This window comes from Pinus tabuliformis, chromosome J (genome assembly GCF_031772625.1).
Source record: "Pinus tabuliformis cultivar Carrire ecotype Pingquan chromosome J, CPIR1, whole genome shotgun sequence".
Classification (NCBI taxonomy): Eukaryota; Viridiplantae; Streptophyta; class Pinopsida; order Pinales; family Pinaceae; genus Pinus; species Pinus tabuliformis.
The window spans coordinates 1,554,947,864-1,555,019,952 of record NC_142295.1 but is presented as its reverse complement, the minus strand read 5'-3'; the positions used below and the strand labels follow the sequence as shown (position 1 = coordinate 1,555,019,952).

The 72,089-nt window shown below is 36.3% G+C and overlaps 4 pseudogenes; all 4 read left to right on the top strand.

The window, feature by feature from the left end:
* The first annotated feature begins 8,946 nt into the window (after positions 1–8,946).
* Positions 8,947–12,901, top strand: LOC149233426 (putative pentatricopeptide repeat-containing protein At5g52630 pseudogene; annotated as a pseudogene).
* Positions 12,902–15,237: 2,336 nt separating this feature from the next.
* Positions 15,238–18,376, top strand: LOC149233425 (putative pentatricopeptide repeat-containing protein At5g52630 pseudogene; annotated as a pseudogene).
* Positions 18,377–20,381: 2,005 nt separating this feature from the next.
* Positions 20,382–23,487, top strand: LOC149233424 (putative pentatricopeptide repeat-containing protein At5g52630 pseudogene; annotated as a pseudogene).
* Positions 23,488–26,164: 2,677 nt separating this feature from the next.
* Positions 26,165–70,458, top strand: LOC149233423 (putative pentatricopeptide repeat-containing protein At5g52630; annotated as a pseudogene).
* Positions 70,459–72,089: the final 1,631 nt, after the last annotated feature.

Here is a 72,089-nt window from a genome sequence, read left to right as displayed (position 1 = left end):
AAGAATATGGAAAGTACCAGGTTTACAAGCAAGTTTGATTTTCATTTCTTGTTTATAGGATTGCAAGTAGAGTAGCAGTTATAGTTATATTTGAAAAATAGAAAAAGAAAAGTGGGATTCGTAAATTGAAAATTCATGGAGATAAATTTTAAGGAGCATATAGTACTGAAAGGAATATAGTATCGAAAAACCATATAGTCACAGTTAAGATGTTCATTTCGATATTTAAAAAATGGAGGCAACCATCATCTCTTTTAGAAGTAAGGAACTCAAGTTGACAATAGAAGAAGAACAGTAGAAGAGTTGAAAGTCAATGTACAACAGAAATTTCTCCATCATGATATTCGATAAGTTGACCTCATAAGCCATAGAATAAGTCAAGCGATAAAACCAATATAAAACATTTTAGAAGCAAACTAGATTTTTGTAGATGAAATATTTAGAAGGATGCAGAAAATAAGAGTAAGAAATATAATAATATGCATTGAAGATAGTTAATTCGGTAGAAGCATGGAAGTAAGTTGCAAAATAAGTATCTATCATTTAAAAGAAGAACCTTGCTTACTTCAAATGAAAAAGGTTATTCTTATCATGTAAAGGAAGTCTCATGATCATAGAAGTTCTTGCAATCAAAAATCAAATGAAGTTCAAAAGGGGACTCTTGGATTAGAGATATTACCTTCAAATGGAGTTGGGGGAAAAACATGATATATGTTGGTTAGATATATTAGATGGTTGAGCAGAAAGTCAAAAGATGCTTATTACCAAGATTCTTTTAGAAATTTGGTTAACAGTTTATAGATATATGGCAACATCACTGAAGAGTTTTGATCCAACAATTGATTGGTTCAAATTTTGAACACATCATTTAGATTGGAAGAATTAATATTGATACTACTGATGGTCATTTTTACTTGGAATTTCTTGGAAGAACATGAAGTAGAATTATGTTGCAATGCTAAAGGAAGAAGATGTGAATGCCTGTACAATCAGTTGTGATGAAGTTTTTCTCCACAAAATGTTTAATGGACTACTTGATGACATGTTGGATTCGATTATGATATTGATCAAAGTTGCATTAATATTTTCAAAGAATCAGGAAGGTCGAAATGCTTTTGATCTGTGACATGATGTAGGACGAAGTTATGAAGCAACAACATATCTCCATTAACAAATAGGTAGTCGATGTGTTCATGAAGTTCCTTCCTAAGGGAAAAGATGAGTATTATGAGACAAGTTTGGACTTGTGGATCCTCTCTAGTGAGAGGGAGTAAGGATGGACACTGTGTGCTCCATGTGTCATATACTATGGCCAATACTAACAGTCATAAGCCTAGTGCATGAACACTGGTAGAGAGAAAAGTGGATCGGAAAAACATCAGGGATGTACATTCTTGAGTCATGTATTGTGGTTGACTAGGATTAACATCCTAAGTTAGATACATTGACTTGGTAAAGAATGGTCTGGAGGACGTAGTTTTCCTTGGATTAGGAAATCGTCCTATAAGGTCATACCTTGGGAACATCGGGTGAGGTATGTGCCTTGAGATGTGGTGGTGTCCAAATTTATGCCTCCTAGCATTCTTCTCTAATCTAGTGGAGAGATAGAGTGTACTTTTCAAGGCCTTGGTATTTTGACAATGTTGGTTATGATGATGTAAATCATCATTGATTATTATCAATATGGATCCTTCCTTATATGAATATGTCAACTAGAGAATATCATGTTGAGTAATTATGAATACATCTGTAGTGAAGAGAGAGTGTTGAAATTGTAACTAGTGTTAGTATTCGTAATGTAATGCAACTTTATCATTAACATATTTATTATATTCATTATTATTATATTTTATTTTTGTTCAAAGCATGTTCTTCATGTTCAAAGAGTCAAAATAATTTGTATTTGAGTCATGTCCCATTTGGACATTTGAAAGAAAAGAAATTGTATTTTATTTTTTTGAGTCAAAATTCAAGACCAAGTTGGCCCTCATTGGACAAGTCGTCCTATGTGGAATCTATTCAACCCTCTTGGATAGCTATATATAAGAGTCAACTTGACCTCTTGCATTCATTCACTCATTCATCACATCAATCATTGATTTCTGCACTTAACCAAAAAGAAAAAGAGTCGAAGTCAAAGGAGAGAAAAAATTCAAGTTTTCTACCTTGTTTCTACTCACACGTGCAAAAATTATGTAGTATTTATTAGCTAATTACAAGGCCAAAAAATTTCCTCTATAGCAGGGTCAAAAATTATGTGATTTTGACCATATTTAAGGAATTCTGACTAGCGCTGACTTTCATTGACATTGATTTGTTAGAGGAGACTTGGAGGAGGGTTGACTTGGAATCTTCGTGGAAGTTTAGTCTTCTTCTTTGGTTCTTGGATATCTCATTTTGATCTGATTCTATAAGAGAAGGATTGTTGGGTTTGCCCCCTTGTGGGGTTTTTCCTTGGATTGGAGCCTAAATCTTGGTGTATCTTGTTTTCCTGTGATCTTATGTTTTTCACATTTGTGTAATTGCTTGATGAAGAAGATAACATAAGTAATAATAAGTCAACTAACATTCAGAAGTATTTATCAAGTTAAGAGAAGTCAAGCGTCATCTTCATTACTCTTGTTTTCTCAACATGATGGAGTCCAGGCATGGTTCTAATGGGTTAAGTGGGCCGCAACTGACATGGTAGGGGGATTTGGTAGAGATAGGTGGGAGAACATGACATGTCACACTGAAGTGAGTACACATGACAGGCCGATTTGGCCCTTTTGGGTGGCCAAGTGGCCCTTTTCTAAGTGACACATGGCAATGATGTGGCATGTGACGTGCCATGACAAGTGACAGGTTGTGATGGGAAAGTGAGGTGGACATGACATGGACCACTAACTATAATCCATCAGTGCATTGTGGAAATAGCAATAAATAGGCTTTATTAACCTTTGTGGTTCCATGTTACGCAGTTGCATATGACCAAACATTTCAGACCCCCCCCCCCCCCCCCCCAACCCCATTAAAGTCCAAATATGTAAAGGGGGTTCCAAAGTGATGTCTTCACCATCAAATCCGATCAGCTCATAAGATCACTTGAAGTGGGTTAAAAGATGTTGGTTATTTAAAACACATTTATGACAAATTGTGGATCCCCTCCTTCCCCCCCCCCGCCCTTCCCCGTTAAATCTTGGACATGTGAGGGAAGGGCCAAAGTGACATCTATACCATTGATTTCAATCAGGTTGTTGGGAACATTATAGAAAGTGTTGGATATTTAACAACTGACTAAATCACACAGGTTCAGGCCTTAGTGCATTTGAACCTAGCCCTCAATCTTGGCCTGCAGTCATAGGAGAAAAGAGCCAAAACAAAAGAAGCTCAAGATGATAAGTCGTTATGTGTCTACAAAGAAAGAGCAAAATAGAGAATATATTATATTAACATAAACTATAGAGATAAAGAGGGGATCGGTGTTCCCAGTAGATTGGTGCCTACTAATCTGGGATATAGGTGTCTCCAATGGGTCAGAGCCTACAAAAGAAGAAAGGGGATAATATCTCCTACAAGTGGCTGCTTTCAAATTATTTAATTGTAGGTGGGTGCTTACAATAACCATTTAAAGAAAAGAAGAACCATTTGTGGTTTTCTCCCTTTATTGGTTTCCACATTAAAGCTTTAGTGTCCCCTTTGATTGTTTAATTGTGTGGTAATTTTCTGCTTATTTCCTAAATGTATAATAAATAAGAATTGAATTGAAAAAATATTTTGGGAAAAAAAAAAACACTGACTTACCCCCCCCCCCCTCCTCTCAGTATTCAACAATTGGTATCAAAGCAAGTTCTCTCAGTAACAGTGTAACCATTGGATAGAACATATTACACAAAACAGAAAGTGAAGATGGTGTCTTCTCAAGCAGACCTACACTATGCAATGGGACAAACTTTACTTTCTAGAAAATCATAATAAAGACTTCTCTAATGTAACTAGGCATGGAAAATTGGAAAATCATAGTGAGTGGAATTTAAAACCAAACAACTCCCCCAATAGATGAGGTTGGTAAGAAAAGGTATGAAAGCAATGCTAAAGCTATGAAAGCAATTTTGGGTGAACTTGCATCATCAAAAAATTTCAAAGTAATGTGATATGAGGCACCCAATGAAATGTGGGATAAAATTGTAAATAGTTATGAGGGGGACACCAAAGTCAAGAATGAAAAACTGTAGACCTACAAGATACAGTCTGAAAATTTGAAAATGAATGAGAATGAAAGCACATGTAGTTTCTTTCTCAAAACGGATGAGATTGTAAACACAATGAAAGGACTAGGTGATAAAATTGATGATGCTATAGTAGTCCAAAACGTGTTAAGATCGCTTACTCCTAGATTTGATGCGAAATTTTCGGCAATAGAATAAATGCAAGAATTAGATCAAATAACCATGGAGAAGCTTCATGGACTATTTACATCTTATGAGGTGAGAACAAAGAAGGATCAACCAGAACTGGGAGAAGCCACTTTTACAACATCAAGCTAGTCAAAACAATATCAGGAGCAAGTAGCAGATATTCTGACCAAACCATTGGATCAGAAAAGTTTTGAATTTTTGATGAAGTGTCTGGGTATGACTGATAACCCAGCAGTGGAAATTAAAGGGGAGTGTTGAAATATTAATTTCCCCTGCTGCGTACTGTTTCCAGAAAAACCAGTACGCTTCCCAGCACCAATTAAAACAGCATACACATGGACAACAATTTTGCCAAAGCAATTTTCCCTGGAGCAGATAGAGTCGTGCGATATGGATGGGCAGTTGTCTGATTGAATGTACAGGCTTGAATGTACAGGCCTGCAGCAAATTAATTTGACGTGAAGTAAAAGCCTTTTTGTTTGACCACTAGTTTTAGTGAAGTAATTAATGTATTTATTCTGGTTGGCAGAATTGGTAAAAATTGTAAACAGCAGGTTTTATTGCGGACATGGGGAATGTACCGCAACATCCAGAAATCTCAGGAATTAGATTTATTTGTCTGCTACTCCATACCTTGTTTTAATTTCCAGTCTTGTCATAATAATTATATGTAGTTCTTCTGGTGTGTTGTTTTAATGTAATGAGCAGCAGCATAGAAGCATAGCGGCAGTAGTGTTAATCTCTTAGCAATATAGCGCAGCAGCGCTTGAGTGTGATTGTGTGCTTGAGAGAAGAGCAGAAGGCGTTGCAGAGCAGCAGCAACAACGAAGGCACATCAGTGCAGAAGAGTAGACACAACAGAAGACGCAGCAGTGGAGAAAAGTAATGAAACACACAACAGTGCACAGCAGAGTAGACGCAGCAGCATGAAGAACAATGTAAAGAGATGGCATAGCAGTGCAGAGGAGAAGACACAGCAGTGTAGAAGAGATTGAGGAGAAGACGCAACAGCGTAGCAGAGAGCAGAAAGGGAAAAATGCACAACAATGCAGATATTGAAAGTAATTTGTTTTGTGATTGTTTGCTGTGAGAAAGGGTAGAAACGCAGCAATACAGTTTTTGTTGTTTGCATCTGAAATGCAAGTGAGGCACAGCAGCAGTGCAATTGTAATCAATGAAGGGGAGCACACAGTGCGTATTTTTGTTGTTAAATGTGAAAGGAATGCGCAGCGCGAGAGCAATGTAAGAAGTTATTTTATGCACAACAGTGCAGTGATAGAGAGAGTGTTGAAACAACAGTGCTGAAATAGCAGTGCTGAGACAGAGTTGTTGAGGCAGAGTTGCTGAGACAGAGTTGCTGAGACAGAGTTGCTGAGACAGAGTTGCTAAGACAGCAATGCTGAGACAGCAGTGTTGAGACAAAGTTTTTGTAATGGAATATGCAACAGCATAAATGTATTGAAAGTTTTACACACAGCAGTGTAATGTTTTTCAGGAGAAGACAAAGTCTGTAATGTACAACAGTGTAGAGAATATTGCAGCCTAAGTGCCATTGTGAAGAGCAATGCGAATGAAGATATTTTCACACACAACAGTGTAAAATATCATGCAGACACAGTAGTGTCAATTTGGACAGATTGAAGTGCCTCTGAAGCAGGCATGTTGAAATCCCTCTGTTAAGAGGTAGATGTTATTTATGTGGAACAGAAGCGTTCCTTAGTGAATCCCTCTATCAAGAGGAAGATGCTCTTAAGCATAGATTGGTGAATCCCTCTGTTAAAGAGGAAGATGCTCTTGGTGAATCCCTCTGTTACAAGGAATATGTTTTGTAACCGCAGTTGTGAAATCCCTCTGTGTGAGGAAGATGTTTTTTTTTTTGTATCAGTTGATTTACTGTTTATAAATAGAAGTTCCTTTTTGTGTGTCGCTATTACACCGTAAGTCAAAAATAGGCTTGACGTCAAATCACCATTGTTATTACACCAAGATCAGCAACTGACGAAATTACGTTACTGTTACACTGCGAACAGCAACTGACGAAACTGCGTTGCTAAAACACCAGTTTCAGCGTTGCTGCAACACCGTTTCCAGTAAACGATTTTTAGTTTTCTATTTTTCTGTGCAAAAACAGAGTGCAAGAACAGAGCAAATTTTTGTCTGTCTGTTATGGAATTTTCATAAATTCCCAACATGGTATCAGAGCATTGTTCTGCTCTGTTGAATTTTGTTTGAAATTAGCAGAAATTTCCAACAAAATCTCGAGATGAACCAACCCATAAACCTTTGCTAGAAAAAATCAAATACATTGGGCTAAAGCGAAAGGATACAAACATTGTCATCTTGAAAGCTATAAGATTTGGCCTCAATGCGTTGGTTCGACTCAAGCTAAATGTCAAAAGCCACCTTGGTTCGACTCAAGCTAAATGTCAAAAGCCTATGTGTGGTTATTGATTCTTAATCAGTTTGGAGAGACATAATAGGTGGCTTTACAAGTCCGCTTCATACCTACCTTTGGAACTGTGTATCCAAAATACTCAAGATCCTTATATCTATGACTTACTACAAGCCTATATACAGGCTTTGACATGCTTACAAAATAACATTATACAATTGAAAACATTAACAATTGTTCGTTTTGGCAACAACATGCCCCCACTCCAATATCCAAAGGTTTTGGGAGTCAAGATATGATCACTATAAAAAAGTTGATCAATTTGAGCAAGAACTGCAACTAGCCAAAGCTAAACCAATTGCATTTTCAAGAGCAACAGAGTCTTTCCAGCTCAACCCATCTCTCCATGACCCAATCATGGAAGAAATAACACCGTTTGTAAAGGCATTTTACACGTCAGTCAATTCATAAGAGCTAACTACAAAACACAAAGGTCAACATCAACAATGTCCAATCTGTAACCAGCTAATAACAAAACTTGGGAAACAACCCAAGAAAGTAGTCATGTTCCTTACATAACTTTTAGATAGTATGATGATGATGGACAAAAATCATATTAATTGAAATGTTTTGTCTATCACAGCTCCAATCATTCAAAAATTAGGCAAAAGATAAAAAACAACCTAATTATGGTATATTAGACAAACCTCGGAAAAATGCCATGTTTGCAAATAAGGCCCAACTTTAAATGAACTTGGAGTTTCAGTATCATGGAACAGGAACTACCAAAATACCCATTCCAAAAAAGGGGTTTCAAACTTGCAGAAGAAATAAAAGAGTTTTACGGCCTGGGGTTTCAGTATTCATGGAACAGGAACTACCAAAATACCCATTCCAAACAAGGGGTTTCAAACTTGCAGAAGAAATAAAAGTATTTTACAGCCAGAGACTTTGTTAAACAAGTATCTAAAAAAGGCCTTCTCTTAACTCCAGAGAAATTAAAACAGTTTTGTGTTCAGGTAAAACCCAAACCAAGCTTTATGACATGAAGAGAAAGTTCCAGCAAAACCATCTAGCATACCAACAAGACCTACTGCCATCTCTAGGGCAATCCAAGCTTTGCTTGAAATTGAAAATCCTATGTTTTTTCCAAACTTCATGTTCCAAGAAGAAACAACAAATGCCATAAACTTATTAGCATCATGGGTAGTTCAAAAACACATAGATAATGACAATGTCTCTAGTAGACAAAGCACACCTCATAGCTAACAATTTGGGTAGAGTTTGGCTATCACATGGTGGCACTGTGCTACAACAACAGCCAAAGAAGCTATTCTTGGAGGGGACCAGACCCATATCATAACTCCTTTCAACTCTCAAAGTAAAGCTTGTTGGATTAACTATAAATGAAAATCCAAATCAAGTGAATTGGGAGATTTAAGTAACCTAAATGCACTATACATGCCAGATTTCTCAAAGGAATCATTCAACTCGAGTGCTTTAAACAAACAAAAAGTGATTTTGTACAAAAATAAATCTCATTCTATAACACATTTACACATGACGTAAAAACATTACTTCCAACACCCTCCATCAATGCTTACATCTCATTAATTTTCATCAACACTCATGTCGACGAGTCTCACAAACATCTCCAAGCTATCACTTAATCATAATCACCTCAATCCATTAGCCATTATTGATGAACTTTGCAAAATCAACAACACTGACATCTCGACTCAAAGCTTCCACAATAAACACAAAAGAGCTATAAAGTTAATGAACTATCCTAAAACCAACCACCATATATCATATATTTCACTTTTAACTCAATCTATTGACCATTATTAATAAACTCTGCAAATTCAACAATACTAACATCTCAACTCAAAACTTCCCCAATATCCACAAGAAGAGCTATAAAGTAATGAACCATCCTAAAAACCAACCACCAAAACTATGAGCTATAACGTAATAAGCTATTAAACCATCAGAGCTATAAAGTAATGAACCATCCTAAAAACCAACCACGATATATCAAATATTTCAAATGAACCATCCTAAAACCAACCACAATATATCAAATATTTCAAATATTTCCGTTTGCTTGAGGATTGATTCAATGGATGCCAAGGACAGAATGTACAAGAAGTTTTGAGAGGAATCTACAAGCTTACCAAAAAAGTCAAGGAAAATATGAGCTGGTCGTAATTAATAGAAATGGGCTTTAGTTAAGCCTCTTAAATGAGCTTATCGTATTTTCACATTCTTATTTAACGTGTAGGTGGTATGTGCCTGCATAACATTGATTTGCATCATTGTGAGACTGTTCCCGGCAAATTACTAACCTAACTTTATTTTGCTATTAGAATAATCAAGCAATCTATCAGACATGAGAAATTTCATATCAGATACATCTGCTAACATCGTGACAACCTATGATACTGTTATATTTCATCCCTACCAACAACGTGAGATAACTTTTAACTGCCTTTTTGTATCTCTCTCCTGGACAACAACTCTAGTAAGAGTAAAGTGGAATTCAAGCAAATTTTACCATTATAGTACAGTAAATATTGTCAATCCATCACACTTACCATTATAGGTAATGGAGATTAAATATTGTCTGTCCGTCACGCTGAAGATGGGCTGTCGAAATGGCTTTGGCACAGATAGATGGATAGATGATGCCTGACCTTCTTTACTCTCTGGCCGAAGATCTTTGTCCTCCTCGCATTCAAAGTCCATGATGATCTTCAAACCAGCGCGTTTTCTCACGAGCCTTGCACCTGCAACAATTTGCAAAATATTTTGAGTTTATAATCATTCATTCAGCACACCATATCATATCAAAATAGCACGGAGAAGCCAAATTGTCTGGTAGAGGGTGTTCACAGAGGAAAAGTCCAGTGATAACTTGAAAAACGCCCCAAATATAACTTGATTGAATATTCTTTTTCCCATCAAATAATATCTAATTGAATGCTTGTCAATGTGGGTCGTCGCGTCAAACCCAAAGGAACCATCGCGATTAGTACTTCCGCCCTTGCCAATGCTCTACCAGAAGAATGGCCACGAGAAAATCCAACACAGAAAGAGACAGAAGCCATTAATAACTCCGTTCGGTATAATAAAAATAACAGTCAAATCCCGGTGCCAAGGAAAGACATTCTACGTGAAGCTATTACAGTGGACTACAATGTCTATGGCATTCTTCTGAAATGGTGCGTGAGCTCGAGGGCACTTGTAGAGGGAAGACAGGTACATGCCCACACCATTATATCTGGTTTTTCATCAATTCTTTTCATAGGAAATAATGTCGTCAACATGTATGCCAAGTGTGAAAGAATTGAGGATGCACGCAAAGTGTTTGACAGAATGCCTCAAAGGGGGGCAATCACATGGACCACCATAGTCACTGGGTATGCTCAGAATGGACCCGCAGAGGAAGCCTTAAAACTCTTTGGGCGGATGCACAGAGCACGAATGAGATTGAATGAATTCACATTTGCCAGCGTGGTCAAGGCAGGCGCCGAAATTGCGGCTCTGGGAGAGGGTAGACAGGTTCATGCTTCTATTCTCAAGACAGGATTTGATTCGGATATCTTTGTCGGCAGTGCGCTTGTTGATATGTATTCCAAATGCCGTGTGGTCGAGGAAGCGCGGCAAGTGTTTGACCGTATGCCTGAAAGGAATGTCGTTTCATGGAGTGGGATGATTGCAGGGTATGCTCTGAATGGGAAAGATGAAGAGGCTCTCAAGGTGTTTTGGCAAGCGTTGATGATGGGGTTGAGGCCGAATGATTTTACTTTCTCGACTGTTCTTTCGGTTTGCGCGAATATAACGGCGCTTGATCAGGGCAGACAGGTTCACTGCCTCAGCTTAAAATCTGGATTTGATTCATATACTTTTGTGGGTAGTTCTCTTGTTGGCATGTATGCGAAATGTGGGTGTATAAAAGAGGCAGGTCGACTGTTTGACAAATTGCCTCGAAGAAATTTGGCTGCATGGAATGCGATGATTATAGGATGTGCACAACATGGGCTAACAAAGGAGGCCCTTGAGCTCTTTTCAGAAATTGAAATGACAGGAATGAAACCGAATGATGTCACATTCCTTTGTGTCCTCTTTGCGTGCAGCCATGCAGGGCTAGTTGATGAAGGCCAGCAATACTTCAATTCTATGAGTCGAGACTATGGCATTACACCAAGAGGGGAGCACTATGCCTGCATGGTTGATATTCTTGGTCGCTCTGGACGGTTGAAAGAAGCTGATGAGTTCATCAAACAAATGCCATGTGAACCAATTGCGTCCTTGTGGGGTGCTTTGCTTGGAGCCTGCAGAATGCATGGCAATATGGAGTTGGGTAAACTTGCTGCAGAGAAACTTTTTGAGTTGGATCCGCACAACTCGGGTACTCATGTGTTGTTGTCTAACATATATGCTGCAGCTGGAAGGTGGGAAGATGCTGCAAAAGTAAGGAAGATGATGAGAGAACGTGGGGTGAAAAAAGAGACAGGACTTAGCTGGATTGGAGTTAAAAACAAGGTGCATACCTTTGTTTCAGATGACAACTTACACCCTCAAGCAAAAGAAATCTACGCAAAATTAAAGACATTGAATGAGCAGATGGAGGCAGCAGGATATGTGCCTGACACAAAATTTGTGCTTCATGATGTGCAAGAGGAACAGAAGGGAGCCCTTCTTTCCTTTCATAGTGAGAAGCTGGCAGTTGCCTTTGGGCTTATCAGTACACCAATGGAGACAACTATAAGGATCATGAAGAATCTTCGAATGTGTGGTGATTGCCACAATGCCATCAAATTCATATCCAAGGTTGTTAAGAGAGAAATTGTGGTAAGGGATACAAATCGTTTCCATCATTTCAAGGATGGAGTTTGTTCCTGTAGGGATTATTGGTGACAGTATGTTGAATGAGTAGCAAAGTAATCAGTGATATTTTGTGGGCAGGCTGGGTTCACATAGGTATCATTCTGCTTCAAGGAATGTTGAGGATGTGATTATGGCAGATAATTATGACAAGAGAAAACACCTTCAAAGTTTTGAGGCGTAAATCTTATGTGAACTGGGATTTTCCAATGGAATACTTTCCCAGATAATATCCTCATTCGGATTTTTTTTTTGTAAAACCAGATAAGTCCAAATTGTCAGCAACTCCATGCCTATTTATGTCTTGGGCTCTTCTTCTTGTGCATGTGATTGCAATTGCTCTTACCAAAAGATGAGGAGATGAGAAGTACATAGCTTGGAATTTATCTTTTTCACATAGCATTCTAGACCTCCACACATACTAGGAACTTATTTATGTTCTGTAGGGATTATTGGTGACAGTATGTTGAATGAGTAGCAAAGTAATCAGTGATCTTTTGTGGGCAGGCTGGGTTCACATATGTATCATTCTGCTTCAAGGAATGTTGAGGTTGTGATTATGGCAGATAATTTTGACAAGAGAAAATGCCTTCAAAGTTTTGAGGTGTAAACCTTATGTAAACTGAGATTTCCCAATGGAATACTTTCCCAGATAATATCCTCATTCAGAAATGTTTTTGTAAAACCAGAAAGGTCCAAAGTGTCAGAAACTCCATGCCTATTTATGTCTTTGGCTCTTCTTCTTGTGCCTCTTACCAAAAGATGAGGAGATCACAAGTACATAGCTTTGAATTTATCTTTTTCACATAGCAGCGAGGAACTTAATCATGTTCTGGTCAGGATAAGAATTCCATTAAATACCTACGCTTGATTCAGACAGGATAGTCTTCTATGTCAACATGTTCAAATCATTGCTCAGTTCCTTCATGTTCAAATCATTGCTCAGTTCCTTCTATATGCTTAAGTGCTTTGGAGATTGATCAACACATCAAAGTGAAAGACGTGCAGTTCTTGGCACATGCAGCACATATCTCTCCTAACTTTACTAGTAACTAGGATACCATTTTCTTAAATTGTAGCTGCATCATAAAAACATGGACACCACTGTTTTGTACTGAACCATGTTATGAAGAGTTACAAGCGGCACTTATTTGTAATTATATTTAAATCTATGATGATCCATTTTATTGCTATTTATTAGATTAGGGGAGCATTCATTCTATTCAAATTGATTGTAGGACTTGGAAACGTTTCTTTTATTTTGAAGAAGACTAACTACATTGTATAGCTTTATAATGCCCAAGAATTAATGTGGTGCAAAACCAATTCAGAGACCATGGATTTGTTATCTTCTCATCTGGAAATGCATTTTTAGCAAAAACTCTGCCAAGTTTTTTTCATAGATAGATCCAAAGTTGAGTGAACTTGTGAATTTGAATATTTTGGACTGTACGGGCTCTCTTTACAGATTGTGGCTGCCTTTGGTAGGTTATAATTGTGAGAGGATGTTTTTGGAATTTAGTCCCCTGTAAATTATCAAATGTCAATGTTTGGATGCCAATCTCAAGTATTATACCAGTGAGGCTTAGCTACATTATCATAAACTCCTGACTGAGCTGTTCATTCTAGTTATGTCTGTCAATGGAGTTTTCGGTATACACGTCAGTTGGATAATATTTTGAGTGGAGATCCTGGGATTTTAATAAGAGAAATTATCAGGGATACTTTCATGAATCGATTCTTCAAGTTCAATTTCATTTTTGCTATGAATCAGGAGGTAAATTACCGAGTCTAAAGTTAGCTCTGTTTCTAGGAAATAAACTGGTAATTCTAAGGTGAATTCTGTTTCTACTATGTTAGAAGATCTTACAGCCTTCGTGGTCAACTATTTTGAAGCCTCGAAGGTTTATGATTCTCCTTAGTCTCAAGGCCCCTTTTCCCTGAAAGTGATAGTTCTATTAATTAGAAAAATCATAAACATATATAGTGTCATAATGCAAAGTTTGACCTTCTCACTGTGAAAGCAAAGAAGGGCTTTGGTTATACCATTATGATATAGTGTCAGTTATGCCATCTTCTCGTATAGTGTCAGGAACATGCCATCTTTGAATTTTGAACTCTGGGCTCCCATTTTTTTTTAGTGTCACAATGAAAAGCGATAACCCTAAATGGGCAGGCAGAAAATTTGATTAAGACAACTATTCATTTAAAAAATTCATGAGATCTGATATTTTCCACTCTGGGCTTCTTTGTACCCTATCTTGCCACTGATCACTAATGCTTTGACAACATTCTTTCCCACCCCCTTGCTGTTTGGGATTTCCTGCCCAACCAAGGGAGCTAGGCCAACCTCTAACATTCTTCTTCACTCCAGTTCTCATAGTAGCTGATTGTCTATTTGAAACTCTTGATGACTTCTTTGGTGCTCTAAGGGGTTCACAGTCGTTATCCGCTCAAAGATGCAGAGGGGACTCTTTGCTAGTGGTGTAGGAGTTTGACTACTAATGTGCAAGAGCTCAATCTGGCAGTTTAGGGGGTTGACTGTTAATGTGCAAGAGCTCAATCTACAGAGGGGACTCTTTGCTAGTGGTGTAGGAGTTTGACTGCTAATGTGCAAGAGCTCAATCTGGAAGCTTAGGGGGTTGACTGTTAATGTGCAAGAGCTCAATCTGGCAGTGTAGCTCTGAAATCTAGCCTTTATAATCGAGATAGAATTCAAAGATCTCGACTTCAAACAACTGGTTGTGGAAATGAAAAAATAGGTAAACCCATCTATCCAAATTCCTCTTCGTGACACCACCTCCATGCAATTGAAAATCTTATTTTAAAAATATGTAAGAAGAGATTAAAAACCAACAAGACAAGGAACAAAAATTTAGCAACAACCCTTGAATTCTTGGGTATAGGGTTGAAGGGAAGTGTTAGTTTTTGGTAGCATCGAAAGTGCTCTAGCCTTAAAAATTGGTGGAGAGGCTAAGGCACATGAGTTTTAAAGAACCCATAAACCGTTTGGTGAAATACCAACCGGACTGTATTTATTAAAATAATTAATATTTTTAATGGAGTTCTTTACACCCTCTCTTCAAATTTCCCCTTCACATGGATCTAATATTCTCAATTTTTTAAAATTTAGACTATTATTACCATTATAGTACAGTAAATATTGTCAATCCATCACACTTACCATTATAGGAGATTAAATATTGTCTGTCCGTCACGCTGAAGATGGGCTGTCGAAATGGCTTTGGCACAGATAGATGGATAGATGATGCCTGACCTTCTTTACTCTCTGGCCGAAGATCTTTGTCCTCCTCGCATTCAAAGTCCATGATGATCTTCAAACCAGCGCGTTTTCTCACGAGCCTTGCATCTGCAACAATTTGCAAAATATTTTGAGTTTATAATCATTCATCACACCATATCATATCAAAATAGCATGGAGAAGCCAAATTGTCTGGTAGAGGGTGTTCACAGAGGAAAAGTCCAGTGATAACTTGATAAAAGCCGCAAATATAACTTGATTGAATATTCTTTTCCCATCAAATAATATCTAATCGAATGCTCGTCAATGTGGGTCGTCGAGTCAAACCCAAAGCATCCATCGCGATTAGTACTTCCGCCCTTGCCAATGCTCTACCAGAAGAATGGCCAAGAGAAAACCCAACACAGGAAGAAACAAAAGCCATTAATAACTCCGTTCGGTATAATAAAAATAACAGTCAAATCCCGGTGCCAAGGAAAGACATTCTACGTGAAGCTATTACAGCGGACTACAATGTCTATGGCATTCTTCTGAAATGGTGCGTGAGCTCGAGGGCACTTGTAGAGGGAAGACAGGTACATGCCCACACCATTATATCTGGTTTTTCATCAATTCTTTTCATAGGAAATAATGTCGTCAACATGTATGCCAAGTGTGAAAGAATTGAGGATGCACGCAAAGTGTTTGACAGAATGCCTCAAAGGGGGGCAATCACATGGACCACCATAGTCACTGGGTATGCTCAGAATGGACCCGCAGAGGAAGCCTTAAAACTCTTTGGGCGGATGCACAGAGCACGAATGAGATTGAATGAATTCACATTTGCCAGCGTGGTCAAGGCAGGCGCCGAAATTGCGGCTCTGGGAGAGGGTAGACAGGTTCATGCTTCTATTCTCAAGACAGGATTTGATTCGGATATCTTTGTCGGCAGTGCGCTTGTTGATATGTATTCCAAATGCCGTGTGGTCGAGGAAGCGCGGCAAGTGTTTGACCGTATGCCTGAAAGGAATGTCGTTTCATGGAGTGGGATGATTGCAGGGTATGCTCTGAATGGGAAAGATGAAGAGGCTCTCAAGGTGTTTTGGCAAGCGTTGATGATGGGGTTGAGGCCGAATGATTTTACTTTCTCGACTGTTCTTTCGGTTTGCGCGAATATAACGGCGCTTGATCAGGGCAGGCAGGTTCACTGCCTCAGCTTAAAATCTGGATTTGATTCATATACTTTTGTGGGTAGTTCTCTTGTTGGCATGTATGCGAAATGTGGGTGTATAAAAGAGGCAGGTCGACTGTTTGACAAATTGCCTCAAAGAAATTTGGCTGCATGGAATGCGATGATTATAGGATGTGCACAACATGGGCTAACAAAGGAGGCCCTTGAGCTCTTTTCAGAAATTGAAATGACAGGAATGAAACCGAATGATGTCACATTCCTTTGTGTCCTCTTTGCGTGCAGCCATGCAGGGCTAGTTGATGAAGGCCAGCAATACTTCAATTCTATGAGTCGAGACTATGGCATTACACCAAGAGGGGAGCACTATGCCTGCATGGTTGATATTCTTGGTCGCTCTGGACGGTTGAAAGAAGCTGATGAGTTCATCAAACAAATGCCATGTGAACCAATTGCGTCCTTGTGGGGTGCTTTGCTTGGAGCCTGCAGAATGCATGGCAATATGGAGTTGGGTAAACTTGCTGCAGAGAAACTTTTTGAGTTGGATCCGCACAACTCGGGTACTCATGTGTTGTTGTCTAACATATATGCTGCAGCTGGAAGGTGGGAAGATGCTGCAAAAGTAAGGAAGATGATGAGAGAACGTGGGGTGAAAAAAGAGACAGGACTTAGCTGGATTGGAGTTAAAAACAAGGTGCATACCTTTGTTTCAGATGACAACTTACACCCTCAAGCAAAATAAATCTACGCAAAATTAAAGACATTGAATGAGCAGATGGAGGCAGCAGGATATGTGCCTGACACAAAATTTGTGCTTCATGATGTGCAAGAGGAACAGAAGGGAGCCCTTCTTTCCTTTCATAGTGAGAAGCTGGCAGTTGCCTTTGGGCTTATCAGTACACCAATGGAGACAACTATAAGGATCATGAAGAATCTTCGAATGTGTGGTGATTGCCACAATGCCATCAAATTCATATCCAAGGTTGTTAAGAGAGAAATTGTGGTAAGGGATACAAATCGTTTCCATCATTTCAAGGATGGAGTTTGTTCCTGTAGGGATTATTGGTGACAGTATGTTGAATGAGTAGCAAAGTAATCAGTGATATTTTGTGGGCAGGCTGGGTTCACATAGGTATCATTCTGCTTCAAGGAATGTTGAGGATGTGATTATGGCAGATAATTATGACAAGAGAAAACACCTTCAAAGTTTTGAGGCGTAAATCTTATGTGAACTGGGATTTTCCAATGGAATACTTTCCCAGATAATATCCTCATTCGGATTTTTTTTTTGTAAAACCAGATAAGTCCAAATTGTCAGCAACTCCATGCCTATTTATGTCTTGGGCTCTTCTTCTTGTGCATGTGATTGCAATTGCTCTTACCAAAAGATGAGGAGATGAGAAGTACATAGCTTGGAATTTATCTTTTTCACATAGCATTCTAGACCTCCACACATACTAGGAACTTATTTATGTCCTGTAGGGATTATTGGTGACAGTATGTTGAATGAGTAGCAAAGTAATCAGTGATCTTTTGTGGGCAGGCTGGGTTCACATATGTATCATTCTGCTTCAAGGAATGTTGAGGTTGTGATTATGGCAGATAATTTTGACAAGAGAAAATGCCTTCAAAGTTTTGAGGTGTAAACCTTATGTAAACTGAGATTTCCCAATGGAATACTTTCCCAGATAATATCCTCATTCAGAAATGTTTTTGTAAAACCAGAAAGGTCCAAAGTGTCAGAAACTCCATGCCTATTTATGTCTTTGGCTCTTCTTCTTGTGCCTCTTACCAAAAGATGAGGAGATCACAAGTACATAGCTTTGAATTTATCTTTTTCACATAGCAGCGAGGAACTTAATCATGTTCTGGTCAGGATAAGAATTCCATTAAATACCTACGCTTGATTCAGACAGGATAGTCTTCTATGTCAACATGTTCAAATCATTGCTCAGTTCCTTCATGTTCAAATCATTGCTCAGTTCCTTCTATATGCTTAAGTGCTTTGGAGATTGATCAACACATCAAAGTGAAAGACGTGCAGTTCTTGGCACATGCAGCACATATCTCTCCTAACTTTACTAGTAACTAGGATACCATTTTCTTAAATTGTAGCTGCATCATAAAAACATGGACACCACTGTTTTGTACTGAACCATGTTATGAAGAGTTACAAGCGGCACTTATTTGTAATTATATTTAAATCTATGATGATCCATTTTATTGCTATTTATTAGATTAGGGGAGCATTCATTCTATTCAAATTGATTGTAGGACTTGGAAACGTTTCTTTTATTTTGAAGAAGACTAACTACATTGTATAGCTTTATAATGCCCAAGAATTAATGTGGTGCAAAACCAATTCAGAGACCATGGATTTGTTATCTTCTCATCTGGAAATGCATTTTTAGCAAAAACTCTGCCAAGTTTTTTTCATAGATAGATCCAAAGTTGAGTGAACTTGTGAATTTGAATATTTTGGACTGTACGGGCTCTCTTTACAGATTGTGGCTGCCTTTGGTAGGTTATTATTGTGAGAGGATGTTTTTGGAATTTAGTCCCCTGTAAATTATCAAATGTCAATGTTTGGATGCCAATCTCAAGTATTATACCAGTGAGGCTTAGCTACATTATCATAGACTCCTGACTGAGCTGTTCATTCTAGTTATGTCTGTCAATGGAGTTTTCGGTATACACGTCAGTTGGATAATATTTTGAGTGGAGATCCTGGGATTTTAATAATAGAAATTATCAGGGATACTTTCATGAATCGATTCTTCAAGTTCAATTTCATTTTTGCTATGAATCAGGAGGTAAATTACCGAGTCTAAAGTTAGCTCTGTTTCTAGGAAATAAACTGGTAATTCTAAGGTGAATTCTGTTTCTACTATGTTAGAAGATCTTACAGCCTTCGTGGTCAACTATTTTGAAGCCTCGAAGGTTTATGATTCTCCTTAGTCTCAAGGCCCCTTTTCCCTGAAAGTGATAGTTCTATTAATTAGAAAAATCATAAACATATATAGTGTCATAATGCAAAGTTTGACCTTCTCACTGTGAAAGCAAAGAAGGGCTTTGGTTATACCATTATGATATAGTGTCAGTTATGCCATCTTCTCGTATAGTGTCAGGAACATGCCATCTTTGAATTTTGAACTCTGGGCTCCCATTTTTTTTTAGTGTCACAATGAAAAGCGATAACCCTAAATGGGCAGGCAGAAAATTTGATTAAGACAACTATTCATTTAAAAAATTCATGAGATCTGATATTTTCCACTCTGGGCTTCTTTGTACCCTATCTTGCCACTGATCACTAATGCTTTGACAACATTCTTTCCCACCCCCTTGCTGTTTGGGATTTCCTGCCCAACCAAGGGAGCTAGGCCAACCTCTAACATTCTTCTTCACTCCAGTTCTCATAGTAGCTGATTGTCTATTTGAAACTCTTGATGACTTCTTTGGTGCTCTAAGGGGTTCACAGTCGTTATCCGCTCAAAGATGCAGAGGGGACTCTTTGCTAGTGGTGTAGGAGTTTGACTACTAATGTGCAAGAGCTCAATCTGGCAGTTTAGGGGGTTGACTGTTAATGTGCAAGAGCTCAATCTACAGAGGGGACTCTTTGCTAGTGGTGTAGGAGTTTGACTGCTAATGTGCAAGAGCTCAATCTGGAAGCTTAGGGGGTTGACTGTTAATGTGCAAGAGCTCAATCTGGCAGTGTAGCTCTGAAATCTAGCCTTTATAATCGAGATAGAATTCAAAGATCTCGACTTCAAACAACTGGTTGTGGAAATGAAAAAATAGGTAAACCCATCTATCCAAATTCCTCTTCGTGACACCACCTCCATGCAATTGAAAATCTTATTTTAAAAATATGTAAGAAGAGATTAAAAACCAACAAGACAAGGAACAAAAATTTAGCAACAACCCTTGAATTCTTGGGTATAGGGTTGAAGGGAAGTGTTAGTTTTTGGTAGCATCGAAAGTGCTCTAGCCTTAAAAATTGGTGGAGAGGCTAAGGCACATGAGTTTTAAAGAACCCATAAACCGTTTGGTGAAATACCAACCGGACTGTATTTATTAAAATAATTAATATTTTTAATGGAGTTCTTTACACCCTCTCTTCAAATTTCCCCTTCACATGGATCTAATATTCTCAATTTTTTAAAATTTAGACTATTATTACCATTATAGTACAGTAAATATTGTCAATCCATCACACTTACCATTATAGGAGATTAAATATTGTCTGTCCGTCACGCTGAAGATGGGCTGGCGAAATGGCTTTGGCATAGATAGATGGATAGATGATGCCTGACCTTCTTTACTCTCTGGCCGAAGATCTTTGTCCTCCTCGCATTCAAAGTCCATGATGATCTTCAAACCAGCGCGTTTTCTCACAAGCCTTGCACCTGCAACAATTTGCAAAATATTTTGAGTTTATAATCATTCATCACACCATATCATATCAAAATAGCACGGAGAAGCCAAATTGTCTGGTAGAGGGTGTTCACAGAGGAAAAGTCCAGTGATAACTTGATAAACGCCCCAAATATAACTTGATTGAATATTCTTTTTCCCATCAAATAATATCTAATTGAATGCTTGTCAATGTGGGTCGTCGCGTCAAACCCAAAGGAACCATCGCGATTAGTACTTCCGCCCTTGCCAATGCTCTACTAGAAGAATGGCCACGAGAAAATCCAACACAGAAAGAGACAGAAGCCATTAATAACTCCGTTCGGTATAATAAAAATAACAGTCAAATCCCGGTGCCAAGGAAAGACATTCTACGTGAAGCTATTACAGTGGACTACAATGTCTATGGCATTCTTCTGAAATGGTGCGTGAGCTCGAGGGCACTTGTAGAGGGAAGACAGGTACATGCCCACACCATTATATCTGGTTTTTCATCAATTCTTTTCATAGGAAATAATGTCGTCAACATGTATGCCAAGTGTGAAAGAATTGAGGATGCACGCAAAGTGTTTGACAGAATGCCTCAAAGGGGGGCAATCACATGGACCACCATAGTCACTGGGTATGCTCAGAATGGACCCGCAGAGGAAGCCTTAAAACTCTTTGGGATGATGCACAGAGCACGAATGAGATTGAATGAATTCACATTTGCCAGCGTGGTCAAGGCAGGCGCCGAAATTGCGGCTCTGGGAGAGGGTAGACAGGTTCATGCTTCTATTCTCAAGACAGGATTTGATTCGGATATCTTTGTCGGCAGTGCGCTTGTTGATATGTATTCCAAATGCCGTGTGGTCGAGGAAGCGCGGCAAGTGTTTGACCGTATGCCTGAAAAGAATGTCGTTTCATGGAGTGGGATGATTGCAGGGTATGCTCTGAATGGGAAAGATGAAGAGGCTCTCAAGGTGTTTTGGCAAGCGTTGATGATCGGGTTGAGGCCGAATGATTTTACTTTCTCGACTGTTCTTTCGGTTTGCACGAATATAACGGCGCTTGATCAGGGCAGGCAGGTTCACTGCCTCAGCTTAAAATCTGGATTTGATTCATATACTTTTGTGGGTAGTTCTCTTGTTGGCATGTATGCGAAATGTGGGTGTATAAAAGAGGCAGGTCGACTGTTTGACAAATTGCCTCAAAGAAATTTGGCTGCATGGAATGCGATGATTATAGGATGTGCACAACATGGGCTAACAAAGGAGGCCCTTGAGCTCTTTTCAGAAATTGAAATGACAGGAATGAAACCGAATGATGTCACATTCCTTTGTGTCCTCTTTGCGTGCAGCCATGCAGGGCTAGTTGATGAAGGCCAGCAATACTTCAATTCTATGAGTCGAGACTGTGGCATTACACCAAGAGGGGAGCACTATGCCTGCATGGTTGATATTCTTGGTCGCTCTGGACGGTTGAAAGAAGCTGATGAGTTCATCAAACAAATGCCATGTGAACCAATTGCGTCCTTGTGGGGTGCTTTGCTTGGAGCCTGCAGAATGCATGGCAATATGGAGTTGGGTAAACTTGCTGCAGAGAAACTTTTTGAGTTGGATCCGCACAACTCGGGTACTCATGTGTTGTTGTCTAACATATATGCTGCTGCTGGAAGGTGGGAAGATGCTGCAAAAGTAAGGAAGATGATGAGAGAACGTGCGGTGAAAAAAGAGACAGGACTTAGCTGGATTGGAGTTAAAAACAAGGTGCATACCTTTGTTTCAGATGACAACTTACACCCTCAAGCAAAAGAAATCTACGCAAAATTAAAGACATTGAATGAGCAGATGGAGGCAGCAGGATATCTGCCTGACACAAAATTTGTGCTTCATGATGTGCAAGAGGAACAGAAGGGGGCCCTTCTTTCCTTTCATAGTGAGAAGCTGGCAGTTGCCTTTGGGCTTATCAGTACACCAATGGAGACAACTATAAGGATCATGAAGAATCTTCGAATGTGTGGTGATTGCCACAATGCCATCAAATTCATATCGAAGGTTGTTAAGAGAGAAATTGTGGTAAGGGATACAAATCGTTTCCATCATTTCAAGGATGGAGTTTGTTCCTGTAGGGATTATTGGTGACAGTATGTTGAATGAGTAGCAAAGTAATCAGTGATATTTTGTGGGCAGGCTGGGTTCACATAGGTATCATTCTGCTTCAAGGAATGTTGAGGATGTGATTATGGCAGATAATTATGACAAGAGAAAACACCTTCAAAGTTTTGAGGCGTAAATCTTATGTGAACTGGGATTTTCCAATGGAATACTTTCCCAGATAATATCCTCATTCGGATTTTTTTTTTGTAAAACCAGATAAGTCCAAATTGTCAGCAACTCCATGCCTATTTATGTCTTGGGCTCTTCTTCTTGTGCATGTGATTGCAATTGCTCTTACCAAAAGATGAGGAGATGAGAAGTACATAGCTTGGAATTTATCTTTTTCACATAGCATTCTAGACCTCCACACATACTAGGAACTTATTTATGTCCTGTAGGGATTATTGGTGACAGTATGTTGAATGAGTAGCAAAGTAATCAGTGATCTTTTGTGGGCAGGCTGGGTTCACATATGTATCATTCTGCTTCAAGGAATGTTGAGGTTGTGATTATGGCAGATAATTTTGACAAGAGAAAATGCCTTCAAAGTTTTGAGGTGTAAACCTTATGTAAACTGAGATTTCCCAATGGAATACTTTCCCAGATAATATCCTCATTCAGAAATGTTTTTGTAAAACCAGAAAGGTCCAAAGTGTCAGAAACTCCATGCCTATTTATGTCTTTGGCTCTTCTTCTTGTGCCTCTTACCAAAAGATGAGGAGATCACAAGTACATAGCTTTGAATTTATCTTTTTCACATAGCAGCGAGGAACTTAATCATGTTCTGGTCAGGATAAGAATTCCATTAAATACCTACGCTTGATTCAGACAGGATAGTCTGCTATGTCAACATGTTCAAATCATTGCTCAGTTCCTTCATGTTCAAATCATTGCTCAGTTCCTTCTATATGCTTAAGTGCTTTGGAGATTGATCAACACATCAAAGTGAAAGACGTGCAGTTCTTGGCACATGCAGCACATATCTCTCCTAACTTTACTAGTAACTAGGATACCATTTTCTTAAATTGTAGCTGCATCATAAAAACATGGACACCACTGTTTTGTACTGAACCATGTTATGAAGAGTTACAAGCGGCACTTATTTGTAATTATATTTAAATTTATGATGATCCATTTTATTGCTATTTATTAGATTAGGGGAGCATTCATTCTATTCAAATTGATTGTAGGACTTGGAAACGTTTCTTTTATTTTGAAGAAGACTAACTACATTGTATAGCTTTATAATGCCCAAGAATTAATGTGGTGCAAAACCAATTCAGAGACCATGGATTTTTTATCTTCTCATCTGGAAATGCATTTTTAGCAAAAACTCTGCCAAGTTTTTTTCATAGATAGATCCAAAGTTGAGTGAACTTGTGAATTTGAATATTTTGGACTGTACGGGCTCTCTTTACAGATTGTGGCTGCCTTTGGTAGGTTATAATTGTGAGAGGATGTTTTTGGAATTTAGTCCCCTGTAAATTATCAAATGTCAATGTTTGGATGCCAATCTCAAGTATTATACCAGTGAGGCTTAGCTACATTATCATAAACTCCTGACTGAGCTGTTCATTCTAGTTATGTCTGTCAATGGAGTTTTCGGTATACACGTCAGTTGGATAATATTTTGAGTGGAGATCCTGGGATTTTAATAAGAGAAATTATCAGGGATACTTTCATGAATCGATTCTTCAAGTTCAATTTCATTTTTGCTATGAAACAGGAGGTAAATTACCGAGTCTAAAGTTAGCTCTGTTTCTAGGAAATAAACTGGTAATTCTAAGGTGAATTCTGTTTCTACTATGTTAGAAGATCTTACAGCCTTCGTGGTCAACTATTTTGAAGCCTCGAAGGTTTATGATTCTCCTTAGTCTCAAGGCCCCTTTTCCCTGAAAGTGATAGTTCTATTAATTAGAAAAATCATAAACATATATAGTGTCATAATGCAAAGTTTGACCTTCTCACTGTGAAAGCAAAGAAGGGCTTTGGTTATACCATTATGATATAGTGTCAGTTATGCCATCTTCTCGTATAGTGTCAGGAACATGCCATCTTTGAATTTTGAACTCTGGGCTCCCATTTTTTTTTAGTGTCACAATGAAAAGCGATAACCCTAAATGGGCAGGCAGAAAATTTGATTAAGACAACTATTCATTTAAAAAATTCATGAGATCTGATATTTTCCACTCTGGGCTTCTTTGTACCCTATCTTGCCACTGATCACTAATGCTTTGACAACATTCTTTCCCACCCCCTTGCTGTTTGGGATTTCCTGCCCAACCAAGGGAGCTAGGCCAACCTCTAACATTCTTCTTCACTCCAGTTCTCATAGTAGCTGATTGTCTATTTGAAACTCTTGATGACTTCTTTGGTGCTCTAAGGGGTTCACAGTCGTTATCCGCTCAAAGATGCAGAGGGGACTCTTTGCTAGTGGTGTAGGAGTTTGACTACTAATGTGCAAGAGCTCAATCTGGCAGTTTAGGGGGTTGACTGTTAATGTGCAAGAGCTCAATCTACAGAGGGGACTCTTTGCTAGTGGTGTAGGAGTTTGACTGCTAATGTGCAAGAGCTCAATCTGGAAGCTTAGGGGGTTGACTGTTAATGTGCAAGAGCTCAATTTGGCAGTGTAGCTCTGAAATCTAGCCTTTATAATCGAGATAGAATTCAAAGATCTCGACTTCAAACAACTGGTTGTGGAAATGAAAAAATAGGTAAACCCACCTATCCAAATTCCTCTTCGTGACACCACCTCCATGCAATTGAAAATCTTATTTTAAAAATATGTAAGAAGAGATTAAAAACCAACAAGACAAGGAACAAAAATTTAGCAACAACCCTTGAATTCTTGGGTATAGGGTTGAAGGGAAGTGTTAGTTTTTGGTAGCATCGAAAGTGCTCTAGCCTTAAAAATTGGTGGAGAGGCTAAGGCACATGAGTTTTAAAGAACCCATAAACCGTTTGGTGAAATACCAACCGGACTGTATTTATTAAAATAATTAATATTTTTAATGGAGTTCTTTACACCCTCTCTTCAAATTTCCCCTTCACATGGATCTAATATTCTCAATTTTTTAAAATTTAGACTATTATTACCATTATAGTACAGTAAATATTGTCAATCCATCACACTTACCATTATAGGAGATTAAATATTGTCTGTCCGTCACGCTGAAGATGGGCTGTCGAAATGGCTTTGGCACAGATAGATGGATAGATGATGCCTGACCTTCTTTACTCTCTGGCCGAAGATCTTTGTCCTCCTCGCATTCAAAGTCCATGATGATCTTCAAACCAGCACGTTTTCTCACGAGCCTTGCATCTGCAACAATTTGCAAAATATTTTGAGTTTATAATCATTCATCACACCATATCATATCAAAATAGCACGGAGAAGCCAAATTGTCTGGTAGAGGGTGTTCACAGAGGAAAAGTCCAGTGATAACTTGATAAACGCATATAACTTGATTGAATATTCTTTCACATCAAATAATATCCAATCGAATGCTCGTCAATGTGGGTCGTCGAGTCAAACCCAAAGCAGCCATCGCGATTAGTACTTCCGCCCTTGCCAATGCTCTACCAGAAGAATGGCCAAGAGAAAACCCAACACAGGAAGAAACAGAAGCCATTAATAACTCCGTTCGGTATAATAAAAATAATAGTCAAATCCCGGTGCCAAGGAAAGACATTCTACGTGAAGCTATTACAGTGGACTACAATGTCTATGGCATTCTTCTGAAATGGTGCGTGAGCTCGAGGGCACTTGTAGAGGGAAGACAGGTACATGCCCACACCATTATATCTGGTTTTTCATCAATTCTTTTCATAGGAAATAATGTCGTCAACATGTATGCCAAGTGTGAAAGAATTGAGGATGCACGCAAAGTGTTTGACAGAATGCCTCAAAGGGGGGCAATCACATGGACCACCATAGTCACTGGGTATGCTCAGAATGGACCCGCAGAGGAAGCCTTAAAACTCTTTGGGCGGATGCACAGAGCACGAATGAGATTGAATGAATTCACATTTGCCAGCGTGGTCAAGGCAGGCGCCGAAATTACGGCTCTGGGAGAGGGTAGACAGGTTCATGCTTCTATTCTCAAGACAGGATTTGATTCGGATATCTTTGTCGGCAGTGCGCTTGTTGATATGTATTCCAAATGCCGTGTGGCTGAGGAAGCGCGGCAAGTGTTTGACCGTATGCCTGAAAGGAATGTCGTTTCATGGAGTGGGATGATTGCAGGGTATGCTCTGAATGGGAAAGATGAAGAGGCTCTCAAGGTGTTTTGGCAAGCGTTGATGATGGGGTTGAGGTCGAATGATTTTACTTTCTCGACTGTTCTTTCGGTTTGCGCGAATATAACGGCGCTTGATCAGGGCAGGCAGGTTCACTGCCTCAGCTTAAAATCTGGATTTGATTCATATACTTTTGTGGGTAGTTCTCTTGTTGGCATGTATGCGAAATGTGGGTGTATAAAAGAGGCAGGTCAACTGTTTGACAAATTGCCTCAAAGAAATTTGGCTGCATGGAATGCGATGATTATAGGATGTGCACAACATGGGCTAACAAAGGAGGCCCTTGAGCTCTTTTCAGAAATTGAAATGACAGGAATGAAACCGAATGATGTCACATTCCTTTGTGTCCTCTTTGCGTGCAGCCATGCAAGGCTAGTTGATGAAGGCCAGCAATACTTCAATTCTATGAGTCGAGACTATGGCATTACACCAAGAGGGGAGCACTATGCCTGCATGGTTGATATTCTTGGTCGCTCTGGACGGTTGAAAGAAGCTGATGAGTTCATCAAACAAATGCCATGTGAACCAATTGCGTCCTTGTGGGGTGCTTTGCTTGGAGCCTGCAAAATGCATGGCAATATGGAGTTGGGTAAACTTGCTGCATAGAAACTTTTTGAGTTGGATCCGCACAACTCGGGTACTCATGTGTTGTTGTCTAACATATATGCTGCAGCTGGAAGGTGGGAAGATGCTGCAAAAGTAAGGAAGATGATGAGAGAACGTGGGGTGAAAAAAGAGACAGGACTTAGCTGGATTGGAGTTAAAAACAAGGTGCATACCTTTGTTTCAGATGACAACTTACACCCTCAAGCAAAAGAAATCTACGCAAAATTAAAGACATTGAATGAGCAGATGGAGGCAGCAGGATATGTGCCTGACACAAAATTTGTGCAATGTTTTCAACACTTACAATGTTGACATAGATGAAGGAGATTGAGCTAAGTCATCGACTATTTTGTAGTTGTGAGTAGCCTTTGAGTTATGTCATGTTCACCGTAAAGGCCCTTTGACCATATTTGGGAAGGGTTCTATTTTCACTCTTAGAGAACCTCTAGGTTGATAGGAGACCAGTGCCTAGGACATCTTAATTAGTGTTGTCAAATTTGTCTGAAGGACTTGTAGCACCATAGTTTAGAGAAAGGTAGATTTGCTTGTCCTGTTTGTTGCTAGATATCTGTTGATACTAGGGAGATCAGTCTTGTCTGCAAGATCGATTTATCTGGCCAACAAATTGGCGACCATACTGGGGACTTGATTTTGGTTTTTTTCTTTTCCTTTTTCTTTGACTTGAGAAACTTATCCCTGTTTCTGGTTTTTGCTTAATGTGTGTGGGATTGGGTAGTTTTTAAGATCTGGATTTTTTTTGTTTTTTCCAAAATTTTGAAGAGGACCGCACTTTCTTTTTACAAGACAGTGCGGACATCCCCGCACTGTTCCTTTAGTGCACAGAGTGGTACCGCATCTAGTTCTACTGGAAGCTTGCGGACCCTGTCAAAATTTTTGAGAAACCTAAAATGTTTTCATCCAGTTAGGTTTAGGTTTTATTTACGGCTTTTAGTCTACCCAGATCTGTATTTTTCTGTCAAAAAGCCTTGTTTATGAGTTTCTTTCAACAAATTCTTCATCTCATCAATCTCCATTAAGTTAATTGGGTGTTTTGAGTCTCTTTTTTGAGAAATTCTTAATTTGATTTCCTTTGGTCATTACTTGGAGGTTTGTCTCAGTCTTTTCACAATTTTGCATCTTTTTGCTTTTGTTTTTGCAAAAAAAATTTCCCCCTCATTCGCTGGGGGGGGGGGCTAAATTGTGTATGAGTGTTAATCGCCTTTGAGTGTTTTTATTTTTTGATCTTTGGAACTCTCACCCAATTTTCTTGACTTGCACTTGATTGGTTCTTAGATTACATTAGAATCATCTTGTGTTTGAGAATTCTCTTGCATAGATCACATTTGCATAATTAGAATTCTCATTTTCAAAATATGAATGAAAAATGTGCATAGATTACATTTGCATACTTTTCAAGTGAATTGTGCATAGATTACAATTGCATAGTTTACATTCTGAAAAATCAATCGTAGATTTAGATCAATTTTCTTTGATTTGAATTTACATATTTTTATGCTTGTTTTTAACACACAAACATAAAAATAAAAATAAAAAAAACTGTTTTGGAATTGATTTGCATTAATTTTTCTTGATGAAATTAGTGCATTAGAGAATTTGTTATATTTTCTCTTAGTGATTCATTTTTTGCATTGTTGGAAGTGAATGGAAACTCTCTCCTTACTTTAGTTAGGATTCATCGAATTGAAAAGATTACATTATCATATTCGATTGCATTCAGTTTTGGGTCGGGTCATAACACCATTCGTTTCATATCCATTTACCCTTTTGAGTAATAACAACCTAAATAACATAGCGCTTAATTAAAATTCATCCAGTAATTTTTACATTTTTAGGGCTCTTTCCACTAATCTAGCTTAGGCTAGTGTCTTGGAATAGGTTTTAGTTAACTCTCCAAGACAGTAAAACAAACAAGTAGTCGATCTTGCGGTAGGAAAAATTCCAATTGTTGCATGTATGCTCTGGGAAGCTCCTCCTAAAGGAGTCAAGCACGAGATCATATCTGAACCAGTGAGGTAATCAATCCTTCTTCATTGGGAAGGATAACAGATATACACATATTAAAAACGGTAAACCTCGGATTGACCATTGTCGAGGAGCTTGGAGTCACTTGTTGGTAAACCTTGGATTATGTCAAGGAGCCTTCAAGGGGATTGAGCTTTGTTACTCTGCCCTTGCGTGTGTATCGGATCGTAGACTGTTCCCCCAGGTATATTTGTTTCTGTTGGTAACCTTAGTGGCCATAATCTATAGGATTATTTCCTAAGGTGACGGTGGAGGGAAGATCCCATTGTACCTGGAGTAGACGTCGACTAGACTCACTTGGACTCTCTGGGGGGTTCTCTTCACTCGAGATGGTTTTGTGAAGAAACTTGTGCCAGTCTATTTCATTAAGCAGGTTGTCGGGGTAACTGTTCCAACCACCCTTTCTGTATTAAATTTCTACTAAGTTGGATTTCATCACCAACTAGTGTTTTTAGTATGGGAAGTTACTGTTTGTGTGTGGTTTGACTCCTAGATTTGATAGCGCGTGTTAATTTGTTTGTTTTTACTTTTAGAGACCATAGGTGTGAATTGTGAATTTTAATTGTTAGGTGTGAATTGTGAATTGTTAATTTTAGTTTTAAATTGTTAATAAAATTCACTAAAGTTGAATATAATGGCAACTGTTCCGGAATTTACCAACCAAGGAACCCCTCTTAACGAGAATCCTAGTACTTTTCCTTGCTTTGGAAATGTTGATCCTCCTTATATGGCTACTTTGTCATTACCTGGATTTACAATAGGTTTACTGATATGGTTATTTTCAACTTCGTTGGCCCCAAATACTCCAATTGTTCCACCTCAACCGAATGCTTCACCTCAACAGAGTTCACCATCTCAACATCACCAACCTTCTGTTGACCCTTTACCTTCTTCGCCTAATATTTCTTCCTCCATTTCTTCCTCTTCACTTGGTAAAAGCCTTGACGCTAGTAACCAGGTGGCTAAGAAGAAGAAGAAGCAAGATAAGAAATAAGTCAACCAACCAACCATGGCTGTAAGTGTTAGTTGTGTTGAGGAAACCTCCAACATGCATTGTAAACCCAAATACCCTTGCAGGCTTTGTAAGGGTGACCACTTCCTTATCAATTGTCCTGGTATTACAAAGGTCTTGGAAGTATTATCAGAAAAATCTCATCAACTTTCCATTGATCCATCAACCAGTGATAGTCAGGTTCCTGGGAAAAAGGGTAAAGTTAGGTTTCCTTGTAAGTTATGCAAAGGGAGTCATCAAACTCACATTTTCCCTCACATGGATGAAGCCTCAAAATTGTTGGAAAACCTTACTGTTCCACAACAAGAATTTCCAACTGGTTACCATAAACTTTCTCCCAACTTATCGTCAACTGACAGAGTGATTGATCTAATTTCAAGTACAGTCGATCCCACTCTTCCATTGGAGAGTGAAACTCATATCACTCAGGTTGATGATCCATTAGTTGATCAAGTGGTTGATTCAATTTCACATTCGGTCGATCCCACTTTCCCTTTAGAGAGTGAACTTCATATCGCTCAGGTTCTTCTTGTTACATCAGATTCTTCTACGCCGGGGGGCATTTCACTTGTTTCTACATAACCCCCTCCAAGTACTGAGGTCTTTTCCTTTGATTGGAATAGACTGACAAAACCTCGTCTTCCTTCCTCCATCCCTTTCCAAATCATTTTCAAGGCTGGTGATAGGGACATACACCACACACAGGTAGATGAAGGTGCTTCTGTTAATATTTTATCCTCAACTGCTTGGAAAGCTTTGGGTTCCCCTCAGCTTGTCCCTAGTACGCAGAATCTGAAAGCTTTTAACAGAACCATTAGTGAACCTTTAGTGATCCTTCCTAAGTTTGCTATTACTTTGGAAGGTAAAACTGTCTATATTGATCTTATGGTAGTTCGAGATCCCTTGGATTTCAATTTACTCCTTGGGCGAGACTATATTTATGCAATGAAAGCTGTCGTATCGACACTTTTTCGCATGATGTCTTTCCCTCACTATGGAAATATTGTGACTATAGACCAGCTTTCGTTCCCTAGTCTTGTTTCAATTACCAATAATTTGACACCCCTAAATGTTCCTGATTCTAAAGTGGTATCTACCCCGCCACGGGTTAATTATGTGGCAACTAGTCCCATGTTTTCAGTTACCGATGTAAGTGAGCCTCTCACTGTTTGCTCATCTTCCTTTGATTTAGATCCGGTAACTGACACAGAAAACTCTATGGGATTACTTGAACGCGATGTTCTTATCCCTTTTGAGTCCCTTGACATGTGTTCCTTCCAGAGAACTATTCTTCCTTCTGATGAATACCTCTTGGAAGCCATGATCAAGGTGTGTCCATTGACATGTCTTTCTTCTAGTTGGAAGCCATAATCAGTTGGCAAGGATAGTTTTTTCCTATATCAACCTCGTTAAAAAATGAAACAGGCTGTCGCAAGGATAGTTTTTTCCTATATCAACCTCGTTAAAAAATGAAACAGGCTGCCGCGAGGATAGTTTTGTTCCTATCTCAACCTCGTTAAAAAATGAAATAGGGTGTCATGAGGATAGTTTGTTCCTGTCTCAACCTCGTTAAAAAATGAAACTAGGAGTCATGAGCATAGTTCCTTGTCTTGTGTCAAGCTCGTTAAAAAATGAAACAAGGAGTCAGCGAGGATAGTTTTGTTCCTGTGTCAACCTCGTTAAAAAATGAAACAGGGTGTCTTGAGCATAGTTCCTTGTCTTGTGTCAAGCTCATTAAAAAAAAATGAATCAAGGATTTTTTAGCATAGTTCCTTGTCTTGTGTCAAGCTCGTTAAAAAATTAAACAAGGAGTCATGAGCATAGTTCCGTATCTTGTGTCAAGCTCGTTTAAAAAATGAAACAAAGGTTTCGAGGATAGTTCCTGTTACTGATTCAACCTCGTTAAAAAATGAATCAGTGAGTATGAGGACAGTTCTTTTCTTGTGTCAACCTCGTTAAAAAATGAATTAGTTGGTCAGAGGATAGTTCCTGTTACTGAGTCAACCTCGCTAAAAAATGAATCAGGTATGAGTATAGTTCTTTTCCTGTGTCAACCTCGTTAAAAAATGAAGCAGTTGTTTAGAGCATAGTTCCTTGTCTTGTGTCAAGCTCGTTAAAAAATAAATCAAGGATTTTAGAGCATAGTTCCTTGTCTTGTGTCAAGCTCATTAAAAAATGAATCAAGGATTTTAGAGCATAGTTCTTTGTCCTGTGTCAAGCTCGTTAAAAAATGAATCAAGGATTTTAGAGCATAGTTCCTTGTCTTGTGTCAAGCTCGCTTAAAAATGAAACAAGGGTTTTGAGGATAATTCTTTTCCTGTGTCAACCTCATTTAAAAAATGAAACAACTCCCTGCCTTTCCAAGATCTTAAAAGTGAACCTTCATTCCATCCACCTGGTTGAATGCAATGAAGCTTGGGGGGCATGTACCTCATTTCGCGCCATTATGCTGGGGGCATGCGAACTTATAACAAGCATAGTTTTTCGTTTCAAGCTTGCATAAAAATGAAACCGAATCCAAGCAGAGTTCTCTATGGTTCAAGCTTATGTAAAAATGAACCTATACCTATTTTACATCTTGTGATTGCTGTTTTTTATCCGCTAAATTATGTTAGATTGGTTGTTTTCATTCCATCGCCACCATCTCTTTGGCTTATCACATGCTTTCGCTTGGTTGTTTACCCTTCTTGAGGGACCTCATCTATGAGTGGTTTTATTAGCCAGCCTCTTAACCATTACATGTTTTGAGCAGTTCCTCCATTGCCGGAACCAGTTGCTACCCTTTATACCACTCGTTCCTCTAGGACGAGTCCTCTTTAAGCTCTTTTGTGACTCGTAAAATATGAAAAGATTGTCGAGTTTTTCCTTTTTAAACTCGTTAAAATGGAATTAAAAGGATGGTCCACTTATAGCTCTTTTCTGACCACATAAACATGAAAAGATTGTCGGATTTTTGTCGTTTCAAGTTCTATATTGGTTATAAAACGACATGTCTTTGATCGCTTTTTTACTTTTTCGGATCAGGGACACTAATTATGAAAAGTACTCCTTGATTGTAATGGTCAAGCAATTCTCTCAAGTATTATTTTATACTTTTTCAGGTTTGGGGGACACAAATTTACGAAAAAGGACATCCATGGAGTTTTCTTAAGTTTTTCTTCTGACTCCCTAAAATTGAAAAACACCGAGTTTCTCCTATACTGGACTCGTTAAAATTTAACAGTAAAGGACGTGTTCAATTTTAAACAGGAACGAACCACTCCTTCTTAGGGTTCAAATTTTAAACTAAGTTGGATTCATCCGAAGGATGAGCTTATAACCAAGCAAATGTTATCCTCCTCAAGCTTGTTAAAAATAAAGAGGTACTTGCCAGAAATGGTGGGGAAAAGAGAGAAAAATGAACCTGTTTGTTATACTTTGTGTTTTAGAAAAGCATTTAACCACTCTTGAACATGACACCTTTTGTTCACCTGGGTTGGGAAATCCTTTGCCTAACAGTTAATCAAACCATATTGAAAGTCTTCAGCCAATTTTTGGGTATTAGCTTTGGGTCAATTGTCACCAAACCATCTGCAGTGACGTTATGTGTTCAAGAGGTCAGTTCAAATAAACCATTCATCTGCAAAATATCTGTCATCCATCTTGACCATCCCTGAGTTAGTCCTTGCCAAATATTTTTCTTCAAACTTGATCTATGATTTCGTGTTGTGGGTTTGACTATGATGGATCACTTTCTATCGACTTCAGCTCATTATCTAGAAAGATGATCTAGAAATCATCATTACCTTGGAATCTGCATGCCTCAATGGTAGGTTTCTCACCTTCGACGATAGGTTGCATCATTGACCTTCGATCAAAGGATTCTATGACATGTTCGACATCAGCTCATCTATTCACATTTCATGGATTGTACTGAGTACTTTGAGAGCCATTGACATTACTGGTGGTTTCTCTCACACTTGTTAACAGTTCACATCATTGACTAGTAATCAAGTGGTTTCTACCATGTTCGACTTTGACACATTCATTCACATGGATAGAATCGTACTAGTTCGGGAAGTAGAAATCAAGACCCTGGATCTAGTTTCCACCATCCAGGCTGCGAGAAATTTTGTTATTCGTTATACAGTGGACTATTCATAAACAGACGGCTGCACCCATACCGTGTCTTCATATGTCTATACTTATGATGTATTACAAAGTCATTCCTGTATCAGAGTAGTTTAGTTAGTTTTCTAGTCAGTTTTGATCTGAGCATTGGAATGCCTACCTCAGCGATGATATGTTCACATATATATATTTTGTATTGAATGTTTTTAGAGGTTCCGACTGGGGTGTCCACAGGATGATCCTTGAAATGATAAAGTACTTCACTCTTCATACATGAAAGACTTCTATTTTCATCTATTATAGACTTCGCACTTTAGGGGGCAATCTGTTGCACAAAATATTGTCACCATGACATTTTGCAATCGGTGTGAGTCTATCACCACTCATACTTTCCTCCTTTACAAGTCTTAAACCTCAGTTCTTCATGTCAAGCATTGAAAAATAAGAGAAAGCCCTTAAAAGTCTCTAAAACTCTGATTCCACACTTTCTCTTAGCATTATGTGTGGTCCCGCACCTACTGGTCATGTCCCCTGCGTAACTGACCGCTCTGTCTCTGTGTAATGGGTGTGGATCCCTGTAAAAGTCAAAAAGGCACAAGTACATTCTTAAAAACTCACTTTGAGTCATTTCTGGAAGCTTCTAGAAGGAATCTTGAGGTGGCAAGTTCGCTCCTTTAAGGTTCATGCATCCCATACCTTAAGGAGCTAACCCCTTGATGTGAGGAGCTTATCCCTTTGAAGGAGGACTCTATCCCTTCATAGGTGGACCTGTAACCTCCTTCCTTTGCACTATAAAATGAAGCATTGGGCTGGTTACTGAGGAGGTTGAAAGCTGAATATTTTTGAGGTGAAATGTTGTTGGAATTTAGTCTTCCTAATTGAGCTTGAGAGGAGAGATTACATACCTTTTTTGATCTCATTGGGAAGAGTGTGAGGCTTGTCAAAGTAGAGGAGATTCTTGCTTGGACCCTGGGAGGAGCTTGTACAACATCAAGGCACCAAAGGTTGTAAAGTTCTTCTATTTTCAAAGTTAATACAATCAAGTTTATTTTTCTCAATAAGCTGTGTTTTATGGTTTATTTCATGGATTCCTTGATCACCATGATGAATATGATTTATTATATTAGCTATGCAGGTGTTATTTGATGTGTGCTTGTTTGTGATTGCAGGTTCTTAAAAGGAAACTCTTCCAAACGATCATAGCATGGCTGCCACAAACTAGCGTTGGACATAAGGTAGGGTCTAAAACAACTCTTAGTTTTTTATTAATGAATTGCAATATATTTAGAGAAAGGTAGATTTGCTTGTCCTGTTTGTTGCTAGATATCTGTTGATACTAGGGAGATCGGTCTTGTCCGCAAGAACGATTTATCCGGTCAACAGCTATCATTGGCTTGGATGCCAATGACCTCGGTGGGCTTGGATGCTTGTCACTCTGAGCTGATGAGATCTGGTGGAGGAATCTTCAAGTGCTTGAGGAGTTAAGGAGGGAGATCCAATCTCCTGAAATCCCTCTTTCTTTTCTACTTCAAGTTCTTGCACTTAAATTAGCCAAAATTGCTTCAAATCCTACAATTAATGCACATTAGGCCACATTACATAACATCTCATATTTACCCTTCTCACTAAGCAAAATATAATAAAATATGTAAAGAAATGTAAAAAAAGTTGATTTTAATAAGCTGGAGAGTGGAATTAAGGTCCATATAATTTACCTATTGATGAGCTTCATCATCACCCCCTACTGAAAGTGTTTCTCATCCTCTGGAAAACTTAATCTATGTCCATGTCTTTCATTGCTCTTGTGGCCTCTCTAACATCCTACACTTCTGTTGATGTATTCTCCTCTTGTGGATAAAATCCTGCATGATTCTCTATTTCCTCCCACTGCTTTCTTTAATCTTCTTCCTTTCTTCCTTCTAACATACCCAAGAGCAATCATGGATTGAGTTTCAATTCAATCTAGTTGATTTTGAGTCTATGCAGTGCCTTATTATACAATGGGGTCCTCTCTAGTGCATTCCTCATTCTTTCAGGGGAATGATACTCCCTAATCCTTAGGTTGTATGGTAGGGTGACACATCTCCTTTGGCATGTTTGTTGGCTTTCATCCCCTAGAAATCTTAAAGTGTCCTCAAAATAAGTGACTTTTTGCTCTTATGTAGCTAGGTATCTTGGTGCAAGCCGGGGATCATTGGCAGTGAGGTTGTGGGTGCTAATGACAACCATGGAATTGATTTATTATGCTTTGATGTAAAGGGAAATTTTTTCTTCTCTTTCCAATACCCTCTTTACTTCCTTAGCCCTGGCCTCCTCATGACTCATCCATGATGCCAAGGCCATTAGTTGTAACTCCCCTAGCTTTGGATTGGGGTCCCACACATTCAAGACTGTTAAGGCCAAGTTGTGTAAATGGAGTTCAGATATCTTGGCCCTCTCCTCCCGGGTGCTTTGGTCACAAATCTCAATCAACTGCCTATAGTATTGGAAAGGAATAGTTCCTCGTTGTGCTAGGGTATTTATTTGAAATTGTAGCCATTGACATTTAGGTACAAAGCATATGATTTTGATGGCATCCTGCACTGGAGTGCCTCCATAGAGAGGCTTGCCATAGTGGCCAATTGGCTCTTTTTTACTGTACCTACCTCCTCAGCCATGTGTTTTCAGCCTCTAGTTGAGATTTCGTAATTCTTTCCCTATCTCTTATCTCACTCAACTCTCTGCCCATCTCTAGTAGCTTCTCTTTCATATGGCTCAAATCCTCTACATTTTTTGATTTAGCAATTTGCATCTAGCAATGTGTCCTTGATCTCTCCTTCTCAAGCTCAAAGAAGAGAGGGATGGAAAATTTCTGTGGGTATTACTCTGCCTCCCTCAATGAATCTGTAATAGGAGTTAAGATTGGGTTGTGGGCTAGGTTCTTGCAGCTCTTGGGATTCTCTCTTTAATGTCTTTGGATCATCTGTCTCCCCCTATACTTGTGTTGCTACTTCCTTGCCTTTCCTTTTTCCTTGTTTTCCTTCCTGCTACTTTTTATGTGTTTCCTATAGTGCTGACAGAGTTTCCTGTAGGAGATATTTCCCTTTCTTCAACGGAGTCAAAGGTTCTTTGCTTTTCTTTGCTAAGTTTGACCTGGTGACAGGCCTCCTAACATAGGTGATTGGTGACTTTGAGTAAACCTGTTTTGATGTGCCCTCTTCACCTTTCATTGTTGGGGAGACTAGTTTTTCTTGTCCTTTTGGTAAGACTTCAATGATGATAGGAGTCTTGGTAGGTGTTTTTGGTCTCCCCTGTTTTATCATATTTCTCATCCTTGTTTTTAAATATAGGGGAGTCTACCTCTGCCTTTTACCTGTTAACTTTGTGGTTGTGCTTAGGGCAGTCAAGGCAGCAACTACCTCCTTCTTTGTGGGTTCGGGAGACACTTTTGGAGATTCCTCCCCTTCCTTGGTATGTGTTTAAGGGCTTTCCTCATCCTTCTGTGCTTCTTCCCCAATGTTATTTTCTCCCCTATTTTATTTTTCTATGTCTCCTCTTCTTCCTCTGGTTCTTCCTCTTCTTCTTCAGGTTCCTCCTCTTCTTCTTTAGGTTCCTCTTCTTTTTCTTTAGGTTCCTTCTCTTTTTATTCAGGTTCTTCTTCTTCTTATCCTTCATATTCCTCCTCACCACTAGATGTTGGGTCTCATTCATACTCAATTGCTTCAATTACAGCTTCCCTGTCCATGTCCCTAAATGTGGACCATAGAATATGGACATGCAATTGGCTTAGGGCATCTTCTAGTATGAGCTTGATTAGTCCATGATGTGCTAACTACTGATGTTTTCCTTCCCGTACCTTTATGCTCATTTATATTATTGATTGAAACAAGAAGTAGGGAACACTAAGTCTTCTATTAAGGGGTAACTCTTCTCCAAATCTTAGCTCATAGAGTAGCCTAAATTGGTAACCATAGACTATATTTAGCCTTCCCTCACAAGAAATATACTTGAGAATGTGATAGCTTACTTCATCCCAAGGATAGGGAATTCTCTCCCTTCTAATCCCATTTTTTTCCTCAATTGACTACTCATCTCTCAAGAAAAAGTTCTTCTTGGCATAATTACTACTAGCTTTATCCTCCCTTTTCATTGTAAACCTAAAGGAAGTGTAGTGATTCTACTAATGCTTTCAGGGGTAATTGTTACTGACAATCCTCTCACCACAAAAGTGGCACTAACCCTAGCCTGAGGTGTGAGTAACATGGAAAATTCCCAAGCTACATCATCATCATATCCTCTAAGCAGCTCGAAGAATCCCAACCATTGGTGCCTTCTAAATATCTCTACCATAAGGCGATGGAGGTGTATTCTAGAAGTCCCTGTGGGTTCCCTTCTGTTGAAACATCCTGTCATTTTATCCTCCCTGTCAAGCTGGCTGTAGGTATTTTGGTGGCTTAGCTTTAGATATTTCCAAGGTGACTGAGGGTTTAGAGTTTAGGAGGGTGATGACTACAATTCTTCCTTTATCCCCATACAATTTCTCTACACAATTCTATCTATCCCTATGCACATTGTAATTACTAGAAAAAAATGAAGATTTCTTTTCCTTTTCTCTGTTCTAGCTATCTATTCAAAACACAAAGGATATGGGCCACCTACCTTTCTCTCTAATTCCCCGGTTGAGGAGAATTCCTACATAGTTGGGCCCTAGGCACCCCCTTGTAGAGTTTTTTGACAATTCCCACTGTTTCCTGTAGTTTTTCTGCGTTTCCTGTAGGTGTTCACTTTAGAATGACCAAGACTAGATTTCTTCTTCAATGACTCCTCCAGGTGGTCCCATTTCTCTAAATCTCAAAATGAATGATGTGTGCATGAAAGTTAGGGATTTTTTCTATTTATGGTCGATTCCTTGGAGTGGTGTGATGGCTAGTGTTGTCCCTAAAGAAACCAATTTCTTGGCTGTGTAGAAATTGTGCTTAAGACATTAATGTTTATTATTATTGTCACTTATTTGTATGATATATCCTCAAGTGAATGACCTGAAGGGCCTAAATTTTAACCCTTAATATTTAGCTGATATGAAAGTCTCAGAATGCCATGTGATTGCTGAATATAAATGCTGAGTGAAGAATGCTTTGAGAAGTTAGAGATAATATGCTGTTGCTCATAGAAATATTATCTGTAACTTAGAATAAATGTATAAGTAGGAACTTTAAATATAGGAGTGCTTTTTAAGGAATTTTAAATTCATTCACATAAGTAAACAAAGACCTGCATCTTCATTACCATACTTAAAGAAAGGAAGACACACGATGACACATAACAGAGAAATTACAAAATCGTGTGGAAAACTCCTGATTCTTTCATTAATCATCAATTTATCAAGAATACAAAAGCATAGCCTCCAGGCTCTTCAAACTTCAGACCTTTTTTCTATAATTTTGCCTCTTTTTATACATCATGGGACAATTGGTAACCACCAAAACTGTCAAACTGCTTAACTATCTCCTAACCGTCTAAAGTAAAAGTCTTTACAAAATATTACATTGGAGGATAAAAGATACCTCATTCTTCTTAGGAAAACAAGATAACAAGAAGGAACATAAATTAGAATATGATTGGTGATGGCTGCTTGTTGTTTGAATCTGTGGCTTGAGTAGGACTACCTCTGTGTCACCCTAAAATCTGTTGATCTTCCTATGTTTTTGATAGAGAAATTTTCTTCTTCGGTGAGGGAAGAATATTTATTGTAGACTCAATATGATGATCATATTTTATCCTCGAAGAAAGAAGGGTCAGGGAGGAGAAGGGGACTAAGCTTCTTCGCTTTATAGTTATTCGTTGTAGCTTAGGGGACAAAGTGCTGTCCAAAATGATTTTATATCATTGTGAGATGAGTGGGCTCATCTCATAACAAACTTATACGTGAAAGATTTGATACATTCCACAGATCGATTGACGCTAGTAGCTTTTATTGAACATGACCTTTTCCAGAAGTTTACCTATGAGAGGTGGGCATTTCTTGCGTGTATCCATTGAAGGGTTTTGAAATCGGGGGTGTCTTTATCCTTGACATACATTCAAAAAAAATTTGAGTTAGAAGAAAGCTAGCTATACTGGTCCAGTAGACTTCAAAGATACCCTTGGTATAACATTGACAATCAAACAAGGATTGAAGAATTGGAATGGAACAAATTCTTTAGTACTTTTACTGTTCTGAATAATCCCGCCAAATGATCAAATATTCATTTTTTTTCTTGAAGTAAAAAAGGTTTAGTATGTTCCTTAAGAGCCTCTTCCAGAAGGGCTTTCGTTTCTTCTGTAAATGTACCAATAGAATGAGAAGCTTCTATTTATATTGTTGGACCCAAAAATGTAACTGCTCAAGATATCATATTACCACCTTCTGTGAAAATAATTGATACTACAAAACATATAGCTAGACTTACTAAATCAATTACTTCTGATATCAGATTACAAATTGAAAAAAATTGCGGATATATTATACATAGTCCAAATAATTATCAGGACGGAATTTTTCCTATAGACGACAACTAAACTGCTTTAACGCAGCAAAGCTACACCTTTACAAAATTCTGTGCGTGGACCTGTGGGTTATGAGCCCACGTATATATCGGAAGCGTTCTAATTGGCGAAATCACAAAGAAACTCGACCAATCACTGTCGGTCCTTCCTTAAACGTTTATGGCCGGAACCAAAGGAACTAAGACTCTGGTTCATAATCTTATCACATCCACCTTTTCCACAAACCTTTACCTTCCCCACAGAACCGAAAGGAAACAAAACTACAGTTCATAGACTTCTTGGGTCTGAAATTTATAATTAAACATGTGCACTTTTTGACGCGATATCGTCGGATCTCATCCCTTCTTGTTGAGCAGCTGTGATCAATCCAGACTTCAACGGATTAAATCACATTCCATAAACCATCGTGTCCATTTTCTGGATTAAACCTCATCCTTGTTAACCACGTTATTATCGTCAAATCTGAATCCTTCAAACGGACGACCCCAATTAACTAAGGTTTTAACTTAGTTTTATAATTTCTCGCATCTGATTTTGGATTTATCGTCCGAGCTTGTTAGCATGCGATTACCATTAGATCTATTGCCTGTCGATCAGACGGCTCATATCTTCTCCTGGGTTTCTCACGTTCGAAAGACATTAATAATATAAAACAAATCACTTCTTTCGGACTTCCACATTATCTTTTAATTTTGTTAGACCATAATATTTGATTTTTTTAATTTATTTTTTGTGATAAAATTGAAAATGAAATTTAAATGACAATGGATGTTACAACATTTGGCTCCACCTGGGGATAGTGCTTTTGCCACAGAAACACTAAGAACCACAGATAAGTGCCTTCCCCTCAGGCATGGAGTCACATATTTCTTAGCCAATTTAAATTCTATGGAATTTCTACAATGAATTCACTCTGGTATCTACAATGACAGGATGCTTGTGCTTCAGAATTGAAAATAATGTTTGAGGTACTACCCATTGACAGGCAGCTGTAAAGTTTCACCATCAAGATTCTCCAAGAAGAATGTATTATTTTCCCTTGCTTCTATAATTCTAAATGGGCCATACCAGAGAGGATCAAACTTCCCATGTTTTCCCTTATCTTCTCTTCTAGTATCCCACCTTAATACTAGGTCTCCAACTTTAAAATCAATTTCCTTGGAATTTCTATCAAAAATACCCTTCATCTTTGATTGATACATAATCAAATTATCTCTTACCTTATCCTTGCTTTCACTCAACTGCACTACCTTATGCATCCTTCTTGTCAGAGCATTGGGTTCTTCTTTTGCCTCTCGAATCATTGCAATCACAGGCTTCACAAGCTGACTTGGGAAGAGAGCTTGATTTCCATACACTAACTCAAAAGGTGATTTGCCTATAGACCTTTTTGTGGTCACTCAGACAGCCCATAGAGCAAACTTTAATTTTGAATCCCAATCTTTTTGATTCTCTTCAATAGTTTTCTTAATAATTTTCATCAATGTTTTGTTAGTGGATTCAGCCAATCCATTTCCCCGTGGATGATAAGCTGTTGAATGAGATAAAATAACATTATATTTTTGACAAAAATTACTTGAACTAAACACTTGAGCATTGTCCTTTATGATTTTGACAGGGCATCCAAATCTGCTGAAAATGTTTTCCTCTAAAAACTTCATCACCACCTGGACATTTGCCCTTTTAGTAGGCATAGCTTCTACCCACTTGGTGAAATAATCAGTAGTTGTAAGAACCCACTTGTGTTGTCCACTTGAAGGTGGGTTAATTTCTCCAACAAAATCTAGTCCCCATTGCTTGAATGGTTCTTATATGAAGACTGGGATCAAAGGCAAGGGAGCTAACCTCTTCTTCTCAGCAAAAAAATGACACTTTTGACAACTTCTGACAAAATTGTATATATCACCAAATAGGGTGGGCCAATAAAACCTTGCCTGGAGGATTTTATGTGCAGTAACTTTCCAACTATAATGTCCACCACATAACTTATCATGATAATCTTTAATGGTCTCTATAGATTCATCCTCTATTAAACATAACAATAAAATTCCCACAGGATCCTTCCAATACAATCTGCCCTCTTCAATCACATATGGATGTGCTTTGATTTTTAATGCTCTATATCTTGTTCTATCCAAATATTGAGGACAAGAGAGAAAACATAAATAATGGACTATGTGCTTGTACCATTTTCCTGTCTCATTTTTAACCAAAGCTTTCCATGTCTTGAAAGTATCAAATACATTAGATTTATTTCGAATACAATAAATCCAGGTTTTTCTGGTTGCATCATCAATAAAAGTAACATAATAACAAGAGCCACTGAGAGATGATACCTGAGCAGGTCCCCATACATATGTATGCACAAGCTCTAATTTTTCGCTCTTCTTTTCTTTCCCAACTCTGAGGAATCTGAATCTCTTCTATTTTCCATAAAAACAATTCTCACAAAATTTTAAATCAACATGCTCCAAACCTAGTGACACATTTCTTGAGTGGAGAATCTACATCCCCTTCTCACTCATGTGCTCGAACTTATGATGCCACAATGTCATATCTTCTCCTGTAGAGGTTAAAGCATTAACAAAATTAGAAATACCATTGCATAAATACAATGTACCAACATTTTCTCCTTTTTCTATTACCAGGGCTCTTTTAGTGACCTTCCAGGTTTTATCTATAAAAGTAGTCACACAACCTTCACCTCCCAAGTTCCCTGTTGAAATTAGATTTTTCTTTAGATCTGGAACATGCCTTACCTCCTTTAATATACATTGATTTCCATTCTGTTGTTTTATGAAAATTGTACCCATTCCAATGATTTTATAGGGTATATCATCACCCAATCAAACCTGACCAAAATCTCCTTGAACATAATCACGAAAATGTTTCCTATCATGTGTGGCATGGAATGAGGCCCCTAAATCTACCACCCAGGCATCAATAATATTTTCTAATGAAATAATCAAAGCATCTTGCAACACATCACTTGTCACATTTGCTTCATGATTGTTTTCTTGCTCCATGTCTCATTCTTCTCCCTTTCGAAACTTGCAGTCTTTCTTTCCACATTTCCAGAACACTATCCCTGATTTGGACTTGGATTTGCCTTTCCTTGACTTATTGTGATATCCTGGGCTCTTTCCTCTTTCCATTTTTCTTCCCCTAGTCTTTGCAGTCAAAGCATTACCTAATGTCTCTTCGGAGCTTTTCTGTCGCATTTCCTCACTAAGGATTACACCGACAACATCATCAAACTTTAAAGTACTAGATTCAGAGATAGAGTTAATAATGGCCATAACTAAACCATTCCAACTTTGTAGCAATGAGCATAGAAATAACAGAGCCCTAACATCACCATTAAAAGTTACCCCTACAGAACTTAACTGATTGGTAACTATATTAAATTCATTTAAATGATCAGCAACAGATCCACCTTCTTGGAAAATTTATACTCTCTCAATTTCAATGTGTTTCATTTACCTTAAAAGGTATATCTTTATATAATCCTAAAGCCATCTTACCTTAAATATTTTCCATGGAGTAACATGCATCCTTTCTAAGTGATATCATTCGTCTTTTTAAGGAAAGAACTAACATGAGTTTAACTCAATGGATCCCTCCCATCCCTCCACTTTATAAAAGCCTTTGAATTGATAGTCGCAGGGAAAGAATACAAAGTCAACATTATGGAAGTATTATATCCATTTGCTTAAGTCTATTTTACCATCCCACCTCTTTCACTTATCTAGATTATAAATATAGCTCACAAATGTACTTATCAAAAGGGTGATCAAAAGGGGAAGCATGAGAAATACAAGTAAACTCGTTGGGGCTATGGTCGCTTGCTGGCAGCGGGGCCATGTTTGTATGGCATTAAAGGACAACTTTGTTGGGTTACTGACCAATCTCGTTGGCAGCGAAGCAATGTCAGAGACCATTTATATCGATGGATACATGTTTTATCTAAAAATCCCTATTTGTACCTTCTTCTATTACTCATATGAGGTAATTGGTGAGCCCTAGTATTGCACCAAGAGTGATGCAACTCCCAAGGGCTCCTCAACTCTATTTATCAACCCGGGGTTCGTAAAAACTTTGAGGTGACAATGTTATATGCACAGTAGATGGGATTCCACTCATGCCACCCTCAACTAGGACATTTGATCAATAGTGCTCCAAGACCATTCCTCCTATTGAATTAGAATGAAAACTAGCTAATGAAGGTGAAATTTAGAAGCTACCTCTAACTATGAAAAGGGACATGCTATTAACTTCAACTTGCAAATGCCATTAAATCAATTCATGAAAAGACAAGAGCTACACTACTTGTAGAAAGGAGACTAGATAATCTTGCAATCAACCATCTAGATATTAAATCTATTTGCAGACAAGAAGCTAACCTACCAACTCATAACTCAAGATTCTATGTATCATCTATCTAGCTCACACTTGCATATCAATCAATGTTCTATTTGTACCAAATCTGTGATAAGGGAACTAACGCTATTATGTTTTGCAGTGAAGGAAAAGGAGGGTTTGGAGTGGCCTAGGAGCTTCCCTTGATCATGGAGTCAGAGTTGGGGGTCAACATCCTTCTAATCTAATTCCAAATTGCAGCAAAGGTCAAAACTAGTGAAGAAACAGGTTGCTACAGGCATGCTACAGGAAGCTGCTATAGGTGCCCTATATTGCTACGGGAAGTTGCTACAGGTGCCCTATGTTGCTACAGGAAGCTGCTACAAGTGCCCTGTATTGCTACAGGAAGGCCTGTAATGCTACAAGAAGGCTGCCGAGAAGGTTTAGGAGGTGGAAATGATGGGTTTATGGTATGGAAATGTGGATGGAGGTTGAGGTAAATGAATGAAGGGTGGCCAAAACCCCTAGCCAAGCTCAAAGCCTTTTGAAGGCTTGTTTTGCACTAGGAGAGATGCTCACGGTGGTCTAGGAAAATGATCTCATGAACATAACTTTTAGGACATAATTTGGGATTCATAAGAGAATGTGAGGAATTCTAAGATGGAGGTGGTGAAGGTGCCCTTGCCTACATATCCAAATAGCCTTGCAATCATCACATGCATATAACCATTTATCATTAACTAAATGAAACAACTAATAGTGAAAAACATGAGTTCAGTTTATGTTATCTAATCCATGCCAAACCTATGATCTAATCAATAAATAAACTCTTGAGCTACATCAAGCACATGCAAACAAGGTAACCAATATCAATCTTCTTCCAAAAAATCGTAAACATAATATTTCTGGACTATGGCTGTAAATCCTTTTATTCATGCTCCCATGAGAGAGATGAGGTAGAGGTTGCAATCACAGATTTTTGATGGATTATTCTCTACTAAAATGCAAGAAACTAATAAGCACACTTAACTAAAAAGAAATACAATACACAAGAGGGACCTAAGCCACTGGGGTTGGGCCTAAACCCAAGAGCCTTAGACCTCTGGAACTAACTCAGTGATGAACCAATAAGCAACTTCTCATTATCATTGCATCAATGTCTAATACATCACATAATAGTCAAAAATAGCAGTTCCAAGTACTTGAGCTCAATAGCTACCTAGCTGAAAACAAAACTCAAATCCTAATGAGCTATTTTACATGTTTATTTATAGAAGAGGGTAGCTACTAGTAGTTCCCTAGAAAATAGGAATATTTGTCTCCCACAACTCAATAATGGTGGATCTTGTTCCTCATTAATTGTGCTTGCTTGGCCACCAATGACCTCGAGTCGATGAGGGGGAGAGTGTTGTGCTCTTGGGCTAATTGAAGGAGTTAAAGAGGTGGACAACTCCCTAGAATCTCTCCATGTTGTCTACTGTGAGCCCCTGCATATAAATTATCTAAAAAAGTCTTCATTTCCTGCAATTAAACCATATTAGGCCACATGAAATAGCAAAACATGTTTTACCCTTCTCACTAAGCATAATATAACAAAAATTGTAAATAAATGTGAAAAAGGGATAGTTCTAAAGTTGGAGGATGGCATCATGACCCTTATAATGTACCTATTGATGAGCATCATCAGTAATTTTAAATACTAAATATTCCCTAAAATTCAGATTCATGGTTTTAGACTCAGTTTGCTTCGAGTAATTATATTTTTGAACTTATATTGCTTAATTCGCCAATGTGGAACCCATGGGAAATGTCTTATTGTTTGATAGCTTAATAGAATTCATTATTTTAACCTTTGGGTAAAGTTAAACTCATCATCTTTTAACTAGAGATAATCGGTTGTTCCCCATGTGTCACCATTGTTTAGGTGAAATCACAACCCCCCCATTTTTTTTAATTTATTATCTTTATAATAATAATGGGGACCCTTTACATAAATTCTGGCCATATCACTTTTGATATTTTCTTTTGGTTAAGTGTGCAACATTTTTGTGAGATTTTTGTTTTCTTTGGATTCCCATTTTGATTGCTTCATTGTATTCAATTTTTCGCTAGCTTTCCATCGATTATTGTTTCATCTTTATTCGGATGCGCGATTTGAAAAAGACACTCATCCGAAATTCGATGATTTCCACTGCATAGGCTAAAAATGTACAAAATGTATAATATTTTAATTTTTATAAATTAATTAATTTAAATTTTATTTTTAATTAATTATTATTATTAATTATTATTTTATTTTACTAATTGTCTTACCAAACCACCCCAATCAAAAACTTTGTAGTAAAACTTTTAAAATCTCGAATCCCAATTTCGAAAAACCTTTCGAAGTTCAATTTTAAAAAACTTACAAAATCCACGACCCCAAAATATCATTAAAAATAAATAAAAATAAAAAATAAAAATCCCACCTCACCTCAAAACTTCAATATCTCATAACCCTTTTCCTTATACCCCTGGATCCCCCACCTCCAAAATCCCTTCCCATTTTCCCTCACCCCCTGATCTCTCCTCCCTCCCCGTGAGGGTGGCGGGCTCTCGACATCTCGTAACTTTTTTAATACCCACCTCCGAGATCCCTCATTTCCCGAGCCCCGAGACCTCCTTATCCCTCTCTTCCTTATCCCCTTAGGTCTCCCACTTTTCCCCATTATAAGGTCTCCTCTCCATCCGTTCTCGGCCCATTACAGGGAGCCAACCGCTTCTATACCTTTTGTAATTAAATATTATTTTTTATAATTAAATAATTTAATTTAATTTAATTTAATATATTTTGTAATTTAAATTAATTTATCATTTAACTAATAATTCGTAATTATAATTTAATTTTATAATTATAATTAATTTATTATATATTTAATAATTAAAATTAATTAATGTTATTAATTGTAGTTATACATTTAATTAAAATTAGAATTTTTAATTAAAAATGTTTAATTTTGGTTCATGTATGTATTTTTTTAGAATTCTGGTAGTTTTAACATTTCAATTTTGGAAAAGTATATCTCAAGATTTACTTGGCCAAATGAGGCTTATAATAGCTCGTTAGAATGCTAAGACTAAGGAGAATAATCTAGGAAGGATAAATTTAGTTGATTTAATCATTTAATGACCCAAAAATTCAGCATAAGACAAAGTGACGAATTTACAACAACAATTGGTTTTTCCTAATTTGATTTGGGCGAATTTCATTGGCTTAGGAAAACTGCTACCAATAATTCATTCTCTAGTATTGATTCAAAGGCTAATCAGGTCCATTTGAAGCAATCGTAGCATGAAAATGTCTTTGGATTTTATTTATTATTATTTTGTAAGTGTAGGTAGTGCCTTTCTTTTCTATTTATAATAACCAAAGAGACCAGATACATCGTGTTGGTGGCCTCAACCTGCCCCGGAGGGAAACCATGTCTGTTGGCCACCTTAGTTTGTTGTATGCATTCCAAAAACAAAATTTAACAGTCTTTGGATTTTATTTATTATGATTTAGCAATTTCTTGAGAGTTTATTTTTCTGATTTCTAGTATGCAATTTAATTTATTTTATTCTTGATTTTGATTGGTTTCTAGCAAGAGATCTGTTGAATGGGATTAAGCACAATAGATTGGGAGCAATGAGAAGGGACCAACAAGGAAGAAGGCACAGGATTGGCAACAACAACTTCAATATTTCTTCATTTTTAGTTTTCTTTTTTGTAATTAAATAGCAGTCTTGAGAATGAGGAGAAGGTTCCTCTTCTCTGTAACTCGGGAATTCTGAAACACTATTGTAAGGGGTTATTAGCTGTAGGGTAAGGGGAATACTTCGGATCTGAGGTGTTTAAGGGAAATTATGTGATTTATCTTGTAGTGCATTTGCAATTTTGTAGTGTACTGTAAGTTGAATCATGGAGAAACAGAGCATTTCGAGCCTTGAAAGAGAAGATTGTTTTTCACTACTGTAAGCAATCTCTTCAAGGAGTCGAAGTTTTTCAAGGACTGCAAAATTTGTAATGAAGTTCTAGTATGATTTTAATAAAATTTCATTCCAATGCACTATTGTTTGGATTGTAAATTAATTTGTTGTTGCCGGAATTTCTCTAATTGTTTTTTAATTTCTATTCTAAATAGTGTATTGCTCTTTGATTTTAGGCACTTATGTTGTATCAATTGTTATATGTTATTGAAGCTTTGCAAGAGCTATCTCTGAAGAGCAGAGAAAAATTAGAATTAATACAAATTCATTGAAATATGAATGTACTAAGCAGTAACTATTTATTATTTAAATAGATTCCCATTTTGTTTTCTCTTTCGTTAATTAAATGAACTTATTCTTTTAAAAGTCTATCCTTTTCTAATTCGAGATAGGATTATTTTTTGCTTGCATCTTAGAATAGATGTGCATTTAGATTTAATTATGCATTCTAGAAGTCCCCTTATGCAGGGGCATACCTTAGTTGCAACTTAGTTGAGCCATAAAGTCAGCTTAAGGATTTGCTTGCTCGCATGTGCACAGCAAGAGGGCAAGTCTGATTTCTCTCTTTTTATTGGTAAATAATAGATATTATAAGCCAACAAAGAGAGAGAGAGAGGGGGGGGGGGGTAATTGGACCCAATTAAACAAGTCAGAACCACTACATCAAACGGATAAGAGCTTAGTTGGGGCTCTGACCAAGTGGTCTCTCTCACATGTTGATGAGGTCATTTTTTACCATCAATAGTGTCTTACAATTTTGGTGAATTTCTTTCCCTAAAAACCCTTCTAAAATTAGTAGTTCAACGAGGAATTCCAAAAACATAGGATTTTTGGGACTCTTAGACTATTATCAATTGGATGATAGGGAAAACTAGAATGGGAACTTGGTATTGAATCAAATATTCAATGAAGTTAAAAACTTATTGTCTATATCTAGCTCATCTTCTTTTGTCCATGTAAATGTAGAGCTTTTCGAGGATTCAAGTCTCGTATTAATGGAAGGGATTTAACTGATTGAAGGTATAGGGCCATGGCTCAATATGAAGGATGGTGTTACTCTTCATGAACACCAATTCAAGCTTTTGTATCGAATTCCTCCCACTCTAGTTGTTGTTTTGATGAGAAAGTGTAATTAATTAAGAAACTATATGATCAAGTAGTGATATTTTATCATATAGTACGACTTCAAACAAAAGTTTTCACATATTTCTCTTTATGGAAATGCAAGTTTCCATAACCATGTTTGATTTAAGAATTTCTCTCTCACACACACACTTAAGTTTTGGAATACTTAGAAATGGACAATATCCACGATATTTATTTTTGCCTATATTTATGTGATGTAGTGTCTCTCAAACTTGTATGGTTGAGTTAATAGACAAGAAATATGAGCAACGTCCTATTTAAGAAATTTTAATACTTAGAAATGAACAATATCCACGATATTTAGTTTTGCCTATATATATGTGATGTAGTGTCTCTCAAACTTGTATGGTTGAGTTAATAGACAAGACATATGAGCAACATCATATTTAAGAAATTTTAATGATAGATATGTTTTTTTTTTTTTGGAAACCTACAAGGTTTGGAATACTTCTCTCTAAATAATTTTGAGCATCCACAATATCTTTCTTTCAACTTGAATGGAAATACAATTTTTTCCAAGTAAAAAAGTTAAAAAGTCATATGTGTTAGTTACCTAGTTGATCTTGCTAGTAGTCATATGCTCATTACAAAAATGAAGCTACACATATCTAAAAATAAACTAATTTAAAGTGTAACACTATGAATGGCTCATTAAATCAATTATATATATATAATAATTATTTAAAATTATTAATCCACATATTTAAAAAAAAATCACATTTTATTTTTTGAATTTAAAATTAACCATTCATCGTAAATAAATAAAATGAGAGCACAATTAAATTAACATAAATACACTTCATAATTTACATGTAAATTACCTAAATTTCCCTGATATGTGATTGCATTAAAAATATTTTATATGGACAGTATTGCAATCATGTCTCAAATTGATCATTGAAATTTCATTATTGCATTTAGTATGTACCTCATCACATAAACAATTTCCAACTAAATAAAAAAGTGTAATGCAATTAATAATCATTTAAAATATTTATAAAAATGCTTAAATTCAATTAACAATTAGGTTCATCATTGGAACTCCATTATAATAACCACAAAGTCAAAAGATATATGATTTCAAAAATTTGGGCACATATTTTTAGACTACCCATCAAGAATTGCTTTCAACTTTATATGGTACATAATAAAAATGGAAGCGGGAGTGGAAACTATTTACCAAAGGATTTCGACCAGCATATATTATAACTAGGGAGGAATATAATAGCCTTATTCAGAAATAATATGGTGGAATTTATATAATAAAAATACGTGTTAATTTTTGCTTGTGGAAAAAATTCAAATATAGTCTTATACAAAAATACATAGAGAGAATTTTATTATATTATATTATATTATTTATATTGAGTTTTTTCAATAAAATACACTCTAATAACATTACATCAATGTGATGGAAAACATTGATAATAAAAAACAATGACAACAACATAATAATTATAAGTTTATACATGTGTAGCTTTTTTAACATTCGTTGAATTCATTCATTGAATTTATTGATGGTTGAGAAGCATTAAGGTCCAAGTATATTGTTTTTTTACATTGGTTGAATTCATTCATTGAATTTATTGATGGTTGAGAAGCATTAAGGTTCAAGTATATTGAAAGTTATATGTTGCAAAAAAATTCCAAAGAAAAAAAATTTAGTAATTTTATTTCAATTTTTGAAGAAAAGGAACAAAGTTACATTTTGCAGATGCCTAAAAGTATTTAGTATGAGCAATGACTCGAAGATAAAACTAAATATAGTAAATATAAAGGAGAAGAATAGGTGATATAGAAATCACTAATCTTCTCTTTCTTTCCTTTCATTTTCTGAACCTTTTGCCACCCCCCTTAGGTTGGTCCATAGGAACCATTACCAAATTATTCACAGATGTTTTTGGTGGTTATTCTTTGTCTAAATTGGAACTTTCTGAAGCATGAGCTCTCTTTGCATCCACTGTTTCATCCTCTTTTTGTGTACATTTTCCTGTTGTTCTAAATCATGGATCACTTTTGATATTGTATCATTATGCTTGTGGGTTGTGTTGCCTATTTGAGTACAACCTTCTTCTTGGTTTGGAGGATTCTTAGTGATTTCCCTTTCTTCTTCCTCCTTAAGGTAGGAATCGAAAAGTTGTCATCCTTTTCTTTTGTGAGCCTACCCCTTTTTTCTTTTTTGGGTGCTTTTTTTTTTTTCCCTAAGGGCATGTGTCATGCAAGTGCCATGTTTGATAGCATGATTGGTATCTGAATGTCATATTTTCATAATCAAGAAGTTGGGTCCATTAGAAGTTATTATATTTTAGTTGAATGTGATTAGGTAGACCTTTATTTAGGTCTATTTCTACACAGATTCTGACAAAGGTAAATAACCTTTTTTTCGTTCTCTCGATGTCCATATTTTTTAATGACCCAAAGTGTTTCCTATTTCGTCAAGGACCTTATGATGTCAGGAGAGAAGGGAAAGATTTGGTAGCCTCACCCATACTAGCATCATTGAGACCACCATTGTTGTGGCATCAAAATCTTGGAATCACGGGGTTATGAAGAACCCTACATTTCCCCAAAACTAGGGCCCTAATTTCAATACTTTCTCCAAATCTTTGTGGGTGTCTAAATGAACAAAGAAGAAATCTTTTGAGAAAAGGTATATATCACAGTTGTTTTTCCAAGTTGTAAAGACCCATTGATGGAAAGCATCGAATATGGGCCAAAAACCTTTGAATCGACAAATTATTGCCCTGAATTGAAGAAAATAAAACAATTGACTTACCTATGTTAGATTTACCTCCATGGCAGGAACTTGTTATTGATGTTAAACAATGTAAGGTCTTGGGTTGTATTGTGGTGGATCCAGTGGATTATAACATTTACCCCTTGTCGCACCCTTGTAGGAGGCTAAGCCTCCTAGGTTCTTAGGTCCCAAAGCACCCCCTCGCAACCTTAAGTTTAAGACAATGGTGGATTTCTTGAAATGTTGTAATCTTGTAGTTGGAAAAGAACCTGTAATTACTTCCCATCATAAAAGAAACGTTGAATATCTACAGAAAACCCCAACCAAGTCTCTATTTATTGCTTGAGACACCACATAATCTAGACCCGAGACCTAGAAAAGGGAGGACTTCCCATTAAGGATCTTAATAAAGATCTAGAAGTCCCCGCCCTCTTTTAACTCTTTGAACCCTTCACCAAACCTAGATCTATTAGGAAAGAGGGTTTTTCCTAATAGATTTGTGTCATTCGGAGGACTACCCAAATTGTGTGAGCCATGATTTGGGCTAGTTACGCAAGAAAACTAGAGAAGTGGGCCAAATCCAGCTTGATATGAAACAACAAAAAATCGTGGCTCTAAAAATAAAAGAAAGTCCTTCATACTACCTGCAGAGAGTATATAGAATAGACTAGATAAACCCCTTTCGTCCAACGTCTCAAATCTTGTTTCCCTTGCTTCTAAGATCGTTGGATAATTACAATGGCCTAAGGAGAGTGACATCCATACCTCTCCCACATTCACCCATATCATCCAAGGATCATTGCCTTGAGTGAGACTCATCTCTTCTTCTTGAATTGATGATGGTCATCGCATGCCTATCTCAATCATGTAATTACCTATTGCACTTGACTAAAAACCAAAAACACAATTTGCCTAAAAACACTCTAATGCCTTGAGCTTTTAGCATCTTCCAAATTTGATTGCAATTTTCCTTAAAAAAGATCATACACCTCAACATGTTGTAAAAAATAAATTATATGTTCTATATTTTTGTAAAATATATGTTATAATATTTTTTTTATAGGGGTCCTCAACCCCTCAACAATCATATATGTGTTTAATTTTTTTGGAAATTAAATATAATAAAAATTAAAGCATAAATGATGAGAATCTTAAAAAATAACTAAGATGAGGTTATGGTTAAAGCTAAGGTTAATAATTTATAAATAAATTATATATATGTTTAATTTTTTTTGGGGAAATTAAATGTAAGAAAATTTAAAGCATAAAGGATGAGAATCATAATAAATAATTATGATGAGCTTTTGCTAAAACATTATGTTAATAATTTATAAATAAATTATATATTATTTTAAAAAAATGAAGTGGGATTTGGTTTATAATATAATTTTTTAAGATCATCTCATAATTATAAGATTAACATAAATTTATCTTTAATTTCAATTTGTTAAATATTAAAAGTATTTAATTTTTTTAAATTGTATTTTTCATTATTTAATTCCATATATGTATTAATTTCTTCGTATCAAATAATAAAAAATTAGAGTTTGATTTCTTTTTGTATTTGATTGTTTGAGTTTCAAGATGGATTTGTGTTACTTAAATTGGTTACATGTTATTATATTACATATATTAAAATAATAATAAAATACTTAAAAAATTAATTCAATATTTTTAAAAAGTAGTTATAGAAGAAAGATTAAGAATAGAGAAAGATAATTTTATATGATAATAAAACAAAATTACATTGTTTTGCACTAGACCAGTTAACTTTATGAAAGCATTAAAGTCAAAATATAAATAGTAGGCAAAATATATGTTCAAACATTTATGGAAATTCAGTGTAACATAAACTGAGGCATCAGAGATAATAATGCCCACAAAATAATTGCATTGAGTTTAACATTGTTTGTCGTCAAATGGATATAAAACATATAATAACATATTTATACAGATATTAAAGTGAGAAATATATTGCAAATTGTACCAAAATACAAATTCAACAATTTTGAATGTTAAATGTAGCAAAAACTTGAGACATGACAACGAACAACATAGATCATGTCTCAAGCTCCCTCACTACTTGTATTGGACAACTCCACCTTATTTGGAGTGCCTTGATATATGCACAACAATAGAGAAATAAGGCAATAGTGCATGAGTGCTTGGTCATGGAAATAGTGCTCATTTACATATGCTTGTGCCATTCATCTAGTTGTATATCATTGCTCGCCACTTGCATAAACTTATGGGTGATTCACATCTTTAGAATTTCCCAATTTTTGGAAGTCTCGGGTATAAGTTTCTAAGTCAATTTGAAAAGAACAAGGAAATGATATATGAAAATAATCATTGTACCATGTTACGAGTTAGACATAACAAAACAAGATTGCTTACATAATCATGTTAGACAATAGGAAAATAAAAAATCCAAAGCATCATGAGAATGCATTTACAAATGTGTTCTTTCAAGCCCTAGTTGAGTCTTATCATTGTTTTTTACTAGCTCATCATTGTCTTCCTCCTTAGCATGGCATGTATAAGTAAAGGCACAATGTTGATATTAATGTGGAATGAAAATGACATTTATTGTGATATAAGATAAGAACCAAAACTATGAGTAACACCAACTAAGAAAACATGTTGAAAGAAAAGAGATAAAACATCTTCTCTCTGTGCAAATTTGCCATGGGATCCAACATTAGCTCTAAATGGTTTTGATCATCATTGTCCACAAGCCATTACATATTCCTACTTAGCATAATGTATAACAACATTTTCAAAACACTAGCATTCTAAAACCGACATGAATAGTTCCAATAAATATAAAATAAGAACAAAAAACTATAAATAATGTCAAATTGCAAGACAAACCAAAAGTAAAGAGGAAAAACTTATGACCATCTACCAACTTATCTTGGGTTCCACTATTAGCTCCATATGAGTCTCATCATTATCATCCCACTAAACACAATTTATAATAGAGATGTTATAATGTGAACATCACCAGATTAAAAAATGAATATCATTAACAATATAAAACAAGAACTTATAACTACTAATAGCAACATGTGAAAAACAAATTATAAGTACAAAAATAATACATCATCACCATCTTAAAACTTACCATGGAATCCACTACCAAGTCCATCTAGTTCTCATACCTATATCTTCATCATCATATGGAACCATATGAGAGGAAATGTCTATATAACAAACTTGGTGGCTAATGCCTTAGAAAACAATTTTGGCATAAAGTGGCCAAAAGAAAGTTTCACCTTAAAAAACAAATTTGTACAAAAAAAAATAGCTAAAAAAAATTCAACTTCAAAAACAAAATTTATATACATAACGAAATAACATTAACATTTCATCTTAAAAACAAAATTTATATACATAATAAAATAACATTAACATTAATATAAATAAATTTAAATAGATAAATAAAATTGAATAGTAACTCAACAAAGATAAATGCAGAACCATTTGATCACTAACTCCTTAATACCACAACCAAATGTTTTAATTCAATGAAAATCATTGTTGGTACGCATTCAAAAACATAATGCCGCAATAACAACATCATTACATTGTAATGTTGACTCAAAATTAGAAGGAAAAGTAAGAAATTCACAACACTTGTGAATTTCTAGATAAAACCATGCAATAAAGTGGGTAGTCTCCTCTCGTTGAACGATAGTAAGTTTTTTTACCAGGGGTAAGTGTGTTTTTACCAGGGTACCTACGTTACATTGTAACGCTTATGATTAGTTTTGAAAAAAAATCCACATGTATTTGTTCTTTTACTTTTTTCTCTTTCCTAATTTCTTCTTTCAACTTGTAAATGAAAATAATGTTGATGGCTAGTAAAATATTAATTTGAAATATAAAATATAATTATAAATTAATACATTTTAATGGTGTTTGGTGTTTTAGGGATATGTTTATTTATTTATATAGAAATAGTAAATAATTTTTTATTTATTTTTTCTTTTAATCGTGAACCACCCAAAAAAAATATGATTTTTAATATATAAATTAGAAATATGTGAATAGTGTTATTAAATAATTAGAAATTTTCTAATTTTTTACATGCAATTTATTAAATTTTACTACGTCTTTCATAACTAGCACACATTCTAGACATGTCTAGCACACATTTTTTTTACTCCCATCTTGCCATAACTTGTTTATTTTTCCTAATATTTAGCTTTCTAATTTTTTAGGTGCAATTTAATAAACTCTAGTACACTCTTTTTACTCCCATCTTGCTATCAACTAGTCTATTTTTCCCTTATAGCTCGCTTTTAATATTTTGAATTTGAATTGTTAGGTAACTCTAGACCTAAGACAAAATCTCCATACTAGTCAATATTGTTGTTACTAGTATGTAAATACGAGTTTTCCCTCTCAATCAGCATGGATAAACAATTTGGGAGGATTCCTTCGAGCTTGCTATAGTTTCCAGGGCCTTTTCCATCATATCCTCTTTGGGAGTGGGTCATAAAATTCATGAAATAATGTTGAGTGAAGTTGGTATTTGTTTTAGCATGATAAGCACCATTTCATGCCTCTGGCATACCAAGGTGAGGGGGATTAGAATAACAACCCATCTCTTAAAAAATAGTTATCACATGGGAAAAATCGACTTGTGAAGTTATGCATTGCCATGGTAGAGAACTATGAGAGAAATGAATTAATGAAATGAGGAATATTTTGAACCAAGAAGCCCTAGAAGACTTGGCAATGTCTATCTTAATGCTTAATAGAAGGAATTAGAATGGATTGGACAATATCAATGTTGTTGTTTATTATGTACTTTGAATTTAAACAATTCAAAAATCACAATAATGATATATCCCTCCCACTTTATTCAATACTCAAAGTTTTTTTTTGTTGGTTCAGCAAGTGGGACTACCCATGGGTTTTGAATTGGTGACCTGAACATCAAGAAATGCCTTAATAATACACCTAATCACCCTCTATTCAAAGCCCCATGGGTGTTGAATATCCAAAGTTATCGGATATAGTAACAACAATAATAAATAGAAAATTAGGAACAATGATAACATTAAGGCAAATTAATTATAGAGGACAACACGAAATAGAAGAGGCCAAACATGCTAAGTGATGATATTCATATTCATAAAGATCATCCATTTGATCACTCCAAGCCAAGAAAAAAAAGAGAAAGTGAACGCTTGTAGATATCTTATACGTATTTACACAACCAAGCCTTACAATAACAATCATGATATCTTATATGCATTTACACAACGAAGCCTTACAATAACAATCATGAGATCCTCCTTTGCCTTCTAGACATGAACAAAGCATGGCACACATGATCACTAACAAGCCAAGCTAATTTTCATGGCAAATTACATAACTTCTAGCATGAAGTGAAGTAAATCAAACTGTTAAACTTTGAAACTCATTAGGGTGTTAAACTTTCAAACTCCCCATTGTTAGGATTGGATTGATGTTGCTCATGCTTCGAATGAACCCTATAACAACAAAGTTGATTTAGGAAGTCAAAGATGGCATTTCAAATACAAAGAAACCTCAACACTCACTTCTATATGAGTGAAGAATTCGAGAGTATGATGGGATTAAAAGTGTAGAGAAAGGGTTGAACCCTCACCACTTTAAACCAAAATGAATATGATTAGAATACTTCAAACCATAAAGATAATATATGTCATCTTTCAAGCCAAAACAAGAATGAGTGTCATCCTTCAAACCAAAACTAGTTTTCCCAATGCTTCAGACCACAGTGATCAACCTATTAACCACAAGTGAAATGAACCAATGAGCAAGAGTTGAATTGTGAACCAAATAAACCAATGAGTAACAACAAATCAACACTCAAAGGCATGTAGAAAGAGACTTTCACGAATAAGATACCATTAAGTCCCCATCACTATCTTTATGTTGTTATTTCGTTATAGAGAATATGACTCACCACCTCATTCCACAACATAAAAATCTTATCTAAAACAATATTAAACATGCCTTTCACATAACTTTCTATAAAGATATCAATACAAACTCCAAACATTTACTAAGCAATATCACAATGACATGATTAAATCAGCAAATACAACATAAGTTATCACATTCAACCATCTTTATTTTTATCCAAAAATATTAAAAAAATTAACCTCACATTAATTTATTCAACAAACATAGTTCCCCAAAAAAATCACTTGGTATATATTAATATTTTTCTATATGCAATAGATCAAGTACTTCCTCAATTCCCGCCGCCGATCTCTCTACGAGTACAATATCTTAACCTTATAACTCATGCACCTTATCAACCGCGAGAGTAACCCTTTATTCTTGCCTTTTTCTAGGTATGTACCACCAATCCCTATCTTTATATGCCGTGTACCATGGCAATAAGTACAATGTATTTTTAGATTGTTTCATTTTTTCTTAAATTTTTTTTAAAGGATATGCTATGTTAACGGTTGTATTTGAGTTTATATATTTTTATGATGGTCTTTTTTAGGATGGATATGTGATGTCTAATGAATATATATAGTTTAGTTTAATGATTAGGTAGAGTTTTAAAGTTGATTTTGCTTAAAATTTAAGTGAAAATGGGAAAGTTGGTAATTTTTATATTGTTGAATTTATATGGTGTGAGTGTTTCATAGGTTTTCTAGGGTGTTGAATTTATTCTTATATTTAAAAATATAATTTACAAGATATAAAATTGTGATTTCATCAAAATAATATTTCGAAGTTTTAACAACAACAACAACAAAAATAAAAGTCACTTTGTTAGACTGTGTGTGTGAGAAAATCTATTCTAATTTACTCATCAATTGGTAGTAAAGACCATTATTATTGGTTGCTATCTATAAATTTAGGTTAACCTGTAATCGTTATTTAAGAAAAATAATGTCACTTGAAATAATTTGATGGTAGTCTGTAAAGGGGTATACTTTCACTTTGTCAAGTGCCTTCACATCTTGGGTTGTTAACTCTTTTGTTGTTGTCGTTGTAAATATGTCTATGTATTTCTATTGATAACTGAGGAAACTACATGGAGTATTACATCGGAAAGTTTTCAGAACTTTGACAGATCCAGATTGAACAAAATTCCTCATTCCTTATACAAAAAATGGGGTATAATAGATATTTGTCTTGGCCCAAAAACTAGGGTGTCTCGCATAAGATATTTAAACTTGAACCAGGTCACCCTTTACAAAAAGATAACATGAGATAGTTAAATTGAACATGATGACGCCACAGAAGATAAACTAGACTTACACAATATAGTAAAAAAACCGAGAAATACATAAACTAGTCAAGGATGATAACTGATGATCCTAGAGAGCCAACAACATGGGATTTGTTCTCCAATAAGGCATATTTGGATTTGATAGTATTGAGAGGAGCCACATTAATGATTACATCCTCTTCCTCATGTCCATTGGAGTCAATATCAGAGTATGAAGATATGTACCATTCCACTCGGATAAGCCTTACCACTATGTCGTCCAAGTTGTATCTAATGTCCCGCACGATGCGTTTAATTTCTTCCTGGCGTGCGAAGAGTTTGTAATTGTCGACTTGTTTATCATGGATAAACTTGTTAAGCAATGTCTCCATTTGGTGATGATGATTGACTGAGAGAAGAAAATGGATTTGTCTTTTTCTAAATTTTCTAGGATTCAGTACCCATTTGAGGTTGCCTCCACAATCTGAGTAAACTTGGTGGTCTCCAATTTCCTTAGCTTCCAACTTAACAATTGTTTTCCTCGCCTCTAAAGGAGCGGCCTCAAAGAATTTTTCCATTGATTCCCAGTCAAACAGTAGTTTGTGTCTAGAGGAGGATGCCCCTATTGGTCCACCTCATCGGGTAGGCAATCATCGTTGCAGTGCCATATATAACTTGCAAACAAAATAACTAACCACTATCATTGACGAAGGAGAAAGGACCCCATCTATATCACAAAGGGAATGTAATTCTACTCGAGCACTAAAGCAATAATTGACTACAAAGTAAGGGAGTAAGGTGAGAGGTTGGAGGGTTGAGGGAGGCACTTGACACAACTGAAACAACCTTATGACTGTGTGAACATATGAGGGTTGGGAGTGACGAGACTTGTTTCTAAAACCAAATCGAGAAAGTACCTGAATACTAAACCCCACAAACAAGCATTGGGCAGTTAAAGGATACTCCAGTTGGGTATGAGCTCTGTAAGGATGTCGAGGATAATACAACCACCAACTCATAAGATGGGCCAGACCCCGTGTTATGCAAGAACAACACAAAGAACATTGAGAGAAACTACCAACCTGAGTACTCAAGCATTGATGTGAATGACGACGAGAACAACAACAAGGACTACCACCCTGAGGACTACCAAATCTTGGGTTGTTAACTCATTTCCTTGTGTGTAAGAAGATGAACTCTTAACAATTCAAAAAAAAAAAAAGGTTTCACAATTAAAAGACAATTTTAACCTAAGTAGTATTTGTAAGAAAATTAATTTCCCTTATGGTCATCACTAAAGCTACCTTTAATGATATTACATGCTTTTAAATAAGATATAGTCTTCATCACATACATGAAATTAAATATTTCCTTACCATTTAAATTTTTTTTTAAATATATTCAAACCTATATATTGTCTATTTTTAAATATATTTCAATCATACAGACACATATACACACTTTTTTATTATTATAATGTTTAAAAACAAAACTATTTCCTTTTATTTTTCAAAATAATTATAATAATAAAAAATAGCTTTTCCTTAAATATTTATAGGTGCCGGGTAAAATTGCAATATATAATATCCTAAATTTTCATATGGAGTTTAGAGGTGGAGACATATTACATTACCTTTTCCAAACCTCATTGATGATGAAACATATAGTATATTAGGTTTAGATATTTTTGGACATTATTGAAGGTTGAAACCACTATTTTGGTCTTAAAATAAAATCTAGAAATTGTTTTGATTATTTAAGTGTTAATTTTTTTGAATCGAAGAAAACATGTTAATAGCCTAAAAGCCAAAAATATTTGATAAAATCAAAATTCTACTCCTTACACACTATCAACAAATTATTTTAAGATGTATATTTTTTTAGAATAAATATAATAAGTAACCCTGTATTCTTAAATCATAACTAATAATAACCAATTTTATTATAAATAACAACTAAATTCTAATAAATCTTTATTATTTTAAAAAACTTTTCCTAAACAATTTTTAACCTTTACTTTGATATATGAATTTTACATTTTTATTGATTTTTATATGTTACTTGTCCATATTTCAATATCTGAATTTTACATATTTATTAATTTTTATATATTTTACCTATTTATTGTTTACTGGTCCATATTTAACCCTCATTTCTTTCTCTTTCCCTTTTGAGTTTGTTATAAAAATTTTGATAAAGCTAATTTTTTTAAAACCATTTTTCTAAATTCTCTTAGCTTTTGAATATCATTTTCTTTTCCTTTATCAAATTTTTAAAGTCAACTCTTATGTTTCAAAGTTTTTTTTCTATGTGGCAAACTCAATAACGAACAATTAAACTCTTTGTTCCATAGTGCAAACTCAATAAGACAAACAACTCTTCAAATAATGTAGCAACTACCTAACAAATACGAAACCATTTTCAATTTTATTGCGATATAAAATAAAATAAAACTAAGTAATAGCCCATGTGATAAAATGATTTGTCAATGATTCACCTTCACCCAACTTCAAGTTTGGGTAACCAATGCCTTGGTTGCCTTGGGAACTTTAATGTGTCCCCAGCATCACGTGATCTAACTATATACTTTGTGTGTAATTTAAGTTTGTTAAACATTAAAATGCCTATGTTGTGTTTCTTATTCACGGATATTTGTTTCCTTTTTTAAAATGCTATAAAAGTTTAATTATTATTATTTTATTTTTAAATTTTAATTAATTTTATAAATAATTTATAATTATTAAAATGGAAAGTATTAATTAAAAAAATGAAGTTTATAAATAATAATAATAATTATTATTATTAGTGTAATAAATTAATAAAATAGATAAGAGTATAATATTTGCTACGTAATTGGTAAATGTGATATAGTGAAGAGGGAGGCTCTCCCAACCATTAATAATATTTTTATTTTTTATAATTTTTATTTTAGATAATAAATGCTTTCTAAAAATGCATATATTTGTTATAAAGTTTTAAAGTTCTAGTAAGTTTTAGATTCATTTATTTAATTAAGTATTATTTTATTTTGGGATTAAATTTTAAAATCTCAAAAATAACAAATTTTAAAACATAAATTATATAATTATATATGTGTGTGTTAAGTTTTGCATTACTTTTAAATATCAAAATACGTTATTTTAAATCACATAGTTTAAATTATTACTGGTCTTAATTCACTTCAAGGGAAACTAGATTTTTGATTGGTAATTTAAGAATGAGAGAATTAAAATGAAGCAACTATATCTCACAACTACAGTAACTAGCCAAAATTAAGCTACACTAAGAAACAAAATAACTATATAGAACCATATTTTGGAGTCAAGAGATAAAGCGGTCATTGGAGCAAGATCATATGCACGTTACCAACTAGAGTAGAAGGCTTGAGCTCGCATTACAAATGGCTTTCCAGGTGAGCTAGACGAGCATCCAAGCTATCCAAACAAGACCACTGATAACACTACACCCTCTAAATCTCAAACGAGGAAGAAATAATGTCATTGTGATCTTCATGCTTCTTTTTCAGGATTCTACCCAAAGGACTTTGATTTTCCAATGGAGGGTAATAGAATGCATGTAATAGCTTTGTCTTCCTCTCATGTGGCAGGGTCAAGGACCTAATTAGCTTCCTCCTCCATAATTTTAGAATCAAAATATGCTTAGCAATCATTAATGGTATGAGTTTCGAGTTGATAGATCTCCTCACAGCTGTCAGAAGTGATTGAATGAAAGATATTAGCCACTTCTTGAGCCTGAGCCTAGGCACGCGACCGACCTTGTAGACCATGACTACTAGCTCCCATGCTGTTATGCATTCATTGTTGTGGCATGGTGGACCCAGAAGGTAGAAATCAGAAGAGAAAACAGAGCCCCAAGAGACCCAACTAGAGAGAATTGCATCTCATTAGGCAAGGACAAACTAAGAAGCATGAGCTACAAGTAAAGTGGGATAACCCAAGCCAACAAGGATAATTATACCAATGCACCCTCGACAGAGAAGAGCACACACATGCATAAACCTCGGAAAGATAGAAAACCAAAAAGCACAAGTCATAGAAACTTGTTGCAACAATGATTAGGAAGCCATCAAACTTAAGTCGAACAAATTTAGAGTGAATGTGACAAATAACAGGAAGTGAGAGGAGAGTATAAACCCCCAAAATCTAGGAAGCTTTAATGCCCATAACACAATAAATCTTCACTGAAATTATAATGAAACGACTAGAATTGAACTCCACAAACACATAGGAAAGATAACATAAATTAGAGGATAAGAGAAGAACCTATACCCTAGAAATGTTGACCCAATTTGCCAAAGACGATAAGATTTTAGACGTTGAATACAAGGATGCAACACTGACAATCTCCTCCTTTTGCTCCAGTAGCCTCCACAAAGTTCCAAGGCTCGAAGACACAAGAGGTCCTAGTCTTGGGGCTAAACCAACAACCAAATCCTAAGCAAGTAGTTGAATCAACCAAGCCCGAAAGGAAAATTAGCTTGCATGTAGTCCCAGGTCACTGCCATCGCATCACTAGAGGCAAGCGACCCCTTTTGGGAGAAAGGCCAACAATCACTCCATGTCTCAACCAACTTACCACTAGATACATATTTGACAATATCAAATTGTTGAAAGGATAATTCCGCTAATAACGGGGAAGGAGATCAAGCTTAACATAAATTTCGTAGAGCATTAAACAACTTAACAAGACCAAGAACTTGCGGGAGGTGGATCATCATAGTAAATGAGATTAAACTTCATGTGCTTAGTGCATGGGGAGGGTTGCCCATGTCACCCTCCCTCTTAATTGCAGTGAGAAGCGACTAAGTAATAGAATGCATGTACTAGTTTCGTCTTTCTCTAGTGTGGCCAGGGTCAAGGACCCAATAAAATTGCTCCTCCAAAATTTTAGAATCAAAGTATGCTTATTAATCATTAATGGTATGAGTTTCCAATTGACGGATCTCCTCAATGATGTTAGGAGTAATTGAGTGAAAGATAACAATCGTTTCTTGAGCTTGAGCCTAGGCATGTGACTGACCTTGCAGATTGCGATTACCAGCTCCCCTATTATTGTGCATCATTGTTGTTACATGGTGGACCAATAAGGTAAAAACCAGTCGAGAAAATAAAGCCCCAATCGACTCAACTAGAGGTTAAGAAATAGTCACTACAAAAAAAGTGGGGCAACCCAAGCCAACAAGAATAATTAGACCCATGCACCCCCGACACAGAAGACCACAGGCATGCATAAACCCCCGAAAGATAAAAAACCACAAAGCACAAGTCATAGAAACTTGTCGTGACAATGATCAGGAAGCCATCAAACTTAAGCCAAACAAATTCATAGTGAATGTGACAAATAACAAGAAGCGAGAGGAGAGTATAAATCCCCAAAAACTAGGAAGCTTTACTGCACATAACACAGTAAATCTTCGTGGAGATTATAAGGAAGCCACTAGAATTGAACTCGATAAACGCATAGAAAAGACAACAAAAATCAAAGGATAAGAGAAGAGCCTATACCCTGGAAATGTTGACCCAAATTACCAAAGACAACAAGATTTTAGATGTTGAATACAATATGCGACACTCATTATCTCCTCTTTCGACTTCAATAGCCTCCATGGAATTCAAGGGCTCAAAGACATAGGAGGTCCTAGTCTTGGCACTAAACCAACAACCAAATCCCAAGCAAGCAATTGAATTGACCAGGGCCCGAAGGAAAATTAGCTTACATGCAGTCCTAGGTCATTTCCACTGCATCATTAGAGGCAAGCGACCCCTTCTCGGATAAAGGCCAATAATAATTCCATGTCTCTGCCAACTTACCACTAGATACAGATTCGACAATATCAAACTTCTTAAAGGATAATCCCACCAACGACAGGAGAGGAGACCATGTCGAACATAAATTTTGTGGAGCATCAAACAACTTAACAGGACCAGGAACTTGCAGGAGGCGAATCATCATAGTAAATGAGATTAAACTTCACATGCTTGGTGCATGGGGAGGGTTGACCATGCCACCCTCCCTCTTAATTGCAGTGAGAGGCTACAGGGTGTGCTGCCCCTCCCCCCCCAAAAAAAAACCTCCATTGCCACATCTCCATTCACCCCGATTAGGGAATTAAAAATTATATTTTTAAATTAGCATTTTTTTTAATCACTTCACCTTTACACACCAAGTTTAAAGTTGTTTTAAGATCATTTTTATTACTTGGTATATATTTAGAAGTTGGTGTGATACTAAATAGATAAAATAATTACAACATTATTGTGAAGTGTCCACTTGAAACATTGGACAAGATTAAAAGTCCTCCACACAGTTTCGAAAAAATTCTCTCAACATTATATATAATTTATAATGCTTAAATTTGGTTAGATGAGAAAAACCTCATGTTATTATGTTGATTTTGTTTACTATAATTTAAATCAACCATTATATATGGAAATGTTAAAGTCATCCTTCAAATGATTTTAATTTCTTTAAAAATTACTACATCATCATTTTATTATTAAATTAATTTAAATAATTTTTTTTTTGTAAGCTTGGCAGATCCTTTCTATTTCATTTCAAAAGTAGACAGCAAATACATACACATCCAAAAAGTGTTAGATGGTCTCAACTCGCTCATTGGGAAACCATATTTGTTGGTCATCTAACTACATGATAAACCATCCAAAATTTAAAGGTTTTCAGTTTGTCTAACAACGCAATATACGTATGAATATCCTTAATACTCCTAATAGCTACATATCTAAGACAAAAACTGAATAATGGTAAAGCCATCCTATGCCCTACTTAAAATTTTCACAAAACATGACCATGTTGATAGGCTAATTACTCATCAGAAGAGTCAATAGGTGTCAAATCTTTGGCACTAGAACCCAATAGTTATGTCTACAGAAGGCAAGGGATGTGCTTCTCAATCCGGCTGAGGCGAACATTTTGGAGTTGGATTTGACGCTAGATCAATTGAAATTCCCTGTGAATTTCCTAGAGATCATAATTTGGTTTAGATGGCCTAGCTGAACTGGATCCAATTGCTTTGGCCACAATGTTCTTCATTAGCCAGTAGAGATAAACTGTTTATTGGAATTGGGTGTATCTGCCACGAGACTAACCAGGATCCTGCACTAAGGACTGCCATTCTTCCAAGTCCAAATCATTGTTTTCAACTTGTTGCTTTAGCTCCAATTCCCAACTCGATATCATCTGACAAATAGGAGGAGGCATGTTACAATGGTAAGCTTGAACAACTTCTCATGTCTTCCCTACTATGTCACGACGTCCTCTACCCCTGGGTGGCGGAGGCTGAGCCTGGTCTTCACCACGCCCCCCACCTTTGCTACGTCTCTGAGCCTGACCTCCCCGACGTGTATTCCTTTTATGCGAGGCAGGTCGGGTCACAGGGCTGAATTGCAGACCATGTAGGGGTACACTGAACCATAACCAGAAAAATTTGATAACCACCAACTGAAAACCCGACCAAGCTGACACTCGACTTGCAAAGAGACAAGGAGGCATAAGAGCTTTACCAGGGCGGAGGCGGTATGTACTTGAAAATACAAGAAAACATGATATAGTATAATAATAAGAAATGGAGTCAGAAAGCACAGAAGCCTCCGTGACTTTGACTTGGCCGCGACCCAATAATCCATAATTATTTGCCTTTAGAATCCAAAATCTCTTTGTAATCAGGGTTATCCGTTTAACAAGGATATTCTTTACCTAGTTAACCCAAGTCGCCTGGAGCAACTGATGAATCCTTAAGGAGATGATTTGTTCAGAAACCCATATACTTAAACTAAGCAATAATGCAAAATTAAGAAAATCAATTTATAAACAAAAATAATTATATTTAATTAAAATATAATAAAATTAAAAGAATCTTTATAATAAGATTAAGAATATAAAGAAAGAAATACAATCAATAATGAATGCAATTTGATAAATTATTAAAACAAATTAAATATTATAAGAATATCATTAACAATAAAAATAATAAAAATGAATTTAAAATTCAAATCATTCAGATGGTCGACTTACCAACTTGACAACTCACCTAACCATATTTATTGCTACCGTTTCTCTTCTTTGAACGCAATTTGATAAATTATTAAAACAAATTAAATATTATAAGAATATCATTAACAATAAAAATAATAAAAATGAATTTATGTTAAGTAAAATTATATAATTTATTTTATTTGTCAAAATCCATTTCATTTTCAAGCGCTTAAACCAAATTTTGTAATAAACAATAAATACTTAGATAATATAAATAAGTGGTTTTATTTTTAAAATAATTAGATGAATCTATATTAATGTCTTTAAGTGCCTAATTATTTTTAATATATATTAAATTAAAAAATATTATCAATTTTCACTTAATTATTAATGAGTTTATCCTATTGTATTTGTTTATGAATAATGTTATTTAATTTGACTAATAAAATTTTAAAATAAGTTTCACCCAGATGCGGGTGTCTTAATGAGCCGTTAATGCTCAACAGATGATGACGGCACCTGGCATGTATGCGGGTTCGTTGGACGATTTGTGGCAGGTTCATCACTGGACACACAGCGGGTTAGTAAGGCGGTTCGTATTAAGCCATCACTTCGCATTTATTATGCAGTGGTTCCAAGACAAGTAGGGAGGGAATTTTAGGATGGCAAGGTCCATTTGCAGCCCATACGCTCTGGCCGCTTCAGATGTTTGCAATGACACTCTGGTGTTTTGTGGAAGGAACATTTCCGGGTGGTTGTATATTCAGGATTTCGACGCAGGGCAGCGCAATTGGAAGCCTCCTTGGTATCACAATTGCATGTTCCTGGCCGGCTTCAGGTATTTGGCTCTGTTCTTCTTAGAAAATTTTTGGTATACTCAGTGGTTTATCCTCTGGTCCACCTCCATCAGTAGTCTCACTTTGGTCTCTGTAGAGGGAGTCTGGGAAGGGTGTTCGTTTCAGTCAAATTGGGAGAGGCTCTATCTCAGTTCGGTCCATATAGGTAGGTGGTCTGATTTCAGTCTGCTTTCTTTAGCATTTATCTGGTACAATCAGTGGATTTTCCTCGGGTCCGTCTTTGCAAGTGGTCTCATTGCGTTCTTTGTCGAGGAAGTCTGGATAGGTTATTTGATTCAGTCATTCAGTGCGGGGTTATTTATCGTGGTCGGTCGCTTTCTCTGGGTTGGGTATCCAATCGGGTTCTCTATTTCAGGGGTTTGTCCTCTCCAGTGTTCTACAGATAGCAGCGGGTCGACTCTGTCTCTCCATCATTCCTTTGGCACCTTTATTTGGTCTCTCAACTCCATAATGGTTAGGCCTCGTGGCATTTCTCGCCGGGGCAGTCTTTCAGCAGCTCGCGGATGCTCTCGGGGTCGTGGAGGCTCTAGTCCAAGGCGCATCTCTCCGTTAACCTCTGTCTCGCCAGCCTCACCGCCTTCAGACCACTCTGGTCCGTCCCTTAACAGTTCTCTTCACTCCGCCCGCTTCAATTTTAAAAGCAGGCTTAACAAGCCTACAATCTCTGCTCTCATCACTGTCATCTTCTCAGAGGAAGAGGATGACCTCTCAGATTCTGTTGAAACTTCTCAGGAAAGGCCTCTTTCTACACATTCCAGTGACTCTCAGAGCAGCAAAGCGGGTGTTGTTCTCAATAACCCCACTGTGTTGCAGGAAGACGTACAGCATGAAGATTCACGCCATCAGTAAGAATCCTCTAATGAGGAAATCATTGCCTGTGCACCGACGCAATTCTCTGGTGTTCTACACCTCGTGACTCCTCCAGGAAGCAACATGATGAAGGTTGAAGATAATGTTATGGTTCATTGGGTCAGCTCACCCAGCAAGGCAAATGAAAAAGACACAGACTTGCCTACTCAGGATTAATGTCCTATGCCTCAGCAAGTCAACTCAGAATGTTAGTTTTGAATGCTCTTCTCAGCTGGGTATGCTTATGATATTATATGTATGGTCCTTATCATCCTCCAGGTCACGTTTTTTGGCTTTCTAGTTTTTGTAACAGCCGCACAGTACTCCACATTGTAATTGGGCGGCTCTCATCAAATTGTCAAGGCTCTCTGGATGTAATGGTTTTTGGTTCTATGCTTCAAATCTGGGTAAACAGTCGGTCAAGTGATAGATGCAGTAGTCTTTTTGACAGAGGGTTGGTTATGGCTCCCTCAGAGGTTAAATCCTCTCTGTAAATATTTTTCCTTTTATTATTAATAGATTAGTCTTTACATACAAAAAAAAATAAAAAATAAAAATTAAAATAAGTTTGATTTTGTTATTATTAATAATTGGTTTGCAAGTTGATTACTATTAGTTTATCATTGACTAATGCAACTTATTTTCAATATTATTTAAAAAACAAAATTTCAAACATTTGATTGGATCATAACTTGAAGGTCTTATTGCAGCCTTTGCACAAGATAATGCCATGTGGATCACTACACATATTTTATGCCATAATTTATGGATATTGTTGCAATATTCATGCATTATTTTTAGATATTTGTGTAGTGATTTTTTATTCTCAAGCTTTGAAGGAAGTAAATAACACATTAACCATCAACCCAACATAATTTAACCAAGTCTTTGCATAAAAGATGGATAAGAACAAGTGCTACTAGTAGTGTCTGTGCCATTTAAGTGGAAATTATGCACATTTACATTTTTACTCCTACTTATTAAGCCTTCACATTTACACTTTACTCATACTTATTAAGCCTTCACATTTACACTCTACTCATACTTATTAAAGTGTTGACGAGAACATAAAATAATGGTGAGCAGTTTCAACTCCCAGTAAGTGTATTTATTTACATCTTGTTCATATCCATTTTTTATGCAAATACTTGCTTAAATTATGGTGGGTAGTATCTTATGGTAAATATGTTTATGGTGGGTAGTAACTGATGGTAAATATGTTATTTATATGAGTGTGAGCTACTTTCAAGGATTTTAATTTTTGGTGGTTTTTATGAAGTTTAATAATGAAAAATCTAAAAGTATCTAAAAATCATGGCATAAATGTAGCAACTACATCCAAAAATTATGGCAAAAAATATCATGTAGTTATCCACATGGCATTGTGTTGTGCAAAGACATTAATAACATTCATTACATGATAAGACCTCAACTAATCAGATAAAAAAATATTAATAAAAATAAAATAAAATTCAATCATAATGTTAAACTATGGAGAAGCTGCAATTTTTTGGTAAAAAACAAATTAATACCAAGTCAAAAAAAAATAATCTGTAACATTTATCATTAGTTATTGCCCACCATAATTTATTCAAATCACTGCATAAAAAATGGATAGGAATAAGATGGAA